The following is a 72,089-nucleotide window of genomic DNA, read 5'->3' as shown; positions in this document are numbered from 1 at the left end:
GATGATGATTGTTTTGAATAACACACATTGATTACATAAAATTCTGGCATGAAATAGCCACTGTAAGCAGAATTGTATCCACGTATCATTACCCTCAACTTCTTATTGTGGGAAAAAAAAAGAAACACACATTATATGTAAAGCACATAATTATTTTCAGTCCAATTGAAATCCTAACAGTCTAATTCAATAATATTTATACCCCAGATGAAAACGTTACAGGACATAAAAAATAGTACTAAACAGAAAAAGATTCATAACATAGAGTTGTCATACGCATCATTCCTAGTATCTGCTACTTTTCCTGATAATTATGTTCAGCCTTCCAATGCCTCTCGGGGTCCTAGCATCAAAAGCTTCAGAAGGAAGAGGGGATCATTCAGCTCACATCTTTAGCCATGAGGAATATGATGCTGTTGATTCCTCTTTCTTCCTCTTAGAGGCCTCTTGAAGTCATATTTATGTGTTTGCTAACATGCCGTACACCTTGCTTGCTCTTTTTTGATCAGTTCATGGTACAAGCAGATTTCCTACATATGGTGCAATTTCATGCAAGCTGGATGCTTGTTCTTAACTCTCTTTGTACCTCTAAATATGGTTTTGCTCAGGTCCGAGTCTGCATTTCTTCAACTGACCATCAATGAGTTGTTTATAGTGCTGGGGCCTCCAGCGTCAACCTATGCCCCACCTCCTGTCAGCCTATGCCCCATCTCCTACCATCCCATGCCTGCACTTCTCTAACCATGTCCTGTGTCCCCACTTTTCAAGGCCTCTCTAATCACAAGGATGTCCTGAGGCCTTGGCCATACAGTATTTACTGGGCTACAGGGCTACAGTACACCAGCTGTGAAATGATACATGTTGTCTTCCTTAGTAATGTGATTCCAGTTAGGGATATTACTCTTGGAAACATTTTGGAACTACTTCAGCTAGCTTTTCATGTGTCACGTCATTCCTATGGTACCATATTTTCTCTCCTCATAGGATTTATGGTCCCAGATCCTGACTTTTTAATGAGAGTGCTGACAGTAGGATTCAGTCATTCTTACTGTGATGGACAGTCGTCTCTCATACTTCAAGCCATGGCACTTCATCTATTCTGAATGTTAGCCATTCTGGGATCTGGAGGTAGTTCAGGGAATATGAAAAGCAGGTTCCTCTGTGACCCACTACTTCGAGGTTTGCTTTTGGTTTCAATGACAGCCATTTGCCTAAATTTCATAGAATCATAGAATGTCCTGAGTTGGAAGGAACCCACAAGGATCATTGAGTCCAACTCATGTCCCTGCAGATGACAACCCCACAGTTCACACCATGTGTCTGAGGGTGTTGTCCAGTCTCTTCTTGAACACTGTCAGGCTTGGGGCCGTGACACCTCCCTGGGGAGCCTGTTCCAGTGCTCCACCACCCTTCTGGGGGAAGAACCTTTTCCTAATGTCCAACCTAAATCTCCCCTGGCACATCTTCCTGCTATTCCCCTGGGTTTTGTCACTGGTCACCAGAGAGAAGAGATCAGTGCCTGCCCCTCCTTGTGAAGAAGCTGTAGCCCCATGAGGTCTCCCCTCAGTCTCCTCTTCTCCAGGCTGAACAAACCAAGTGACTTCAGCTGCTCCTCATACAGCTTCCTCTCCAAACCCTTCAACAACTTCATGTCCCTCTTCTGGACACTCTCTGGTAGCTTTACATCCCTTCTATCCTGTGTTGCCCAGAACTGCACACAGTGCTCCAGGTGAGGCGTCACCAGTGCAGAGCGGGACAATCACCTCCCTCGCCTGGCTGGCAATGCTGTGCTGGATGCACCCAGGGCACGGATGGCCCTCTTGGCTGCCAGGGCACACTGTTGGCTCATGTACAACTTGCCATCAACCAGAACCCTTAGACCCCTCTCTGCAGAGCTGCTCTCCAGCCTCTCATCTGCCAGTCTGTATGTGCAACCAGGGTTACTGTGTCCCAGCTGCAAAATCTGGCACTTGCCCTTGTTAAACTTCATGCAGCTGGTCATTGCCCAGTTCTCTAATTAGTCCAGATCCCTCTGCAGGGCCCCTCTGCACTCAAGACTGTCAACAGCTACTCCCAATTTTGTGTAACTGGCATACTTAGTCAGTATTCCATCAAGTCCTATGTCCAAGTCACTTAGGAAGACATTGAAAAGTGCTGGCCCTAAGATGGATCCCACCACTACTGACTGGTGGCCGACATAACCCCATTTACTAGAACCCTTTGGGCCTGGCCCATCAGCCCATTGCTCACCCACTGCATTGTGTGTTTATCCAGCTGTATGCTGTACATCTTGTCCAGGAGGATACTGTCAGAGACAGTATCAAAGGCTCTACTGAAATCCAAAGAGATCACACTGTCTGGCTTCCCTTGGTCAGGTAGGTGGGTAACCTGGTCATAGAAAGTAATTAAGTTTGTTAAGCAGGACTTTCCCCTCATGAACCCAGGCTAGCTGGGACCAATGACTGCATTCTCATTCAGATGGTTTTTAATAACTCCCAGAATAATCTTCTCCATGATTTTGCCAGGCACAGAAGTGAGGCTGACAGGCCTGTAGTTGCCGGGCTCATTCCTGTTGCGCTTCTTGAAGACCTGGATAATGATTGCCAGTTTCCAGTCATCTGGGACCTCTCCAGATTCCCAGGAACATTGAAAAATCATGGAGAGAGGTCTCGCTATGACACCGGCCAGCTCTTTTAGTACACTTGGATGAATCCCATCAGGGCCCATTGACTTAGGGATCTAGCTGGAGCAGCAAATCCCACACAAGTTTGGGACTGATTGCAAGTTAATCATTCTCACAGCTGTGGTTCTCTAGCACAAGGCTCTTGGGGTCCCAAAACCCCTCGTCGGTGTTGAAGACTGAGGCGAAGAAAGCATTAAACATCTCTGGTTTGTCTGTATCCCTGTTATAAGGTGACCACGCTCATCAAGTAATGGGCCAGTGTTATTTCTGGCTTGTCTTTTTACATTAACATATTTTTAGAAGCTCTTTTTATTGTCCTCACAGTACTGGCCAGCTTCAACTCTAATTGAGCTTTGGCCACTCAAATTTGCTCCCTAAAGTGGTGAGCAGCATCCTCCCATGATGCTTGACCTTGCTTTACAGACCATGTACTTTTTTCCCCGTATTTCAAGAAGATCCCTGCTCGGCCAAGCTGGCTTTTTGCCTTACCTGCTTGACTTTTGACATTTTGGAATTGCCTGTTCCTGTGCTTTTAGGACATGGTACTTAAAAAGTGACTAATTAGTTAATTAGTTAATACATGAAAATACATTAGTTAATACTTGAAATTAGTACAAGCTCCAATAAATGATTAGGCATGAAAAATGTAGTTAAGCACAGTATCTAGAAGAAATTAAGGAATGTGACACAGGGTTAGACATTAGGTCCCATATTTACCATCACTTGGTAATTGCTTCATTTTGCTCTCTCTGGGTTCCCTACAGGCGTATGCCTTACCTGGAAAGTTCGAACATATTCCTCTAGTGTAAAAAGTATGGAGGGTCTAACGATTCAAACAAAAATCCCTAGGGCTTGGAAGGAAAATAATGTTTCAATTCATCAGTCGAGTCCTTTTGATGCAGTTGTTCCTCAAATACATTCAGTGTTGGTACAGTGATAAATCACACTCAGTAAAAGTACATATAGAAAGCAAACACTGAATGACTTTTTGTTTTTGTGATTTCCTCTGTTATTGTTTAAGTATATTGCTATATAGGTATGCATGCAGTTATAGAGAATAAAATATTTAGCATCTTGTTGCAAGCCACAACTGACAGCTAGTTCCCTAAGAAAAGTTCACTCTCATGATGTAATACAGTGCATGGTTTTGTTCCATCTCTGCAAACATGCACCAAACACTGATGGTATGCTCCTGTTGGACCCAGCCTAATAGTGAACTTAGCTTCTGAGTCATCCCACTCATTCTATCATGTTCATGGCGTCAATGTCCAAGGTGCTGTTCTGGTGAGAGTCAACAGATACGTCGCTGAGAGCCAGGCAACAATGGGATCATGACAAGAAACTTCTGCATGGGAAGAAGTGGAGACATACAACCTGATTTCACACCCATGGAGAGAATTTGGAACCCTTTTCTTTGGGTGAATGAGACAAACCCATGTTGGTAAACTGCATGCCAGGTGCAGTTCTACTCTGAAAAATAACCTTTTAAAAGAAATTTCAAATCATAGAATCATGTAATCACTTTGGTCGGAAAAGACCTAACATCATTGAGTCCAACCATTAACCTAGCACTGCCATGGCCACCTCTAAACCATGTCCCTAAGAAACAAAACCTTGCTTCTGGTTGCTCTACTGAAAAAGATTAAGTGACAAGGAAAAGCTGTTGACCCTGTAATGCTCAACCAGACTCTTCACAGTGCTCTATTCTGGCTTTTACCTGCCTTCAGTGTGATTAACAACTAGCCTCTTTTGCAGATCTAGTAGCAATGCTAGTGTACATGCAGTGCCTTTCCATGAGCTTCCTAGAGCCAACAGCTAAAATTAGAAATGCTTGCTTTTTCATTTGATGTTAACAGGAACAATACAGAGTGCATTCAGAAAAGGATCTATTGTATAAAACAAGCCTTTCTTATAGTTACTCTGGAGAACAACCCCATATGAGAATAGTGCTGTACTTTCAGTCTTTAAAGATAACTTCTTGCCAGGCAATGCAAGATAATGATAGCACATAATATTCCTTTCTTGGTGCTTTTTCTCATGTATTGATTGGTTCTATCCTGTAGGTGTGACAGACCAGGGTGCTTACCCTTGATTCCTCTGAGCACTTTGAAGAAACTATTACATTCGTCAAATGACAAAAAGAATCACCTTAGAGAGTCAATTGAGAGACATCAAAAACAACTGGAAATTCTGCAGTCCCAGGTGAGCTGTTATTTGAAGATTATCCAGCTTTCTTTTGAGTCATCTGTGGTTTGTCTTTGTGAAAAGCTCTGTTGAACTCAGTCTGGATTTGAGAACTAAACACTGGGGTGTTTTATTTGTTTACTGGGCTCCCTTCCTCCCCTGTCTCCTGGGAAGACAGATTAAAAAAAACATGTGGTTAAAAGGATTGTGGGCCATGAGGTACTTGTCCTGTTGCAGTTAGGGGGTTACCATTGTGTAGTTAAAGATTGTATGTTTGAATCCACTTTATAAAAAATATTTTTTAAAAAAATCACTTAAAATGGTCTATTTTTGAAATTGTATATTCTGACTGTAAAAGCACTGAAACAATCACGGTACATTTAAGGTATGAGTATTTTTTTCAAGTTTGTTTCAACTCAGGGTTTTTCAGATAAGCATTAGGATTCTGAAATCAGCTGCTCTAACCTCTTATCCAAATGCAATGTAGAAGCTAATATCACTTGAAATAATTATACATTTTTACTAATCACCAAGTTTGTTGGGAATGAAACAGAGAGTGATAAGTTTGAAAGATGTAATCATTCTTCCTCCTATAACTGGAACACAGAAACCAGTGTTTGCTTTGAAGTAGTAATAAATTTAGCAATTGAAGGTTTTTAGGAATAGGATGTATCAGTATTTTATAGCTAAATTGTTTGCTAAGTGCTCTTAAAGAAGTACCTTCCTTAGTCCAGGGAAACAGTGGGCTTCTAGAAGGAGGGCAAATGCAAGTAAGTCCTTCAGGATCCTGAACCTAAACCCAGCATCTGGTTTCCAAGGAGAAAGAAAGAATTGTTGCATTAGATCAAGGGGCAGGCAGTAAATAAACATCTGCTGTTTGCAGTAATTTGCATCACAAAACTGTATGGTATAGTGCTTCTTCAGATGACAAAGTGCTTGTTTTCAGAAACAAACTTTTAATAGTGTGAACAAGGACACATGCTTGTTTCTGCTGTATTTAAGGAACAGAAAATTACTGTTTGGTTAAGTTATCACTTTGTGGCATGTAATATCTTTTTTTTTTTTCACCCTGATTTCCAATTCTGTCATCTTGAGGAAAAAAGAAATCAAAAGATTTTCCCTAAATATATTTAATCTCTATTGCTGTCCTAACAATTGAAATTTTCCTTATCAACTAGCTTTGCAGTAGTGGCATAGTTCTAAAAATTGCTTAGCATGTTCATTTTTAGACTACCTCATTCCATCTTTCTGTCACATCATGCTCTTTATCAAATTATTCTAGTATTTTCCAATAAGAGCCTTGATAGAGTTATTATTAATGATCAGAGATGAAGACATAGTGCCTCACGCATTGTAATTTCTACCCTTTGCTGTGTAGTCATAAAAGGACAGGAAATCGTTTCATGTTTTCTTTGCCTTTATATCAACACAAGTGCATATTAAGCTGATTTCTGTAATTCTCATAAAATCAGTTCTTATATGCTCTTTGCTCACAGGCTCTGCAGCATTGCAGCCTGTGTACCCTTCTGCCCCAGCCCCAGCAGCTGGAGCCTGCTGTGGTGTTTAGGTCTGTGCCATGCAGCCACCTGGTCTTCAGCTGTATAGGGCTACACCTCCCCAAGGATGGGTCTCTGGTATCCTGGCATGCTCTGGGACACAAGGCCATCTGTTGGCATTTCCTTCTGAAAGTGGAACCTCTTCCACATGAGAGATTTCAGAGTGGTAAGAATTCTCTTTTCAAGAGCCTTATTCCATTGCTGGGACTCCTTTCTGCTTTATCTCTTTGGACATGTGTGATAGTTTGAAAAGACAGATTTTGCACAGGTTTTCTAAAATGTTTGCATTCTTTCCAGCTCTTTGATGGACTGGGAATTAAACAGTGCACCATTCTGCCATGGCTGCCATACCACCTGCAGGTGTTCTGCAGGATATGATTTGCTGTCTCAAAATCATAGAATAGTTTGGGTTAGAAGGGACCTTACTGATCACCTAGTTCCAAACTTCCAGCCACAAGCAGGGACACCTTTCTCTAGACCAGGTTGCTCAAAGCCCCATCCAACGTGGCCCTGAACACTTTCAGGGATGGTGCATCCACAACTTCTCTGGGAAACCAGTTCCAGTGCCTCACCACCCTCATGGTAAGGAATTTCTTTCTTATATCCAATCTAAATTTCCCCTGTTTCAATTTAAAGCCATTTCCCCTTGTCCTATAACTATAAACCTTTGTAAAATGTCCCTCTCCAGCATTATTGTAAGCCCCTTTTAGGTACTGGAAGGCTGCTATATGGTCTCCCATAGTTTCTCTACTCAAACACATTTTCTTTCTCAACTCCATTCCCTCCACTATGTGTCATTTCAGAAGATCAGGCTTTTCTTCTACATCACAGTCTCCTCTCTGTCTTGCTCTTAACTTCATCTTTGGCTGATCCTGATTCTTCAAATTCTTCATTTTTGCCTGTCCTGTTTCACAGCCAATGTGCTTTGTATCTCTGTAGTGACATCTGTTTATCTGCTGCTTCATTGGATTTTCCATTCAAGTCACCCCATTTCAGAGAAATTAGTTTTGTTTGAGGTTTCACCACAGTGCTCTGGGCAATATGTATTTGGTTTCTTAAGGATTTCTGACCACAATTCATGTAAGAAGCAGATGCTTGGACACATATCAAGTCTTGCAAAAGCCATCAGCCAGAAGTATGATCACACAAGGATGGTCAGTAGTTTCATGGATTTTTTGAAATCTCTTTTTAATAGCAAAACTGAAAGTACTTCAACTACAGAAAAACACATCACCCCAATTCTTTTGTGATGTTCTTGCAAGGTTGATAATACTCCTCTTTTTTCCATTCAATTAATCTAGTATTTTTGATCTATTTTCCTTTCTTCCCTAGAGATTTACAAACAAGTTTCTTAACATAAAATATCCAATTTTCTTTTCATATTTCTTTCTTTTCTAGAACAATTGTCTTTTCAAGTAAGGTATCATTGCTGTAACTAGAATCAATATTTTCAAAATTTTCACTCTAGCTACAGAATCTTTTGAGGATTTTCAGGTGAAGAGGAGATAAGCTCTTTTTGGATGCTGCTTGAACTTAAGTCACCTATCAAAGAATAATAAATGAATTCCTAAAAAGTAGTGATAGCACAATGCAAAAAAGGGATGCATAATACATATTGTTCAAAATGTAGTACAAACCTTTATTCTTTTTTAATACAAAGGAAAATAAAGGAAGAAAGAATAGTCATCATTACACATAATTTAGGAGATGCTAACAGTTTTTCCAGGAAGGAAGTATAGATGCTTTTATATTTTTTACAATATGTATTAGTCTTCATGCATAAACATACTTCTGTAATTTATAGAAAATGTACAAATATTTCATTTAAAAAATTACAGCCAAAAGTAGCTGAAAGCTGTTGCAAAAGTATTACATATGGCATACATATTCCCTATTCCTGTTCTCCCTCAGCATTTTCTTATAGCACTTCTGGGAAAAGAATAGCTGGTGAGATGGGCCCTTGGGATGAACCAAGTCACCAACTTATCTGTAGTATTTTGGCCTCACATTTATGAAATTGATACATCCATTTATTCCATCAACATGGTCCAAACATAATTCTATGCTGAGTGACCACTCTTACAAAGCCTGCATTCCTTGTGCAAAGAATACTGTAATTTCTACACATAACATGTCTTCTGTTGAAAACACATACAGAATAGCTCTTAAAGAATCACAAGGTGGGCTATAATTTAGATGTTGAACTAGCGTTATCTATGATAATTTATTACAAAAACCACTCATGTTAAAACATATTACTACTCCCATTTTATTTTTTTTTTTTTAATAAATCTGCATTCTGTTCATCTTGCAGCCTTCTGGAGAGTCTCAAGACATCTGAGAAGCAAAAAATGAAGGGTCATTTCATATTCTCATTTCTTGAGTGTCCTAAAACCAGAAAATACAGAGTTATGTGTTCAGTACCACCCATTAATGCTATCCTCAATTATCAATGAATGGTAGAAATTTTACGTGTGCAATCTGTACGGTTGCTTTGCATGAGGGTGGAGGGAGCTGACATGGTGTCATCCAAACATGCTCAGGATGCATCATCTCAGAAAGAGCAGGTGTCCATAGATGAAGTGACCTTTTTTCTCCACAGGCTTGCAAGCGTAGTTAGAAGTCATTTTGAAAGGGGTTTTAGAGCTTATTTCTGCAGTTGTTTCTTTGTGCTGCTACATCAGGGGCATGCTGAATCTGAGCATTAACTTAAAATGTCAGTTGCTAACCTTTTGAACAGTCATTAAACAAGCCTTTACCCTTTAATGGCAGGCATATATAATTAGGTGCCTAAATTTCATCCACCTTTTTCCCAAAGGCCTTATTCATTAGGATCACAAACAATTCTTCATTCTGGAGGGAGCAAAGCCCCAGGTACAAATCTATTTAATTGTTCGGTTCCGTGCTTTCTGACAAACACCTATAAAACAGCACAAGAATGAAAATAGTCCAACCACACAGTCAGCTTTTGGCTTTAATTCATGCAAAATAGAAGTTTGCCCCCAGAAAGTCACAGTTCATTAAATGGAGACAGTCTACTCGATTGGAAACCCATTTAGCATTAGCAGGGAACTACAAAAGGTTAAACTTTACACTTATTCATGAGTTACACTGCAAAATCAAACACACACAATTCTTAAATGGACTAACCAAAGCAGGAGAAGTGCTGGTTACAGTATATCTGGCATTTTCCTTTCTCTAAGGAACAACTGAATGATCACAACAAAGTGTACTAAAGCTACTTTTCTATGAGGGACCAGTTCTGCCATTTCTGTGCCTAGATGACTGTAGGAAAATGAAACAAAACAAACGAAAAGAAAGGCCACATGCAAAAACCTGTCTGTGTTTCAGGACAGAGACTTGATCCCCAAAGAAAACTAGATCACCGTGCTGCACAAATAAACCATTTGCTTTTCAGGCCACTGGGAACATCCCAGCGCTCCTGAGGTACAGTATTGCAATCCCTCATTTCCCTCCTTATGTTAACTCTGCATTTGCACAGTGTTCATTTTGTAACCAAGCAATTTCAAATGTGCTTTCAGAAACATTAGAGATTGTGCAAATACTATTAAAAGTGATTTACCAGACCCAATTTGAAGAGAAAAAATATTTATCCTTTCTTTGTAAGCCCTATTACCTTTGTATGATGACAAACACACAAGTCCAGTCGGATGAGAATCACACAAGTGCCCACACAGCAGCCTGGGCTGCCTCCTGTTCTGCCATTTTTTTCAATTTTGGTTTTACCTGGTTGCCTGTGGGCTCTCCAGTGACTAGCTGCTGCACCAGCATGGCAGCAACCAGTTTCTTCATTAAAGCCCTGCAGGCTACATACTAAGAGATTAAGCAAGACAAACTTCAAAAAGAGGTTTGTTATAGAGCAGAAGCTGATGTGAGCGACCACTATGTACCGAGTCTTGCTTGCTTTAGGGACGTTATGGAATAAATTTTTTGAGGCAGGAATTATTCTTGATATTTTTAAGATTCCTTGCTGAACAATACCTGGCCTTAAAATGCTGTTGGAGTGTATATAGTAAATGATTTTATGTTTTCCTTTCCAACTGGTAAATAATAACATGAGAACCTTATTTCAGGCTTGAAGCAGTTTTGAAATGGGTAACGAATCAAAGACTTTTCCCCAGGGGATTTGCATTTGTGCTCACGGGCCACAGCATCACAAAACACAAGTTTTTCCTTTGTCATTTGACAGCAAGAGGCACATGGAAAAGGTGACATGGTAAAAAAAAAAATCTGTTCTGTTAAATACCACACAGGAAAGGCTCAGACAATGAGACTAAGCAAAGAACAGCCTAAGGTGCAAGGTATCTACAGAAACTGGCATTTGATTGTACAGGAAAAAATAGTACTTTTAATGTTATGCTGGTTTGGTTAGGTTTTAATATAAAAATAATAGCATTCTTAACATTAAAACAGGTACAAACTTCCCTGGACTGATGTCCAAATTTGACAGCAATTAGTATGTACTCCTCCTGCTGTTGTTACATGCCTATTTTCATGTAGCAATCCATTTGTTTGACTCACATATACTACACACCAAAATCCAAATGTATGGTTAGCCCTCGCTGGTTAATTTATCACTCTCATGATCTGGGAAATGTTTAATATTTTTCCTTTAAGCATACAGAAGGTGGTGTGTCTATTAAAAAGTTGCTCTCCGCATGTCTTTTTTTAGAATTGCAAATATGCTGATTAAATTTTACTGTATTGCATTTCTCAGTGAGAAGTTTCCTACTAATTATAGATACTGACTACAAATTTTAACATCTTCTTTTTGAAAACAGTGTTGCAGTTCAGAGCAAGATGATGACTTTTTTTTACTGCCCTTGACATGGGCTGCGTGAAATACCAGATTCAGGAGCACGTGTTTGGTATACACATTATAGGTAGCTAGCTCTTTGGAAAAATATTTTTATATGCTGAACCACAAATATTTCCACTCATCTTTTAGCTCATGAATGATGATGAAGTTCATCTTCTGTGTCGGTAATTTTATTACAGTGACCGAATCAACTGAGGATTAATGCTTCTTGGATTTGGCAATAGCCTCTTAGACTGTGATATTGCAGGTCATGCCTTTGACAAGAAGACTAATTACTAATTGCATTGCTCCTGCAAAGGTTTGTTTATGTTTTTTCATTAGAATAGCTCCTATGCCATTTTTCAGACAGTTAGGTCAGAGTAGTTTGCTACAATTTTTTATACAAAGAAAAAAAACCTAACTTTTTTTAATTAGGTTGTTCTCACATTCCCTCAAGCATCAAAAAGACAGAACCATTTTTATTTCAGATGGTTGAAAACTCTACCCCCTCATACATCTTCAAAGATTAAACTGGGGGGGGGGTGTGAAAGTGAACTAAATAAATTACTTTGCTTTAGATAGAGACCAGGCCTCTAGCACTATAGATTTCATTCCCTAAAGAAAAGGATCAGAATGTAAGGTATATGCAATTGGGAAAACAACATTGTGATGTTATAGCTCCTATAATTCAACTTACCCAACATTTCTGTGTCGTGCTAGAAGAAATAGAACATCACAGAGCAGTAAATAAAGCTGTATGTTAATACAAGTCTAAATTATAAGGCACGGCATGAGTAATGCTTGTAGTTAAACTGGTTGAGATAAATACTTATTGGTGCTGTCAGTCTTCATGCTTCAGGATGTACATCGATCACTCAAAAAAGTCAGGAAAAACATAATCCTCTCGCAGTCCATTCTTTTTCCTTTCACTGCAAGTTTCTTGAGTAGCAGTATGTTGATTGTTTGCATATTGGTTTATTTGCTTCTCCCTGTTGTTCATTTCTGCTGAAATATTGGTTTGACCTGATAAAATAATTCCTGGACATATCTGCAGCAAGCAGTAGTGAGGAATCATATGGCCACATGTGAAATGATTAGCATTTTATTTGTTTTCCAATTTCCTGAAAAAGAGGTGTGTCAGATCTCAGCCTCTGGAAGATTACCCTGTCATTAAGTTAAGTGCTATCAGCAAGTATTATCAGCCAATAAGCTGTTAACTGAAAAACTTTTTTCTATGACAGTAAATAAGAGGAATGTAAAAGCAGTTTCACCCACATTTTTCTATGAAAACTGCAAGTAGGATGTTGCACAAGAAAATGGTGCTTTGAAGATAGAAGCCACTTTCTTGAAAATTTGGCCCTAAAATCAGAACTGTGAACCAGGATGTTTTAACATGGAGCTATGTTCCCCAGAAATGTAACTTAATAGTGTCTACCTTAGGTTCATGTAACTGACTCTATGATAGCAGTGGTTTGTGGGGCAATTTAATTATATCTTTCCAGACAGATGAATCTTTGTGCTGCTACTCAGGTGTGAGGCAGCTCTGTCTCCATGGTCCTGCTCAGCTACAAGCACTGGTGCAGTACACAGTCCAGAAGGTCCATGCAGCGTTTCTTCCATGCACCCACAGAGGTGTAAGTCACATCCGGAACATCCCATTACAAACTCAAGACCTTTTAAAAGAGAAACATTCTGCAATGTGACACAAAAGGAGACATCCCAGGGAATTATTTCAGACTGTGAAGGTGTGCAACATACATGTTGTTAAGCTAAAAATACCTCTAGCCTAGCCGTGCCTGACATAATTTACAGGTACCTCTTCCCAATATAAAGGAAAACACCTGTTTTGTGAAACATAGATGTTGTTACAATTGATGTGAAAGACAGTGACACAGAAATTATCTGTGTGAGAGGTTTCTTTAAAGCACCAGAGCTGTTGTGTGAGCATAAATCATACCAAAATTGAACACAGAGGTGACTACAGACCTCCTGCTGCTTACAAAATATTTTTAAAACTGGTGTCTTACAATATTGTACTATCATTGAAGATTGAGAGCAGTTGTATATAAATATTAATTTACCAGGTTTCTTGTAAACCATGATAAAAGACTGTGCTGTGGCAGGAAAAGTAGCATGGATGAGCTCCAGCATGGATGGGCTTTCAGCATCTTAAAGCCAGTAATACTCTTAAGATGGTGACTGAGCACTCTAATTCTCTGGCTTGGGACATAATTTGCCTTAATTACTTGTGGATCATCTGTGTTAAAGTGCTGACTTGTTCTTGCAAACATAATGTTGGTGATGCAGTGAAAGTTAACCTACAAACCTGCTAGTTAAGTTCAATTAGTACTTCATTGCAATTAATTACACAAACATGATCAACCTAGAATAGTATCAAACCCGCAAAATAGTAGGTTTATCTTTTCCTCTCTCCCTTTCTCTCCCTCTCTGAAAGAAAAAAAAAAAATAAAAGAAATAAAACTCACTGATATAATCTTTAGGAAGTGAAGACATCTATTATGTATTAAATTTCAGAAATGGAAATCTGACAGCCAGAGGTCAATTTGCAAAATATAAAGAAATCCAGGAAAAGTGATTTTTTTTTAAATAGTATGAATTGAACACCCAGAATCAAGAGTGTAAGCATAAGATAAATCAGGCAAAGCTAAAAAGTATTAGTAGATTATTTCCATTAATTTGTTGTAGCACATCACTGCAGCACAGAATGGGACTGTTAGGGTACAAAGAGTACTAAAAAAAAATCCTAATTTCATTTTTAATTGAATTTAAATTAAATCTGCACCAATTTATGACACCTTTGGTGGAGAAAGAAAGGGACTTTCAAATTAAGGAGCAGTTTTTATAATAGCAGTATGAATGGATAACAGCCTTGCATTAGGAATTAGCAGTCAATTTAAGAACAGAGTGCTGGTGAGCTGATTGAAAGCAAAATAGTTTCCTTCCATTAAACGAAACATCAGTAAAGTTTTGAGTGCCTATAGTACACAACTGTTTCTCATAAGAGATATGAAGTCTGGCATTGAGCAAGGCAATAAGCTGTGTGTCATTTATTATCAAACCTTGGAACTCATCCATTTTGGGGTGATATTGCAGGAAGCTGTTTAGGTTGCCATCCTTTTGGTCAAAATGAACCACAGTTGTGTTGCTTTCACTTACATGGAATTCCATGATTTTCCTTCAAATAAATAACTGTCTATGTGCAAATAAAATCATTCTTAAGAGGAAGCATGCGTGATAGAAATGGAATCTAAGTTAGTATCATCTGCTCCGAGTTTTCAGGTCTTACCAAGTCATGTTACAGATGTTCCTCTCTGTAACAGAGAGTCTGTGCTGCTGATGTACAAACAGAAGTTGGGTCCATACACAGTACATAATGCTGCCAAGCCATAGACATCTTGTGAGCACTCTTTTTTGCGTTACACTGAAATTTTTACTTTGCTGACCAAGAATTCACCATGATACAAGTTCTACCCACTCTGCATCGTTTGATCCTAATCTGTCTTTAATTACTGCTTAGATACTATCCTTGTTGTCCTATAAATGATGAATAGCTAAATCCCTACAAAGGGCCCCGCCTGAAACATTACATTTTCAAGATTACTGCATAATTTTCTCCAGGTATGCCACCCACTACAATGCTTATCTTCTCTGATTCTTTATGAGTTTCTTTTAGCCCTTATGTCACCATCTCAATTTGTTTAAAACATGTATATTAATACATATGTCTTACGCTATGACTTGCCTAAGCAATGACTACATGATCACAGCTGACAATCTAGTCTCAGATTGTTGGTACATAATTAGGTCAGCTAATCACTACCTCATGCACCTTTAATTGTTTCTCAATTATGCTGTTTTGTGCTAGAAAATTAACATAAGATTTAATTGTCTTGTGTTCCCTTAGCAACTTCTGTTACCCTAAAGCTGATAGTTTTCAACCTGCTTTTGTTAACTTTAACCCCACTTTCTTTGCTTAGCTGTTTGCACACAGTCTTTCTCCCATTTTTATGTTTCAAGCCGCAGAAATTCTGGTATTTTAATGGAATAAAATAAGGTAATAATTTCCACTACTACTAGGCTCCGGATTTTTGTGGAAAGTGGCCTGAGTTGTCTTAAGTTGCTAGATATCTGGCAATTTTACATGAACTGAAGATCAGCCATTTAATCTGTCAGATGGAATAACGTAGGATAGTTTTGATGGACGGTTTGCAGAACACATTATCCCTGTTTCAGGGCTAGCTGAAATGTCTGATAATCATATGTTATACCATGCTTTACCTCATTTTTATGTGTTTGGATAGGTTGTACATATTTTTTTAACACTTCACATCATGCCTGAATGGTGACAATAATAGTTCCAGTATTGCTTTCTATTTGTAGGAATGTGATGATAAGAACTGATGTAAGTGACACCTACCTTGATCCTTTCTCTCCTTGGAAAGCATAATGTTTCTTTTCCTCATCTCTTCAATCATCTGTTGGGCCTTCTTGTCATTAGCTATGTCAACACACTTCAGAGAAATGACGTAGCTAAGGTTTGGCTAAACTGACTCGAGAACTTACTGTGGTCACAAGAGATGAACAAGAGCACTTAATGCTCTTCCTCCTGCTGTCCTGTCTGATTCTTTAACAGCACCCTGCACTTCAGGAGCTCTTTGTTTTCTTCTCTCAAATCTTCTTTAATTCTGGGGGAGTTTTGGGTGGTTTGGGTTTTTTTGTTTTTTGGCTGTTTGTTATTATTGTTTTGAGTTTCCTTGTTTTGTTTTTCTTTTGAGCTAGAAGCTTGCCTGTCTCCTTTTGTGAGCTAGTAATTTTTGACTTTCCGTGACTTCTATAGTGGACATCTAGACCTGTGATTAACTTTTGTGGCTGGTCTGATTTGACCATAGGTGATAATCACCTTGCTTTTACCACAAAGAAAGTTACAGTACTGTGCATGGACACTTCATAAAACCATCTTTCCAGGGCACTTGTACTGATAAGTTACAGTACACATAGATGGAAGATAATCAATGCCATTTACTCTGTGAAAAATCCTCTATTATTCTCAGATGGTAACTCCTATCACCTCTATAATAAAGGCCTGCTACCAGCTATGTTATACACCCCTGTCCTTCCCAAATCTGTAAGAGTTCTCAAAGTATACTCTAAGATACAGCTTGTTATAATAAACCTAATATCAAAGAGCAAGTGTGAAATTACCCACTCAGTTTTCTGTAGGCAATAAAACAGGGCTCCTGAAGCAGTTATGCACTATATATAAAAGACAGAAAATTGTAGGCTAGCATGAATCTGGTCAAAAAGGATTTAGTTTCTGCCTCCAACAGGCAGCCTGCACCCAGCTGAGTGCTTTCCCTGCAAAATCAGTCTAGTTTCTGCCTGGTTTTGATACCAAGCTGGGAGGAGTGGCTGACACGCCAGAAGGCTGTGCTGCCATCCAGCAAGACCTGGACAGGCTGGAGAGCTGGGCGGGGAAAAATTTAATGAAATATAACAAGGGCAAGTGTAGAGTCTTGCATCTGGGTAGGAACAACCCCAGGTTCCAGTATAAATTGGAGAATGACCTATTAGAGTGCAGCACAGGAGAAAGGGACCTGGGGGTCCTGGTGGACAGCAGGATGACCATGAGCCAGCATTGTGTCCTTGTGGCCAGGAAGGCCAATGGCATCCTGGGGTGAATTAGAACGGGGGTGGTTAGTAGGTCCAGAGAGGTTCTCCTTCCCCTCTACTCTGCCCTGGTGAGACGACATCTGGAATATTGTGTCCAGTTCTGGGCCCCTCGGTTCAAGAAGGACAGGGAACTGCTGAAGAGAGTCTAGCACAGAGCCACGAAGACGATTAAGGGAGTGGAGCATCTCCCTTATGAGGAAAGGCTGAAGGAGCTGGGTCTCTTTAGAGGAGACTGAGGAGTGACCTCATTCATGTTTATAAATATGTAAAGAGTGAGTGTCATGAGGATGGAGCCAGGCTCCTCTCGGTGACAACCAATTATAAGACAAGGGGTAATGGGTACAAACTGGAACACAGGAGGTTCCACTTAAATATGAGAAGAAACTTGACAGTGAGGATGACAGAGCACTGGAACAGGCTCCCCAGGAAGGTTGTGGAGTTTCCTTCTCTAGTGACATTCAAAACCCGCCTTGACACATTCCCGTGTAGCATCATCTAAGTGTCCCTGCTCCAGCAGGGGGATTGGACTAGACGATCTCTTGAGGTCCCTTCTAATCCCTAACATTCTGTGATTCTGTGATTCTTGCTTTTGGACTTTGCATGTAGGAGGGCAGAATCTGCATATCTGCTTATGACTTTGTTTAATACCTGTCAGGATGTAGACCTATTTAAGATAATTAAGTCAGTCAAAGAGCTTGCAAAAAACTTAATCCTTCTCACCAACACTAGTAAGATGCTTTGTGTGTGCACACATATTTCTTTATTCTATATTATGGCCAGCAACTGAGTACCCACCAGCCACTCACTCACACTCCCACCTATCTCCATCCCCCAGGAGACGGGGGAGAGAAAGGAAAGAGCAAAAGTAAAAAAACCCTGTTGTTCAAGATGAAGACAGTTCCATGATCTGTTTCATGATAATAATGAGCTGGAGTCTGAAAAAGTATGGGATTGAAATAAGAAATAACTATCAAGGAAACATTTATAGCTCTGCTCTGCCATTTTGAACCCGTTAACACCTGTGGACTTATTTCTGATGAAAATAAAAGCAAAGGTAAAGTAGGATGTAATTGCATCTGATGAAACAGTAGCATCTGACTCTTGTTAGCTATATCAACATAGAAAACTTGACTTCATTTTAAGTGACATTTTACAAACTTTGCTTCAAGATGAAACTGAAGACTTCAGCATGAGGAAAGCTAAGAATAGGCCTGATTGATGACAGGGGAAAAAATGCTGCTCTGAGCTTTAATGTGCATTCATGAGATTTTATTTCTTTTGAGTGTTTCTTAACAAAGCTATTTATATAACAGGATTAAAACCTTATTTTGCTAGTATGTTGTGGAACTGTGACTAACGAATCTGAATGCCATATGTCTGTTACAGATTATTTACCTTAAAGAAAAGTCACCCTGAAGAGCCTTTTGTTCTGCTTGTACTGAATAAAGAGCATTAAGATTCTTCTATGTAAGCCATTTTAGAGAAACTGTTGTTAATATTTTTAAAATAATAAGCATGTACATACTTACTAAAGGTAGACATGTTTAAAAGTTCCTTAAAGTTACCATTTTCAAATAATTCATCTGATGTGCTTTGCCAAGTCTGTAGGCTTATTTGAGAGCAGTGAAAATGTTATGATGTGCAAACACGTATTTGATGGGGGAAAAAAGGGAAGTAGCTTGGTGCTTCTAAACCAGACAGGCAAGAAAGGTATCCATGCTACTTGGAATAGCTGCAGCCAGTCATACAAAACAGATTGCAACACGTAACATAGACCATGCTATATAAAAGAGTGAGTTAAAAACTGGGGCTAATGATCCCCTCAGGTTTCAGTGATGAGATCTTCCTTGGAGAATTATGACGGCTGTCTCGTATTTATCCTTTATTTTTGGTGACTACATAACCATAAAATCTACTTCATTGACCTTGTACACCAAACTGAGTGCTAAAAATGTCCTGATTCGCAAAAACATTTCAGACTGGAGGCTTTTTTCAGTCAACAGGTACACTGGTAAATTGGGATCATCTTCAGTATAATATGTAATTTTCAAAGTCTCAATAATAGAGCATTAGTATTATCTGAGGATTACATGGCCAGGAGTATTCTCTTGAGTCATAGCTGCCCACCTCCTCATCCCAGAGTCAACTATGTGATATAACTCTGTTCATAAATCAACTAAGATCCACGTTTTAGTGCAGCAGATGATCAGCAGCCTCTCCTTTTACCAAAAGTAACAGAAACTGTTCTCTTTGCTAGCAACCTTCTCCTAGATTTGAGTGTGATCTTGAGTCTTCTGTATGAAATTTTGCCCTGCATACCCATTGAAATGATTTTTTACTCTTTTAAAGATTTAAACCATAATTCAAGTCAATTTTGAGAAACTAATAATAACTTTACACGTGACATTTTTCTGTAAATAAATGCCTCTTGATGTAAATTGTATCTATAGAATTCTTGTTTATTCTTGTTCTTCACTTCCTGCTACTTCATTTGATAAATATATGGTAAATACAATGAATATGACATTTTTGTTGAAAACACAGCCTCAATAATTTTCAGAAAGAAGACTTTAAAAACAGTAATAAAATACTTATTCCCTAAACTGCCAAAAAACAGACAGAGTTCTTCTAAGACCCTGCTGTTCACCCACTATATTAAAGTCAAGGACTTGTCCAAGCTTTCAGATCCCTTAATCACACTAGCTTATCTTCAATTGTACGTTTTTAGCATATAGTTATACCAATATAATTACTACTTTATGCAGCTGTGAGAAAACATATGTTCTACTGTAGCTGCTGAACTTCAGTGTGCCAAACACAACACGTAGTCTTGCAAGGCTTGGAGCAACATCTGCTCTCATGAATTTGCTATAATAAGACTCCCTAGGCTGGGGTTGTTGGATGCCTGACCCTAGTCTTGTCAGGATGGTTAAATGCAATATAGCATTCAGCCAACTGTCTTGGCCTTGTTGGATGAGTGAGTTTAAAGACATGTAGAGTGTTGCCTCACAAAGGTAAGATAAATGGAAAAGGCACTTCAGTACACTAATGCAGGTATTAAAATAAGACTATATCAGAATAAGGTAGTATCTGGACAAATATTTTTTCTGCAGTATCTCAGTCATTTATCTTTACATGGTATGTTGCACTGCGACTGTGTGCAGTATCAGTTTCTGCACTTTACAGTATTTATCAAAACTGGGAACTGTTGCTTTGAATTTGCTCATGTGCTTCTCTCAAAATTCAGTGAAAGGAAGACCACTGAATAAAGCCTTACTTTAAGCAGATATCTCAAAGTAATTTATTTTTTGCAGAGAGGGCAACAGTCAGAAAATTGGCTTGTCAGTACTAAAGTGCTGTGTAAAATACTGTAAAATTTTATTGTAAAATATCCAACGTTTTTAAAAATCCAAAATAAATAACACTAGGTGTTTCTTAAAAGATTTAGTCTGTTTCCCATCTTCCTTATTTCTTTGCAGAAGCACCCATCCAGCTGTCACTTGTTCGATTTTGCACATTTAAGCTAATTAAGTTCTAAGGTTTCACTCCACCAGCCACTTCTTATTTGCTCTTTAGTTAAAATTTACAACTCTAATTCTGTTGTCTTCCTAATACAAAAGTACCTGTCCCCTGTTGGATGAAAATACAGGTTGAAGCATGCTTTCTGTTCATCTCTGTCTCATATTATTGAACTCCAGTTGGCAAAACAGTTGATTTAATCAATATTTTCCTGGTTTATCCTGTGCATATCGCACTATACCCTACACAGACAGGCTGTCCAGGAGACCATGCTTTTCTAAGCAACATATACTCCTGTTCCCAAAGCAAAAGCAGATTTTTCATATCTGAGCTGCTTTCACTCCCTTTCTTCCAAACCCTTCCAGCCCTTTCTCTTCCTGAGAAGCATAAGTACTGCTATAATTTGGAAGGGCTCAGACTTACCTGACCCTATTTGCAATCATTTCTGCCAACCCTTTCCTTTCACTTTGCTCTTACAACTCTAAATGCACTTTTTCTGCTTCCTGGCTGAAGAAGCTGAGGCAGCCACCCCTTACTCCCTGCTTTCATGACCAAGTGGACTTTCAGACTGTGCTGCAGGGCTGGAGAAAACTGGAGTTCAACAGTCCAGAGCCCTGGGACCAGCACCCTCTGCCCAGTGGAGGTTTCACTTGCTTCCACAACCTTGACTCAAAAATAAGAACAGCATGGTCTGCCTGATTTCAGGTTTTAGTTTGACACTGTGGCAGCTTTAATGTTTTAACTGTGAAGAAGGTGATATGAAGGGTACCTCTCACTTTCTTCAAGTTTATTCTGTTTTCTGCTTATTTAGTGTACTGAAGAAGTGTGCACCATTAGACAAGAAGCTGATGCAGCGAAAGCATTCATGGGATATTCCCTGTGCATGTGGAGGAGGACACTGGAAATGCCAACCTCTCATTTAAAGAAAGTTTTTCTATGACACATACCTGAGCAATCCTGCTGTGCTCACCTTGCACACAGGCAGGTTTGAATCCAATTTCAGTCCGTGCTTCAGAGCCTTATGCAGAAATATAAACAAAGTTTGAGCACTACACAAAACACCCAGAACATAATAAACATCTGATCAAGTTTTCACCAGTCTATGACATGTGCCCTGCAGTTTAACTCTAAGCAGAAATTTTCAGGTGCATATAGATGACCCGGAGTGGGCTCCTGTAAGATGATGCTTGTCTGAGAGTTACGATTTCTCCGTGTTGTTTGCTCATGACAGGGCAATGCTACTCAGCTGCATGAGCAGCAATTTTAATAAGAAAGGGAACTGATAGATTCCTCCCTTCACAGGTTGAATTCCCATTTTACAACATTATGTAACTCTAATCCTGGTTTCAGCACTTCAGCAGGATGAAAGTGGCAGGTATTTGGCTCTTTTCCTGACACATCACCATAATGTAATGATGGATTTAGCAGGGTGAAACAAGGATTTTCATCTCTTAGTACCTCTTATGTCTCTCTCAGAAGCCGGTAATAGCCATGCTCCCTGCGGGTGTTCAGGACTGTTTTTCAGGGACTGAAAGACTGTTCCTTTGTCTGGACAGCAAATGGAATTAAAATTGAAGCTGCAAGTAGTTTGTCCTCGAACAAAGGAGGAAATCTTTGGTTTAGTGCTGAACTCGGTGGTCAGGAAATTGCATAAACTGAACGTGTAAGGATTTGGCAGATGCTGTGTTTCTACCGGATTTGGAGGAGGAATGGGGGTTTGCAAGTATAACTTTGAAACATTGCACTTAGAATTTAAACTAGATGCATTGTGGCAACAGTGTTATCTAAACTCTCTTTGTAATTCTCTTTCACTTTTTCCTACAATTTTAATTTGGCACGTCATGCACTATGTGCTTCATGTAGGCAATAAAAAACCAAACCAATTGACTTGCAGATTCTGAGGCTGACTGCTTTGTAGTAAAAAGCAAAGTGTTTGGTGTCAGGTTCTGAAGACAGAAGCAGAAAGAGTTTTAGATCTTTTCAGACCATTTATCTCCTAAAACAAAAAGGAGTGATGTACTAAGCAAATGACAGAATTAGGGACATATTCTATACTCCTGTTACATTGATCGTTAAAACTAACAAGCTCTAGAAAAGGTATAAAGAGCAACTAGTCCCATAGTAGGCATCCACTCTCCAGGTGTCTTTTACATTAAACAAACATGGGATAAAGCACAGTTGAGTAGATTCTTCTTAAACTAAAGAAGACAATGCACGCAGGAACTATGATTGTTTGATTACCAACTTGTGAAGTGAAAAATTAGAGATATGAAGCATCTCTAAAGATATTTGGTAGCAAAATGATGACACTTCCGTTCCAGTGTATGCAGTTGCTGTGGGCAGCTATGTCATTAAGATTGTCAATATAATTGCTCTAAGCAATTTTCTGAGAGGAGAAAAACAATTCCTAAATTAGAAGAAATGCTGAAATCACTCGAAGACCTTTTAACAACTTTGACAGAGGGAAAACTGCTGTGTGTTCTTTTGTTATTCTTTGATTCAGTAGATGCAGTTTGTAAAAGAGCATGAGTATGGTGTAGTTGAACAGTCAGATTTTAGTTCATGCAATAAATAGTCTCTACAAATGTGTGTTATAAGCATGATATAGTATCTTTCTCATTATTATGTGCCTGAAACTGAGCAGATGATCAATAAAATTGCCAGAAGTACCAGTGGTTCCCTAAGATGACTTTTTTGACAACAGGGAGAAATGCATTAAACCCAGCCTTTCAACACTGTTCTGTGGAAATGCACAACTACCTGAAGTCCAGAAGTACAGGTATCTGAAATGCCACCAGTGTCAGCCTTCACAGTCAGATTTTTTGCAGGTAAAATTAATCTTGTAAGAATCCAGCTTCCCTCACTTTCTAAGCACAGTAGCACAATAATTGAACGTGTAAGCTAGGGTCTCACACAAGTTTGCAGAACAGTTTCCAGGTTCTGTCTGTGGTTTGGGTTGCACTTCATTTATTGAAAAGGCATCCACGATTGATTTGCTTCTATCTTAAGGCATACAGTAATTCTAGCAGGGTTATTAGGTGATGCAACATGAATACTCTGTCTGAAAGAAGATCCTCTGTCATCCCCTTTCTCTGTTGCTACTCTCACCCTCCTTACTGAACTAACAACCACTGTCCATGCAGTGATATGAGTAGTCTGTATGTTGTTCAGTGGAAGCTGTCATCCCCACAGCAAAAGGCAGTTCTTCTGTACCTGTTCCAATGGCAGAGCTGGTGGAGTGGGAGGGAACCTCATCCCTGAGATGCCAAGAGACTAAGTCAGGTGTCAGATCTGCACACGCTATTTCTGACTCCAGCATGGTTTCACTGCAGCTCTGCGACAAAGCTCTTTCTGTGCTGCAGCTTCTTATCTGAAATACAAGGAAGGGTTTTGTAAAACATGGCTTTTTCCATAATTTATGTAAAATTAATATAAAAAGAGCTTTCTGTTCTTCTGCTGGCACCGTGTGTAAGACACAATGATGGCATTGGATAGTATAAGACACATAGTGAAGACACATTGGATAGCACGAATGGTTGGCCTGCAGTCCAGTTCTTTAATTTTAAACAGCAAATTACACATTAAGGCTGCCAGATGGTTTCATATCATTTTATACAGCTGGCTGAGAAAACATAATTAATTTTCATAAAATTGAGAAGTTTTCTGCCACTTAAAAGTGCGCTGAAATGGAAGCTGCCCACAAAGTAAATTTTCTGCTAGTTCTTCTAATAGAATGGTGTGCACTGAAATCTTGTAAGCACACTTTGTGTGTATGATTTCAATCTTTTGCCATAAAAGCTCTGGCCAACCTACAAGAAGTTAAAGCCTTGTGGTGTTTAAAAGCACTGTTTCATTTGTGGCACACAGGTTGTTTCCCTCCACCAAGGCAAAGCTTCACTACAAGCCATGGTCCTTTGTAAAGGTGCCCTGAGTGACCAGGACATGACTTTCCCGGCCTTGGTGCTTTAGAAATCTTCATCACTGGTGTGTATTTGCTTTTATTGACACTGAACTTCCTAGAATTCTGATGTAGTTTTTTGCCAGATGTAGGCTGTCAAGAGAACAGCTTGGCTGCATGCCCATAGGGGATCTGGTATCTCATGTTTACCGTATGGGAACCTACAGTTGCTTGATTATATTCACTCAGAATTAGATTACCTTCCACTATAGAAGGTCCACACTGGTGTAATTTAAAACAAAAAAATGCTTTCTAAATAGGGGGAATACCCTGCTCTCTTCAGTACTTCTGACATACAGATGCAGGCAGACTCCCTTCTTCATTGGAAACTGCAGTGACACCGACACATAGATATGAGAAGACCTTACAGAACTGGCATAAATGCATGCATCGACATTATTTTCCAATGGGTTTTGCAAGGGAAGTTATTGGCCTCTCCTGTTTTTCAGCATGGGCAGTCTCTGCCTTTGTCCCTACTCTCAGCTGCACTGCAGTTTTAGTTAAAGCAATCAATGTAGAGGGTGGCAGTGCCCAGGTGCTGGCAGGGGGCTGCAGGGCAGCCTCTGTGAGGAGCGGCCGGGGATGCCTGGGGCCGGACACAGCCGGTTCCAGACAGATCCAACCCACCCACCATAAGGCACGGCTGAACCCCCACAACCAAGATGGTGGCGCCCTGGGAAAAGCCTGTGTAAGAAAGTGCAAAACGCTGCCTGGCAGCGAGGAGCAAGGGGAAAATGTGTGAGAAACAGCCCTGCAGACACCAAAGTCAGAGAAGGAGGAGCGGAGGAGGTTCTCCAGGAACCCAAGCAGAGATTCCCCTGAAGCCTCTGAAGGAGACCACGCTGGAGTGGGTGGACATGCCCTGAAGCAGCTGCAGCCCATGGAGAGCCCACACCGAAGCAGGTTTATCCTGAAGGACTGCAGCCCATGAGAAGGAGCTGCACTGGAGAATGGGAAAAGAGCACGGAGGTAGGAGAGGAAGAGAGGAGCTGTCATGGACTGACCACCGCCCCCATTCCCCATCCCTTGCACTGCTGGGGGAGAGGAGGAAGAGTAGTTGGGAATGAGGAAGTGAGGGTGAGCATGGAAAAAAGGGTGGCTGTGGGGAAGTTGTTGGTTTTTGTCTTTCTTTCTCAGCATGGTGCTCTATTTTATTTGTGAATAAATTAAATTCATTTTCTTCAAGTCAGGTCTGTTTTGCTCATGACGGTAATTGGTAAGTGATCTCCCTGTCTTTATCCTGACACATGAACTTTTTCATCTTATTGTCTCCCTGGCCACAGTCAACCCACCACAATCATTTAAAGCAGAAACTGGTACACTTCAGAATCATAGAATCATTTCAGCTGGAAGAGACCCTCAGGATCACCGAGTCCAACCATAACCTAACCTGACTCTAGCAGGGAATGAAAGGAGCTCAGGAGTCACTCTTGGTAAGGGCAGCTACTCAGCTTGATCATTCTCACTAGCCCACGTTACATGTGATTAGTTTCTATGTTTTACCTCCGTGGACAAATTTTTGCCCACTTGTTTCTAAAACTTTGCAGATGTATGATGAACTCAGGAGACAGGACTACAGCACCGTTCAGAGAAGCTGCAGCTCGCTCTGCCCCTGTTACTAAACTGCTTTCCTCCAGCTGCTGCATATTGCTAATTCAGTTTAGAAAGGAAACAACTCCCAGACACCTTTAATGTGGAAGGCAAAGATCAGATATTTTCATGCGATGTTTGAATTATTTTCCCATCAGGTGCCAAATAAACATATAGATCTGTTTTCAGAGATCTCTTTGTATTTTGTCCTATGCTGTCTTGCAGCAACAGCAAAGTTTTGTTTGTCGCAACAACAAACTTCAGTTTTTCAAACTTTTCCAGGAACTGACCTACAAAATTAAACAGCCTGTTATGGTTCTTCTGGTGAGCTTCATTTTAGATCAAGGATTTGACACTCATATTAGTATCAGAAAGCAGTTTTATCAGTTGTCCTGGCCTTTTCCTCCAATACCACTGACTTATTATCTTTAAATATTCCAATGCCACCTTTAAGGCATGGGAGGGTAACTCAGCTGTGAAAATGTAATTATTCACCAGCTGACAGTAAAGAGTTAGTTTCCTTACCTAGGGCTTCCATACCCTCCTGAACTTAATTAGTGTTCTCTCCTTTCTCTATTAACTTTAGCGCAGTTGTTGTTCCTTTACAAACTTCTCTTGACTCCTTCCATACACACACATAATACTCACCTCCTGAATGTAAATGCAAATTGGTTTTCCTTCTAAATAAGACCAAATTGAGATTCCTTCTGAACAATTAAAGAAATCAGAATCTTGCTACATCGAGTTAAAAAAAAAAAATCTAAAATTCATTTCTATTTCAAGATGATTTGCCAGTAGATAAGTGCTTTATTATGTTTTGTGCATGCTACTTTCCAAGGGAAAAAAAGCATTGTTTGGTCTAAATTTTGGAATTTAGTAATGCAAGTATGTTTACTACTCCAGATAGCCTTCTTAAATTATGTGAAGTACACAAAAAATTCAAGTCTAATTCAGAAAACCTGAGTTCAGCTTTAGCTTTCAGTTATTGTTGCAAAGTATTGTGGCAGTCAAGACTATCAAAAAGATTAATACAGAAATAATTTAGTTCACTTAAATGTTTTTTGTGAATTTTTGTGGGGGTTGTGAATACATTAATGTCTTTGATGACAGGCTGGAAAATTTGGTCTCAAACTTATTAGTGCAAAACCAGAGTGATTATCTTTGAGTAAATCTTCAGTTTTAGAATAATTGCTCTATAAGGTGTACTTTGTATGCTAGGCAAATCACACCAACATGGTGACTTTTAAGAACTGTGAGAGAAGTCATGTTAGTCTATTAAAGGTCACTTTTCCCAGCTCATGCAAACTTGCTGCCAAGAGTAGTTCACATATCTCACTGTGATGTGTTTTTCAAGGATGAGGCCTGGTTTAGTAAGTAAATTAACTTTGGTAAAATTTTCATGCTCCCTGTTGCATGCTGGATATGTGATTTTCAAGAATGAGAATTTTTTCCTGTCATCCTATATCTCCCTTTCTACCAGTTCAGTGGATATTGTATTCTCTAAGAAAATGGAAGTTTGGAATGGATTGGAGACTTTCTTAAAATGCCAGCTTACAAAATTGGAAGATCAGTCGAGGTCTCTATTTCCACTGACGTACAATGGCTGAGAAGAACCTACCTGGTTTCACAAACAGAATGTGTAACCTGCACTTTTTAAGCTAGAAAGATCTTTTCATGAAATTAAACTTTCAAACAAATTTGGAACCCAAATCAGTTTTGGTGGGTTTTTTTTCCCTTTTATATTTTTTCAAATTTTTATTCCAAGACAGAATCCAGTTTTCAGGGTTTAGAGTTCAAGTGGTTTGCTCTTAACAGTGAATGCTGATATGCTGACCTACTATATGATGATGAAAATACTTTAAAACTGAAAAAAAAAAATGTCTGGAGACAGTAATCTTTACTTTCGATACACTACCAGATTTCCTGTGCCTTTATTTTAATTGCATGTCCTGATTAAGCATATACATTCCCTTTCTAGAAGCACCGAAGCTGAGCATTCCCACTCATACAGTGCAACTTAGTGAAGAGTAAATTCTCTAAAGTGTTTTTGTCAGTTTTTCAGACTGAAACACAGAGGAATACTCTTTGTCAATACTCAGTGAAAAAAACAAACCACACTTGAATAAATGTTGCATCTACCAACATTTTTTCATATCTTAAAATTTGTCAACCGTTACAGCAGTCAGGAAATAACTTTGAGATTGCTGTGGCAGCGTGAGACAACCTTACAGCACAGTCAGTGCTGCATAGCACAGTGGTGATGAAATTCCTTTTGAGGAATATAAACTATAAAAGGTTGAAAGATTTTCCCACATCTTTCTTTTAAGTTAAATTCCATGCTGGTTTTATTTTTGGGTATTGCCTCTCAGGATCTCATACCAAATGCTGATAGTAAGATAAAAAGATATCAGTTTCCTTTTTGTTTTCTTTCTTTGTCCTGTGTTGTTAACAGATCTTGCTTTCAACTATTTGGGGTTCTGACAGAAAAACAGGAGGGAAAAAACAAAACTTACAAGTTTTTTTCAGTCTGACATTAATAACGAAAAAAACTGGCATTGTGGCTGTCAAGAGGCCGGCAAAGGTTCAGATAAAACTTTCTGGATATGCTATGAAGTTACCGTACACACCTGAGTCAATTCTGCACCAGTTGCTGTTGACCAGACATGAACCATAGATATACCTTACAGGCCCATGTTTGCATGTCCTCTGTAATGGGTTATTAACCACAACAGGTTATTAGCTAGTAATTCTCTACATGCAGATGAATATTTATATTAGTTCTCAGTAGAAATATATTTTAAATGGAGTGCAGGGTTGTCTCTATCCAGGATATAAAACAAAAGAGTTTCTTTAGATTTGAAAGACTATTTCAATCCATTAAAAAAAATAAAAATAATAATAATAAAAAAAAAAAATAGCTGTTCCTCATTTGCTTGCATCTACAAAGCAGAGTATTCTAGAAACTGCAGCAAAGCTGTGAGTTGCAAACACAGCTGTTCAAGGAAAATTTAGTAGCCTGAGGGAAAAGATGGCAGAATTACTAAAGTGCCTTCAGAGGGTAAATTACATTTAATTTCAAGTATTTCTAGTTATTGAACAAACACAGAAAAATGTGGCCTGTCATGGGCTTCCAGTTAGTTGCCTGTCCATCTATAATCACAGGTACATATAGATAGCATAGATGTCCATCTATGGATTATTTGTAGCCTGGCAGACATGCCCTCGTGGGCTGCAGCTGAATCTGCTCCCATTTCCCACTGAGTCCTTCTGCATGCAGGTGCTCAGAGGGAACATGATGCTTTGTGTGCTGTGAATTCCTGTGCCTGTTCACATAGCACTAACCTTGCTGTTTAGATAATCCCAGACTCTACTCCAGCAAGGACTAACAGATTAGATGCAATTTACTGCCGTCAAATCAAATTACAACTTCTTTATTGAAAGTAAGATTTCTTTTCAAGGCTAGTGGTGGTGCTAAGCATGTTCTGTATGTTCATCAATTTAAGTTCGTACAACCACTTTACAAATATTAGTTGCTAAATTGTTTCATTAATACCTTTTGGAGAATTTTATAATATTTAGTATCCTTCTGAAGGAGGAATAAGTTTTATTTATCCTTTCTCTTTTTTCCACTTAGGGTGGGGGGAAGGGGATAGTTGCCTTTTGGTTTTTTTGTTTTGTTTTGGTTTTTGTTTTGATTTTTTATATGATAAAGTCATGTCTCTGTTGTATAAGACTCACAGAAAAGCAGTGATGTTGACTCAGTACTTTATAAAGGGTTTAAGTAGTATTAGAGTATTACTTAAGTAAGCTTATCAACACTTCGGAAACAACTTACAAAACTAACTTTAAGAGCAATCTGATAAAGTTTATGAGAACCACTGAAAATTATTTAATAATAAAAACAATAGAAAATGAAGAATTATAGCTTAATTGTCATCTAGTAATATCTTCAGCGTAGGCTATCACAACTCTTTCTGATTTTTGTTGTCTTATTAGCTGATATCAGTAGAACCATGTTTTGTCCTTCCATGCATTATGACTTTGATAGCAGACAGATTTATGCATATGTATTGTTTTGTCACTTAAGAAAACAGATATAGGACATAACACAATAAAAATACACTAGTTTACAGGTTTATTACCATGTAGTCAGAGCTGCATATTTTCACATACAAGCTTACAGTCAAATTAAAAAAGAAAAGGTCCTAATAAGGAAGCAGTAAGCCTGTGTGAAAAAATGATGGGAAGATGCAAATAGAAATTGTATGGAAAAAATAATTTACACCAATATTTTTTTTATAAATGTGCAAATTACAAATAAAATGGGTTTGCCTGCATTGTAACCAGACCTCCACCTAAGACAGGACCTGTGAAATAGTATATTTTTTTCCACAATGCTTGTTCTTTATTCATTCAGTCTGACCATTAGCTGGATAAGCATAAGCCAATTAAACAGTCTTCGGATCACGTCTGGTATATAAGAATAGCTGTACTAGTCAGGTCAAAAGTATTTCTGGTCCACTTTCTTGTCTCTGGCAATAGCCAGGAGCATGTGTCTAGGGAACAGATACCCCTCAGTCACCTTCCCTGCTTGCAGTAGCCAGTGGCCACTCAGTCAAATAACTAGTTTAATAAATGGATTTAATGGGCTTTTCCTCCATGAAATTGTCTAATTGCTTTTTTGAACTCATATTCACTTTTTGCCTCCATACCACCTTGTGATAATCAGTTCCACAGGATAATTACACAAATGTTCTTTGTTTAAAGAAATCTGAGTGATCCTTTCTCAAATTATTTTGCAGGAATATTTCAAAGAATTCCAGAAATGCTGTCTTGAGGTTAAAGGAAAATAAGACTTTTTAATTCAGTGACATGTGATTTTTGTGGCCACAGTTAAGATTGTTGCCTGTTACCATAGCAAAGAGATCAGATAAAAATTCTAAATGGTGCTGTCTTCCTATGTCCTTAAAGTCCAAGCATCTTGTCACTGGATTCCAGAGACTGATGTTGCTAATATGTAACACTGAGAAAGAATTAATAAGAATTTTGGTATGGAGAAAAAGCTGGGGTCAGAGTTTTCTCCATTGAAGCTTCTCCATGAAATATCTGTTGATTTCTCTGTCCTGATACCCTTGTCCTCATTGACTACGACTTCTGTGTTTCAAATGTTTCATTATATTTACCCCTATATTTCACAGCATAATGCATAGAAAACCTGAAATTTCCTACGCACAGTTTGTCAGAGCCTCAAGGGCCTTTATTTCATAACCCACATTAGCAGCCATGAGTCACTCCCACGACATATGATGGTCTAAGTGCAGGTGCCATCTGGTACCATGCTGAGAGGCTCCAGGTGACCTGGCTTTTTTTTTCCCAATCATGCTCAGAAGAAACTAAGCACATGGTATATGTTTGATACAGGCATTACTCAGGCAATACATTTCTGTGTACAACTGTTGATGCTGGATTTAAGATTTTGGAATTAAATTCTAGTTTTAATTTGTATGCGTAATTTCAGCTTCCTCTTTCCAGGTCTCACACTTATTTTATGGTAGTTTTGTTGTTTTGTGCTTTAACTAGAAAAGTACCTTTTCTTCAGAATGAAAGTGAGGATAGTATTAAATTGCTAAAAAGAACAGTGTTGCCAACATAGCCCTTCTAATCTGTGTGTACTTCACCACTGTAATCCCTTAGTAAAGCTATCCTAACAGAACCTTAAAAGCAGTTTCTTCTCCTACTCACACTTAATTCTAGCCTCCATGTTTCTATTTTATCCTGGGCTGTTGCACTGCTTCTTCAAGTCTTCTGAGTGTTCTCTCTTATTTTTTTTTTAATTATGATCTTTGCTGATAAGCATCTTGTTCTTGTTCATATGCTTATTTTGTCAAATGCTGCAGTGTAAAATTAAAGTTCTTTTCAGATTCCTCAAATAGATAATTTAGAACAGTTTGATTATCTTGAAGAGTTACTTAAATAAAATGTGGATTTCTCTGGTGTTTTAACCTTGCCTTCTGTGAGGACAAACACAACAGTCAGGAGATTCTTGCATTCTAAATTAAAGAAATATGCGTGTTTTTAAGTATTTATATGTCTTAGGCATTAATGCTCTCACTTTTTTCAGAAGCACATTTGAAAATTAAAATGTACAAAAAATTGTTGTAGACAATGATTGTAGACAAAAAATCATTGTCTTTACAAAAGGAAAGTAATTGTCTATTGTTTCTGAAACCTATGTTTGAAGCCTTTGATGTTTTCCTTTGAATACTATTGTTATTTTTGAAAAATAAAAAATGGAAATCAGAGTAACATTTGTGTTTTAAAACACTTCCTCTTTTTTTTGTTGAACAAGAAATCTAGTTAGTATACACTTGGAAAATCTGTGTTGGCATTTCCAATACTTAAGAATTAATAATTTAGATTTGACGAAAAAATATAAAGGACTGAAGGTTGCTATATTAAGCTACCTTCCTTTTGCTTGCTCTTCTTGGTTATTACAAATACAGTGTTCTTTGCCTGCTAGTGATATTTTGAACCGGCGTGTTTCCAAATGCCACTTCACAAGTTTCAGATTTATTCTGGTTTTATTCAATATTTTACTGCTTCTCAGTATTGAAGACCTTGATCCTGTAACTGACAGCATGCTAGCAGACAGCTATTGTTGCTCTGGGGAGACTGTTGAAATCAGTGCAAGAAAAGACCAGAGATTAGAAAAATCACCTTTTAATGACAGCTATGGTATATGTCACTATTGAAGTCCTCTAGGCATCCAGGTGTGCTTTTTTCCCCCGTCTCTCCTTCCTCAGCAGCAGAGACCTGACTGGCTGCAGACTCTGGTTTATGCAATGTAGTTATAAATATGCGCTGAATCCCTGTTCCTGTCACAGCCCAGCTTGTTCCAGCCCTGTCACCTTTTGCAGTGGATGCTTGTACCTATTTCTGATAAATATTACGCAATTCTAATATTATGTGATTAGTGTGCCTCAGCCCTTTACTTGCCTACAGATTTAAACAGAGTTCAAAATACTGGATGACTATGTGAACCTGTATGCTGTGACACAGAACCTCAACCAAACGCTCTGCTGCAAGGGCAGCTTGTCCCGGTTCAGTTACACCACCCTCACTGTGCACACCCAACAAGTGCACCAACGCTCACCCCTTGCGTCACCTGAAAACCAGATTTTGTATGTGTCCAACAGTGGCATTCAGTTTCTTTGCAGTTTTTAGATCAAATTTGTCTCTCATGGCTGTTAATACCACTTCTGCAGCTGTGCCAGCCTGAACCTTGGCCCAGAGGAGAGTTCAGCCCATGCAGCTGCACAGCACTCCAGGGGCAGCCAGACTGCACTCTGCTCCGCAGAGAGAAGCAGAAATGCTGCTAAGGTAGCGTTCACCTTTCCTCTTGTGAGGCATCACCAGAGTGCCACTGGTGAGACAACATCTTTATGGTAGGCTTAGGTGTGACAACTGTATTTTTACATTCTACCAGTTTAGTCTTTAACTACTGCATGCCATAGCATATGCTGTAAGGCTTAAATACTGTAAAACTGTAAATTGCTATGTAACACGATACAGCACAGAGACTATGGCATTACAAGTTTCCACAAACAATTTGAATCAGCAGAGGAAGTAGTCCTGCACATCCTCTGCTGCTGGCCACCCTTTTTCATCCCTGTTTAATCTGTTTTCTTGTACAATCCAATGTTTTGTGAGACCAAACAATGCAAAATTTAAATAACGTTGTCTAAATCTAACTATATTAGTATTCAATTTTATTGCAGGCTTTTGCCTGGATCCATTCTTACAGTTGTTCCCATGTGCAACCACAAACACTCATGCTGGCCTAAGGGAAGGGAAATCATGGGGTTGAATGAGCAGCGGCAGTGAGGGAACAGTTTTTAGGACAATATTGACTTATGCAAGCCTCAGATGCTTGTAGAACTGCTGTCTAAAGAAAATGGCAATTTTTTGTGCTTCGTACATAGCTGCTTATAGGGTTTTTTCAGGTATCCAAGTCAAATCATTTTGCACTTTTGGCCTATAAGGTAAGATTTGGACCACGGTATATACAGAAGTAATAAAAATGAAGTCAGTTGCTACAAGGCATCAGCACAAAAAGGTATCCAAATACTAAAGTGGGGCTGAAGGTTTAATTAAAACCTTGAGAATTATTAAAATATGGGTTTCTAAACTACTTTGAAAGTCCTTGTGTGTTGCTTATTCAATATTCATCCAGTTCACAGAGCTTTAGCACCACAGATGCCAACGTAAGATGAGAATCAGCATAATCAGTCCTCGTGCCCTGCTGAGGCTTTGCAAAGTGACTGTGCACAGACAGTAATCAGCTGATAAAACCATGGTGCACTAAAACTGGGCGCCAGTAATCCTGCTAGGGTGCTATATTTACTTGGTCTATATCAGTCGTGATCTGTAAGAGGTTTAAAGTCACTCTCAAAAGCAGAGTTGGTGTTTGAATCATCATTGTCGGGAAGCAAGAATGAACATTTGGATGAGTAAATACTGAAAAAGGTTACTTGGTATGTTTGCTATGGGTGCTGCTGGATCAGCAGATGACATTAATGCTATGGAAATTCACCATTGGTACACAAAATTTATGAAGGAGTGCCCTTCTGGACAACTTTGTCTGCATGAATTTAAGCATGTCCTGGATCTACATGGACTTACTCCAGAAGCTAACAGCTATGTTGAACAAGTATTTCACACATTTGACATGAATAAGGTAAGAATTCGTTCTTAACTTGGTGGCTTTCTTATGGATGTATCATTTGATACATTCAGCAACAAGTCTCAGAGGGCTGGCAATGCTGACTGTTCAGAGGTAATGGAAGTGATTCAGAGGTGATTCAATAGAAAACCACGGGCAAATAAAAATGTGGCAGGCAAACCATTTTGAACGCACTGTTTTTAGTACATTTTGTAATTTTGAAAAATGCATACAGTCATTCTAATATACATTGACTAGTTTCTTATATTGGAAACCCAGATTTTTGTTATTGTTTTCAGTGTGTGTTAATAACTGGAAGATTTATTTATATAACTATGCTTGAAAAAAAGTCTTTTTTAAAGCAGTGTTTGGCTGGGTGCATAAGTATTAGGACCTTAAGAATATGCAGCAGAGACACAATATGATTCCTTCTGTCACCAAATAAAATATTGCTGGATGAATTCCGAGCACCTTCTGTGGCTTAGTTTGGTATCAGTTAATCCCCCTTTTCTAAAGACACATCTGTCTGGTTTTGATCTATCAGCCCAATTTTCCTGCTTAACATCCTAGGTCATCCCAAAGGCATCCAGTGGTTGTTAGTTACATTACTGTTTTATGTTCTTCCAACTCAATGTTCATACAGGTTCCTTCTACTCATGATACCCGTCCAGAAGACTGTGTCTTGTTATTTTCCCCTTAAGCCAAAATAACACTTTCTATCAAATGCTACAAAAGAAGTGGAGAATCATGTGTAATTCCTCCTAAAGTGTCTGTCCTTGACTGCAATAAGGCTTAGGCTGAACTGTTAATGCTGCACAAAGTCTTCTTCCAGGTAATAGAATACATGAGCCCATCATGGTATAAAAACTTCTTAAAAAAAAAAAAAAAGGCAGCATTAGTGTTCTCTACCCATGTCATTGGTTCCAACGAATTCAGAGATGTGTTTTAACAAATTCCGAGATGTGGTTTAATAACCCAGCAGGCAGCTAAACATCATACAGCAGTTCACTTACTCCCCCTTCATGGGATGGGGGAGAGAATTGGAAAAAAAAAAACCAACTAGTGGGTTGAGACATAGACAGTTTAATAGGACAGAAAAGGGAAAATAATAATATTAATGAGAAAAAAATACACAAAACAAATGATGAACAATGCAGTTGCTCACCACCTGCTAACTGATGCCCAGACAGTCTTCAAGCAGTGGCCACACCCCCACCCCCAACCCCAGCAAACCACCCCCAGTCTTTTGTTCAGCATGATGTCATATGTTATGCAATATCCCTTTGGCCAGTCTGGGTCAGCTGTCCTGTCTGTGTCCCCTCCCAGTGTCTTGTGCACCCCCAGCCTGCTCACAGGCAGAGAAGTAGGAGAAGCTGAAAAATCCTTGGCTTTGTGTAAGCATTGCTCAGCAACAAACTAAAACATGGATGCATTATCAACATTATTCGCATTCTAAATCCAAACACGGTACTACAACAGCTACTAAGAAGAAAATTAACTCTGTCCCAGCTGAAGCCAGGAAATAATGAAAAATGTGTTATTACATACATGAGTTTAGTGGTAAGTTAAAACTCGTTCAAATTGTAGCCAGAACTACTCAGTTTCAATTTCCAGAAATGGCCTTTCTGTTCTTTATCACAAAATGAATTATATTTGTTTCCGAAAATGCTGGGAGTATAAGGTACCTCATGGATTTTTTACACCAACCTTTAATTTCTTGTATGGTCCCCAGTATATTAAGAATTCCCAGAATCAGTACCTTTCTTACACCATTTACTTGTTATGTGTATTTCCACAGACACACCCCACCCCCAATTCAGGTTACTTTTGGTATTATGTCATTCTTCCTTACATAACCTTCAAGTACCGTTCCTATAAAATCAGGCTTATCGTGTGCTCTTTCCCCCCCCTCCACCAATTACCAGATAAATGTACTGGAATTTGATTAAGTAGGATCACCTAACTTAATAAATGTGCTAATAACAGATGACAAGCAAACTCCTAGTCCATTAACAGGCAATCTGACGGGCAGAAATTGTCAATCTACTGTGTTCTTTTCAATTAATAAATCGATGCATTATATTCCCCAGTAAAGCTTTTTCAATGTTCACTTTCTTGGGTAACATGCATGGACAGTGTCTGAGCTCATCAAAGAACTTTTTCAGTTTAGCTTTAATGTGTACTGCAAAAAGCCTTTGCATATCAGTGCTCTTGACAAATATTTGGAAATATTTCCAAAATTTATCTTAGACAAATACTTTCAAAGCAACCAGTGACTTGAGGATGTTTCAGAAAATTAAGTCTGCAGCTTCTTTTACTTACTCTTCAGAAAACTAAAACATGAAATAAACACTACCTGAAAATCAGGCTTCTGTCAAGACGGTAGCATAGCAGGGCAGGACCAGCTACAGGCATAAGGAAACTGAATGTGTGCCATGAGATAACTGATGGTGTGGAGAAGTAAGAAGTACCCTTCAAATAATTTTGCACCTACAGAAATGCCTAGCAGAATTTGCTGCTATTGCTAATATTGGTCTATATATTTGAAAATATCTTTTGTGCTCAGTAAATGGTGTGTCTGGTACAGGCAGAAAGTGCAGAATAAATTAAACACAAACTGTCAGTGTACAGTTGCTCTTTACCACCTTGCCTCCTTCAGCTTTCTCTACTATTTGTAGTCTTTGTGATACTGTGTTTAATCAACACTGCAACAGTTTTCTTCACTTGTTTGTATTACTTACAGTATTGAGAATGTGCGTGTAGATGCTGACATTTGCTTTTTATATACTACAATCATTATGATACAACATGTTGCAGTTGTGAAGAATACTTTTCTATACCTAGGTTATTTAGAGTACCTTTCTGTAAGGAAAAATATTTTGCAAAAGTAGCCAGTCACTCTGTATGAAGACAAGCCTTATGTGAACCTGGAACCTGTCTAAACAGGCAAAGAGCGCCAAACCAAAAAGGTGGAGAGCTTGTGGGGGGCAGGGGTTGGTTGCGTTGGGTTTTTTGGCTTTTTTGTTTGATTGATTTTTGCTTTTGTTTGTTTGTTTATTTTTTCTGGAGCGGCAGGCAATCTTTTTTGGTTGGTTGATTTTTTACAAGTTACCAATCACAGGGCTTTCTTCCCAGTACAAATAACTTGGCACTCAGGGAGCATCTTGCTTAAGTTATCTGATGAATATTAAGATGTATGCCTTAAAGTTGTCTGCCTATACACACATCAGAGTTTGACTGTTACATAGTCCTGTCCATCAATCTCTGATTCCCTTCTCCCATTTCCTCATAAATTTTTAATTTAGCATATTTCACTGGCACTTCAAAAATCAGGCATTTCAGCTGATTAGTTCCTAAAGTTTTAATAAAATATGGCAGCTGGTTAGCAGGGACACATGCAGGATGAATGTCCCACTCATGCAGAATTCAGCTTTTATTCATTGTTTCAGGCAACAGCTGGCTGGCAAAATAATCAGGCACTTGTTTCCTTTTGCCTGGTTAGGATACAGGGTGGAGCTGGGGTACTGGGGTGCAGAGGTTTATGAGACAAAAGACAGAGTCTCTACAAATCTAGGCTTTTGTTTTGCTGTTCCCAAAATAGCTTGTTTAATTGATGTTCCATGTTAGACACAAAAAGATGTTTCAATGTTTCATCTGTTTGGAAGACTTCCCCCCATTTTAATGAAATTAAACAACAATTTGGCCTTTAGGGCTTCATAAAATCCACTCTAAAACTGCTTATGCTAGGCTTATAACTTCATTATTTAATAATGAGCGCCAGCTAAAGATCTTATATTCATTTCCAGTTCTGTAAGATGTTTTAATAGTTCTCCATTAGCTACTGTAATCTGAGGCATAGTTTTTATTGTATATTTTCTTAATTGAGCTGTTGCAGCAGTAGGCCCAGGAAAAGTTATTCAGGAGGCAGGACCAGAATGGCATATTCAGAATAGTCACATACCTGATATTGTATAGTCTGTATCCTTTTGCAGCTGAAAATAATATGAAGAGTGTGGCATCTACTTCCAGAAAAAAAAGGTGTCAAGTTTTTTCTCCTTGTCCAATCTATTTGTACAATGCAGTGGCTTGAAAGGTTTAAATGCTTAGAGAAATGAATCGACTAAACTAGAATGTTTTATCTGAATGTTTTACTTTTTTCCTTTTTAATAATAAAAAAATCTATTTTTGTTGACATGGCTACAGTATAATTTTTAAGAAATGGCGACAGTATAACTACATGATTTAGATCCACAACATGTAGCATCTAGATAAGCTGTAGCTCAGTTTTATTTTTTGCTTGTCTTGAATAAAGTCTTGTGAGAGTCTCACTAAAAAGCCTGGGGCAAATAAGGACCAGGACCTCTCAAGCCACATGCCAGAATTCCATAAGCTTCCCCTTTGGGATTCACAGCACATCTGTTTAGTTTGCTATGATGTGTATATTTATCTGTTATGATATGTGTTTCCTGTGAAGTCATTCTATGGGGCTTCAGGCTGGCTTAGGGAACCAACCTACATAAGAAGAATAATGAGCTGTTGGTATATCAGCTTGCCAAGATTAGCACATATGGGATTTTTATGGCTTGGCATGGGGCTTTCTCAGTAACCGTATCCTTATACTGTTCTTGATCATTCTGTCTATATCGACACTTTTCTAACAAGAGCATGACTTATGTGTACTACAGTCAAAATGCATTTGTCTTCTGGATTCTGGTCTTAATACAGAAATCCAACTCAAGGCTCCTTTCTGTGCTTAGCAGAGCTGAAGGATCTTATTTCAAGATGACTCAGCTCTTCACCGATTAGACGAACCAAGCCTCTTCACCCTCCTTTATACTTCGGTGGGATAACAACCTACCTGATTTGGTCATCGGAAACTATTTAACTCTTTCTTAACAGAAGAAGATATAATTTTTGGTGTGAAAGAAACTACACATAAAGCAAGGTTCTAAAGTGTCATAACATCTTGCCCACTATGATACAAATATTAATATATTTTAGAAGTTGAAAATGTCAGGGTTAGTTTTCTTTTTTTGTTCTAAAGTCTGTATTTTTTTTTCTTCTGTTAGAGGATCAGATTTTGCCTGCTGCTGTGATGGTAAAAATCACTGCCAGATCTTTGACATTACTGGATGAAGAAAATAATTTGGGATCTAACCTCTTGCAGCAAGTATTCGGCATTTAGGAAGTGAGATTTCAAGCAAATCACAGATTTTGGTGTGCTGCAAGCTCCTCCCTGAACCTGAAATTGCTGAAGGTGCCTCTATCAGCTTCCAGCTTCTATGATACTGAAAGTGCCATGCTTTAAAAATTCAAATTTCTATAACTGTACTATCTGAAAACCTATCACTGAGACTGTGTGAACAGAAGTGTGTGTTAAGTGGATTATGCAAATGAAGCGATGTGATTACTTTTCCGTGCCTCCCCACACTCTTACTGTTTCAGAATTATATAAATAAGGACATGTTCCTAGTTCTTTTTATCTTAAGATTATATGAAAATTATTTATCACATGCTTGGTTCAGATGGGATGTTAAGTAAAATTCAAAGCATGTAGTTTTAATTGGAGAGTTATGAAAAGTCTTCCTTCGGTTAAAAAGTCCCCTTCCTTAATTTCACTAGTTCTAATTCATATCCTTCCTTCAGGTTCTGGTGTGTGAATTGCACTAGTTTTTTATTTAGATAACCTGATGTCTCCTGTGAGAGATTATCAAAGCATTTGTTTTCAATGCTGAAGTCATGATACTCTATGGCCTGTTTATCGATTATCTTCCTTCAGCTGGATGAACACTTACTGGCGTACACCAGAGCCACCATACACTTCATCAGCATTTTGCAGGATTTATGATTCTCCCTGTTTTCCCAGTGGCTGAATACAAGGCCCTCCAAACAAAGCACAGCAACACAATTTCACAGTTTAGGAAGCATTCAAAGTCATCTTAGCCAGCACATTTTCAGTGTGAAGCATTTTAAGTTTAGCAAGGGTACCAAGACTGCAAACCTGGCACAGGATCTTGCACAACGTGAGCAGAAATTTCATATTTTGTACTCAAAAGAACCCCCGCAGAAGCAGGCTGAGCCCTGTGAACATGTTGAGGTGTTGAGGTAGCTCTGGCTAGAGAGAAGCAGCCACCTACTGACGAGTCTGCTTGCATTCAAACAGGCTGCAAAGAAAGATCCTGTGGAGATTCTATTTTTGCCTAATCTAGATCTGTAGGGATCTTTAAGAGGTTTATAGTAGTTTTACAGCTCCTGATCTGTTGGTGAATTCTAGCTGGATATGAGCCAGGGAACATAGGAGCACTACACAAAGGTAAACAGTGCAGCATGCATAGAGAGAAGGTGCTGGGAGTGCCAGGGAATCAGCTGATAGGTTTGCTGCAATAGAAAACAGCCAGTGGTACCAGAAATTTATGAATTGTTGCCCTTCTGGACAACTTAGTCTCCATGAGCTTAAGACAACACTGGGTTGAGCAGGTGTTTCACCTCTTTGACATGAATCAGGTAAAGAAAATTTCTTGGACTGTTTTCATCATGAAATGTATGTGCTAGCATGAACAGTAGAGGACTTTGGCCTAGTGATATCAAATAAGAAGCGTTAAGTAACCATAATTGGGATTTTTCTCATTAATTTCCAGCAGCTCTGCAGTACTATTTAAACTTAGAAAACTGGATTTGCTGGATTCTTTTCAATGTCATTTAAGCTGTTTAAGAGAAGAGCTGTTCAAAAATCTACTAAACGAGATTGATTCCTTGTAGGTAGAACTGGGCAAGAGTCCTAAAACTCTCATGTTCCCCTTTTTTACTACTAGAAGGTTGTGTAAATATATTTCTGTCTTCACTCTCCTTTTTAAATATTATTTCCCTCACCATTTCCAAAACAAAGTCTCTTCAGATCTATTGAGCTGCATTTTTGGACAGTCACAATGAATTTTTTTTTCCTTTATTTTATCAGCATAATTTTTATTCTTATTTGGAAAGTCTGCAGAAGAGTAATATAACTGATTTAATTCCCTACCCAACCCTTAATAAAGCAACTTTTAAAGCTGAGCAGTGGTAGGATGGCAGACTCGAATTTTTGCATAGATCAGAAATCAGAAGACAGTGTTACTTCTTCAAAAAGATAAATGGAAAGAACCAAGAAATGAAGTGGAAAAGTACAGTCAAAACCAGGAATAGGCAGAAATAAGATATGTAGATACCAGGCTTTGAGGAGGGGAAAGAAATAAGTGAAATGTAAAACAAACAAACTAGAAATCCAATTAATAAAGTTCAGCCACGAGTATAAAGATGGAAATAAATCTTTGAAGAGTAGAAGGAGGAACTAGTGTTTCATGCCTTCATACGTTAATTGAAACCCTAGTGAAACTGAAATGCAAACTGTGCAGGAAGAGTGTTGAAAAGATAGTTAAGATCTTAGCAAGAGATTCTTTTTCCATCAGAAACAGAGAGGATAACTTGGACAAAAAGAACATATGAAAATAAATGCGGCAGTTGCGCAGCTGCCGCAAGAGGGAGAAAAGGCTGCTGGCAGTGTCAGCCACAAGATCCAGCCCCTCGGGGTGTTTCTCCAGAGGTCTTGCCTCTCCCACTTGCCAAGAAAACCACTTGGACAGGGATTAGCAGACAGAAATACCACCATGCTCTTCAGCAACTGCAACAAACCCTTGCCTTGCTAACCAGAGCCACTGGGAAACGCAAGTTGCTCTGTGTCTGCTCAGTTTGGGGAAGAATCCAGACACCAAGAAGGAGAACATCTCCAATCAGAACAATGGTACCTAATTAGGGAAGACAGACTCTCCTTTTCATTAAATGTTTAATGATGTCTCTCTATTGGCTCAGTTTTCCCCCTTCCAAAATGCTTAACTCAGTGGAATTTATAGCTGGTGGATGCAGACAGAAGGAAAAAAAAAAAAAAAAGATGCTTTAATATCCAAAATTCTTCCAAATCACTGTGCTGTGCAGGCAGATAAAAACAGGAAGCTGGGATTTAGAGTTGTGTAAGGATCTATATTAAACATTATTAACTGAAAAAATCCAAGTTGTCTAAGCTGAAATCCTTAATGAAAACAGCTTGTGGCATCAAAATGTCATTTGGGTGGGGGTTATTTTGGGGACTTTTGAAACAAGAATTTATTAACTTAATTTACATTTTATAAATTCAAACTAATGGTAGCTATAGATGGTTGAAAACCAAGTCTTTAATTTTTTTAAAAAAATTAAGTATTTGTGGTTTATCACCCCCACCCACCACCACACACACATCCTCCTTCCTCACCAGTTTATCAGTATGTAAAAGTTGAATGGTTTCCTCTCTTTTTGTTTCTCCCAGCTGAAATCTGGACATTTCATTGGTCTCTCAGATTCCCCCTGGCTGACAGGTGTCTTTCCCTTTATCTCTAGTAAGACCACTTAAAATTAACAGTTTAACAGTCACCACACTTGCCTCTCCATCCTTAATCAGAGGTTGTTGGTCCCATTTGCAGTTCCCTAATGACCACAAGGTAAAGCGCAGCCCAAGCCCTTGCCAACCCTGAGTTCATGAAAATCAGTGAATGCGCAATACCTACAAAAAAGGAAATATTCCTGACTTATCCTCCTGATAAAGGAGGATGCAGCTCTTTGGCAACTAGAAACCCTGACTTAAAAAAACAGATTCAGGAGTGGGCCTTCATTATGTTAAATCTTTAGCTCCAAATGAAAAATGTAAAGTCGGTATCTTGGAGCACCTCCCATAATCATTAAAATGAAAACAACTGCACTACAAATGGTTCTGTGGGAAGTGTAATTCTTGTTATTTCATTATGCACAGTCTGTTGGTTATTTATAGATATCAGGGCATTGTAGCATGTGTGGCTAACACCACCCACAAAATCATGTCTGGAAGTAGTTAATGACCAAAAAAAAAAAGCCTAGGCTAGACTGTGTGCAACTGAGATAAGCATAATTGCTTATCTCATCACCAGAACAAGTATCATTGTGCTACACTCATAATCTCTATGTCATGAATAATGAAGCAGTAGTACAAAAAGGACTCGGACATAATAGGCTTCTACAGATGTACTTGCAAATGGTCACTGCCTTCTGTTTCGGTTTTAAATCCATACCCAAACCCAAGGAAATCTTTATTTTTTAGAAATATAGTAGCAAGCAAACAAGGAATGTGATGATTAACTAACAAAGCTGTGCCAGTGCTTGATCAGTGTTTTCAATGATAGAATAATTAAGTGATTGCATATATATTCGCACACAATTTGCTGCTTATGCCATGGTTAAAATGACATAGAAGGTAGAGATGACATCTCTTTTCCTCATCCCCATGCCTGAGTTAGCAAGAATTTGATGAGTTCTCCCCTCTTAGGCGGAGAGACTGGGGGTTGTGTCTTACTAGAAAGTTTTCTAGTTTATGAAGGAGAGGAAAACTATCCTTAAAAGCAAGCCATCATTGCGATGAAGAGACAGGAAAAGGAAATGCTAGCTTGGTCCTTCTCCTTGTACCATGCATAAGAGGAGGAAAGTAGAATTTAGAAGTTAAACACTCGTTCAAATAGTTAGTGTAGTTAGTTCAAAAAGTGTAGGGTGGACCATAGGGAAAAGATGGCGATGCTTGGGATCTCACAGTTTGGGATTTAAAAAAGAAAAAAAATAAAATAAAAAAATCAAACAGTTAAAGCTTTCATGGGGCAAATTTTCCGACCAGGATAGGCCACTCCAGCTCCTGATCGAGAATAACCCCTTTCTACAATTTTGTATCCTGTCCAGATGGCTCTCTTTCATTTGGGCAGCCTAGGTAGTCCTTCTGAAAGCATCTCGCCTAGGTCCGCTTGTGCTAGGAGGTAGGTTACGTCTACCTTAAGAGGCATAAATGGACTCTGAAGCTGGCTGAAGATGAGGGGTAGCCCTGTGCATGTGAGGAGCTGGCAATGAAGTTAAAGTGAGGGAGATGGCAGGATAGGGGGAAGGAAATGATGCTTTTAAGTCAGCTGGCTAGGCTGGGACATGGGAATGCAGCAGTGGTGCTTTCTGTGGTCCTGCCCAGGTAGCTGCCTTCTGAGACTGAAATGAGCAGATCTCTGCATGCACCCAGCACTGGTAGAACACAGCATCTAATAGCAGTGGAGTCCAGAGAAGAAAGGGAATGGAAGAAGAGAGACACGGGGCAAAGTCCAGGAGCACAAGCTGAGCCACATAAGAGAGAGAACTGTCATTTTTCAGAGCAAATGGCAGATAGACACTGCTGAGGAAGGAAAAAGGGAGTGGGCAGAGTGAGCCAGAGTGGATTAAAAAAGAGAAAAGACAAAGAGTTAATTAGCAAAGATGACACAGCTTCTAGATTAAAAATCTGTAGACAAGCTTTTTATTCAAATATATTTAAAACTTGGCATTTCCCACTTCAAGCGCTAGTGGGTTTTTTGTCACACACTTCAAACAGGTAGAATTCACTTGAATCTCTCAGAGTTGAAAGATGTGTGACCTCCTTGTTTCACAACACAGGGATTTAGTATCTGCTGCCTACAGCCAAGTTACTGCTGCTTTCATAATACCCAAGAGAAAGAGAATGTCACCTTTATTATTTTACTTTTCTGACATTTTTTATATGAGGGTAGTTCCTGATCCACCCTGCTGTGAAGTTTTTTCTAAAAAAAAGAGACGAGCAACTCCTATTTTCAAACTGTCAAAAGACTACCTCTTTCTCACTTGTAAAAACATCTAGATGGCACAATCCCTTCTCAAATGGATGAGATTTTATACCATTTTTAGAGCAGGATTAATGACTCTGATTTTTTTTCTATATTTTCCTACAGAGAGAGTTTTGCTTTACCTGCAGTGTGCATTTTCTGTATCCCATGTTCTTACAGTTTAGAAACAGTTGGTCCTTGAACCAGCAATTTTCTTTATTATAGCACCATTATTTTCAGTGCAAGTACCTAGTCCCACTGTTGCTTGTTTGTATCTTTTTCTTAATTCCCAGAATACTGTACAGACTCCAGAAAGCTTCGTGGTATCTCTAATATTGATCTCAATAGATACTGTAATTTTACCTTCTTCTTTCATTATCAGTTCAGTTTGCTGCAGATAGCTCATTTGGAATCATTTCACTGGGCTTCCTATAAACAAACAATTCTCTGTATCCATTGTTTCAGCATTCTTCAAAATGGCTTTGCTATATTAATTTCATCAGTTCAGCTTCACATTGTTGTGAATTTTTCTGTTTTTATTTGTAAAAGTAGAAATGTTCTATTCCTGCTGGCTTTAGGAACACGTGATTTCTGTAGAATTTCTACTGCCTCAGCACACATTTCATTTGTGAGTTTATTAAGTGCTGTCAAACTATGCAGTGGGTTATAAATTTCAGCTTTTCTGTGCTCCATAAAACTCACCTTCTTTTTTCTGTCAGGTATAATATCAGCTATTATACACTATTCCAGTCCCCCACTAGGAGTGAGGAATGCTTTGAGAATGAAGTACAAATCCGATCACTTTTTCCCCAGGCATTTTTGCCGTCTTTTACAGGTATTTTAGTTATTGTTATTAAACTAAAGGGATCCTGAAAACAGGTATTAAAGTTGGAATGATTGTAAAATAACACTCTCTTGTAAGTTTTTTACCAGAATGTACGAAATCTGATAAAAATCTGACTTCTGAAGGCCCATCTTTAAGTCAGTTGCAGTGGTCCCTCTCATGTACCTCAGTCACGATGGGTACAATTCCCCAAGAGTTGCTATTGGGAAGCAAGCAGCAGTAGTGTGTTTTTCAGGGGCAGAAAATAGCAAGGAGGGGAGGGGGCTGAGTAGATGTGAGTGACTCCCCAGTTCCCTGTGCCTAAGTGGGATCCTGTGAACAGTGCCTGCACAAGATCATGTGAAGAGATGTAAGAGAGCTGTTTATTGTCCAAGTGGAAGAGATAAAAGAGGGAGGATGGTTAGCACTGGGTGAGCTATTGATGGACAGTTCGTACACTATCATATCATGTTAAGATTGCAGCCTGCCTAAGTCTTGTTCCTGGTGCCCTGTCTTCCTCTAGTGTTTGACACTATGACCGGTCGTTGCTTTAACAGCAGGGCATGATGGCTGAAGAAGAAAATTCAAGATTTTTGTCAGACTTCGTATACCCAAGAGGTTTGTCTGCATATTTCCTTTCACCTCCCTTGTCCTTGCTTCCTTTTCCCTCACCCCCACTGCTCCAGCCGGCACTCGCCTGCAGACAAGATGCCCACACGAGACGTGTCCCCACTCTCCCTCAGTCACTGGGAGCACACAGCAGTTCTAGAGCTCAGAAATGGTCTTTGGGGGAACAACCCACACCAACTACCCAGCTCACTGCATGTTCTTTGCCTAATGAACCAGTCTGGGCTAAACCGACAGCAATGTCTGCATCTTCCTGATTAATCTTCAAAAGTTCATGGGCACTTGAGGAGTGCTCAAGCTTTCTTACTCTTATTCCACATGTTGAAGTATATGGTATTAAACTTAGTGATGTTCTTGTGAAGAGAGCTGTAGCATACCCTGTTTAAGAGAATGGAAGTCCTTCCCAAAAACTGTCTGAGCCTACACAATATTGATTGCTCTCTGGCTTAAGTTGGGCTGGAGGGAGGTTGCTGTTTTTCATGAAGTACTCAGGACCTCACAAAACTGTGCTTCTTAACTCCAGTGTGCGATTATAAATCAAAAAGACAAGTGAGTGGGAGTGTCTTGTTACTGCATTTCTAACATCCTATAGTTTTACACCAGGATTTATAGTTCCAAATTTGTGTGTGCTATAGTAATGCCCCTGAGCCGCTCATCTCCTTGTATAGAAGCTAATCAGTACAGGAGTATTATTGATACTTAACCCCTTCCCTGATCTTACGGAGGAAGGAGTTCAGCTTCTGAAAGCTGCAAAGTACAAAGCAGGACTACAGAACTGACCAACAGTGAGGAAACTTGTATTTAATTCACTTCTTAATCCAAGTTGATTCTTGTTAAAAAAGTTAATGCATGAGATTCCTCTTTTGCCCAGGTTCTGTCACAAGGCTGGTGACCAAAATTGTGTGTTTTATCTGGGGACCCATGCTGAGAGGGAGGAAATAGGATGCAATTGCACACAAACACAAGATACCACATAGCACATTCATGACAAGCAATGCCTCAAGGAGGAGTCCAAAGGGCTCTGTTTTCAGAAAGGCTTAAGCCACCTACAACAGAGAGAATGTTATAAGGGGCATATCTTTTTGCACTCTCGAACTTTTCCATCCTTACTAACAGCAAAAATTGTAGCTATTTCTTACGGACAATTGAGGATTAGACTTCTACGTGTTGTTAATGGTTTGCATATAATTCGGTCAACCACTTTGAGGATTTCCTAATTTTTCTTTTTCTAATATGCAAGTTCATAGTCAGTGGGATTGTCTGGATTTTCATGAACAATAATTTGAGCATGGCTCTCTAGCCACATTCTGAAATCCCACCTGATTTAGAAGTGGGCATTAAAGGTAATCTCACATGAGTACGGATAGTCACTAAATAAAAATAGAAACTTACGCTATAAGAGGTTTACCATGGTCATTTAAATGCAGAATTTATCTGAGTTCTGGTCATGAGCAAGACTCTGGACCGGAGAGATATAAATGTGAATAGGAAAAAAAGAGCCACTTTCTGCATAATAACATGGGCGCCAAAGAATCAGTACCAGGTGATGATCCTATCCCAGAGATGCACCATTATTACAGCAAGTTTATGAGAGAATGTCCATCTGGGCAGCTTAGTCTGTATGAATTCAAGAAACTCCTGGGTCTGCAAGGTCTGGATCCACAGGGAGATGTATACATTAAACGAGTGTTTGATATCTTTGATCTGAACCAGGTAAATCTTCTTTTCTTTCTTTCTTTAATCTCATAGTTGTGCTTTGGTTATGAGTTGTAGCATGCACGCTCCTCTTTAGTGGTCTGCTCACAAAACTGCTATTGTGGACAGGGTTGCCATTATGGTACACTAGAGGTGAAGAAATGGGACTGTGCTTTGAGTAGGAGTCTTCTTAGTACTTTCCAGGGGCACTTAAAAATGTCAAGAAACAATTCTGAAACTTAGATATAATTTGCAGTTTACTCGTTATTCTTCTATCCTTTGCTTATCCCATACTTGTATATAAAAGTATGTAGATATTGGTATTCTCAAATACAAAGTTAAGAAGTTTTTACAACAATGTTAGAGGGGAGGATATGCTTTGCACTTAACCAATGATGAAGCGCAGCCTAGATAAACAGATTTGCTCAAAGTACTGTACTGAACTTGTGACAGAGAGGAAAACGTAACTCAGATGATGAGATCCCACACGGTGCCCAAGTTACAAGACCAGACTTAATGAGCAGGTCAAGCAGCCTCTCCAGGCTACATTTCTAAGTTTCTCTCCCTGCTACTCCAATAACTGCTTGTGATTGCAATCAGCTCTCTGTAACATAGCTGGCTCCCAGACAAAAAATATATATTTTCCTTATTTGTACAGAAAAGGCCAAAGCCACGGTCATCTGGTACTTGTGTACAGCACCTTTCACTAGGTGGAGAAGACCTTAGACCATGTGGTTGTGGACAGAGTAGGCAAAAGACATCAGAAGATCTAAAAACTGACAGACAAGTGAGGGTTGTTTTCTAGGTCTGTCTTCAGCACTGCCTCATGCTTGTAAGGTCCTGGAGCTGGCCACCTTGAGCTCTCCTCTCATTGCAATGCCTGTGTGTCCAAGGGCACTGCCTGTCAGTGCATGCTCTGCAGAACTGTGAAACCTTCGCATTTGTGAGACCTTCAGATTCTGGATTAATGTAAAAGTGAGGAGTGTGGAATAAAATCAGGATTCAGAAAGAGCATTTTCTCAACATTAGTTGCTGTGGCAGTGGCCAAACACAACACAAAGTGGGAACCCTCTGCTATTTGTTGCTTCTCTATCTGGTGTCTCAGAATTGTGTCACTGTTCCTTGCAGGCTGTCATCACTCATATATGAAGCAGTCAAGTTGTCAGACAGCAAAGCAGCTTTTCCCATCAAAAGTAGGGGGCAGATGCTTGTGGGGACTTAATAAATGTGTTTTAAGCATAGAGGGACAGTACGTATAGTGTGGAGGACAGAGATGCAGGAGGAGCTGCACCAGGATTGTCAGGTGGAGAACATGCTGTCTTTTCAGCATGGCTTTCAGGATCACCATCCTGAAAGATCTCAGCTGCCTCTTCTGTGGGACCAACTCCCTCTTTTACCAGGAACTTTCTTGTTGCATCTTTCTGAACTTGACCACATCATTGTCTTCATTCTCATCTCCCTCAGATGAACCAAGATCAGTTAAGGCTAAAGGATGGAAAAACAGGGTAATGACCAGGAATTCAGTCTCACAGTAAAACTGCTTCATTACCCATCATATTGCTCACCACCACACCTTTCAGGAACATATCCCTGCAGGTCTGCAGGTTATGGCTGTACAGTTGATTCAGGAGAAAGCATTTCCCCCTACTGTCTTCTCCTGTGTCTCTATTTCATAATGCTTTGGGTCACAGATACCAGACCAATGAGGACTGGCCTGCTCGATTGTAACAAACTGGGTAGGTTGGAACATCAATCCCTCCATCAAGAAGGCCAAATGTGTCCAGCACCAACACCTCAATATCTGTCAAACAGGGACTGGGTCACTCAATTTGAGCAAATCTATGGATTTGCCAGCCTTCAGAGATAAGGACTTTTCCAAACCATCACATGCATGGCCATTGACAGTGATTGTGATCCTTGAACACCTCTTGGAATGTCTTAGCATAGTATCTCTTCCAGTCTCTATAGATATCACTTTTTTTTTCAGGTGTTTCATACCTAGGTTTCCTGAAAATTTCAGCTCTCTGTGTAGCATGGAACTGAGATGTGGTTACAGCAAGGAGATCCCAACCTGTAGATTAGCTTCCAAGGTAAAAGAAAAATGAAGAAATGGGTATTAAACAATATAGTATCTGGGAATCAAACCCGAGTGCATCAAAGCTCAGAAATCTGTACTGATCACTAGTCTGCGAGCCTTTGTAAGGTATGTTAGATACTGAGAGTCAGCCTTGCTAGGGAAGGAAGTCAGGGAACCATAACTTACTCTGGCATATATTTGAGACCAGCAGAAATTTTTATTCAGAAAAAAAATGGAAAGGAACCATTTAAGATGTATGATTTATATCCTGAGCCGATAACAACTTTTTACAGAGCTTTACAGACTTGTTGTAATCTCTATTCAGTATAATATTTGCATTTCTGTTACCATACAGCCTTTGTTTCTTTTTCTAACACTGTTAATAGCACTGTTTTCACAAGTTTAATTATATTTTTTCTTTTATTACCAAGATTAATGACCACTATTTATAAGGTATACTTTTAGAAATAACAAGCATCAATCAAACACTTTTCAAGTACCTGACTATGATGCTCTTTAGGCAGTTAAGCTGGGAATAAAGTGGCAACAGATCAGCCTCTCAGGCAGGAGAAAGGAACATTGTATGTTATTGATGAGGTAAAATAAGAGGATCTCCATATTCCATACAGTCACTTTTTGTCCTATTCCCTTTCTACAGCTTTTTCTCTTCCCAGGGGTTTTTAGCAGAAATGTAGGCTTTGACCCTGAAAAGTGCTTTTAGTTAAGTACAGATGTGTGAAGAGTGGTCAATGGATGGCTGACTGGGAGTATCACACTGCGGGCTCTGAAATGGCAGCTATAATTGTACAAGTAAGGGGTCATAATCCTTCCATGACATTATGTAGAACATTTAGGCACTGTGCAGTATTAAACAGATTATAATCTTTCACCTTCAAGCCACAGATGTTAATGGATGTGAGCAGTTGCATGCATAACACATGAATTCAGAAATAATTTGGTCATTTGAGTTTTTGCTTATATTCAGTTTCCTTCGATACTATAGCAACTTCTCAGGTTTGTAGATCAAAATTGTATTTCCTTTGCTATTGTATTCTTGTCTAGTTGTTGCTATCTGAAAAAGGGGCCATTATGCCAGTAAGTGGTGAAGTACACTAAACTTCTTTATAGAAATTATTTCCATTCTCTTAATAATACCCTTTACAAAGAAGTGCTGTTTAGCTAGACAGCTAGTAAACTTGAACCTTCTCCCATGATTCCTCCAACTCATTTTATCACTATATGACCTGATTTTTTCCTTATCTAACTTTTTGTGGCCAGACAATACCATGATTTAATAGTGGGATTTTTACAGTTGAAAATTGTCATGATTTCTATCGTTGAAACTCATACATAAAAGCATATCGTTTGGAGACTAGCTTACAGTTGCTAACAAAACTCACTCTGGAAAACTTAAGTCATTTAATAAGGTCTTCTACTCTCAGCATAAAACACGTTTTTCACGTGCAACCTGCTGTTTTCTCACAAATAGGAATCTGATCAGAAAGCTTAGTTAAAGTGTTAGGCCTGAGATTAATGTACATTTCCAATTATAGCAGCCTAATGCTCCTTTAGTGAACTTGGGGTCATCCATGTTTGGAGGTATTCTGCCATAGAATGAGATGATAAAACACTCTTCAAAGGTACACAGACTTTCTCTTCAATGTTTCATGCATGCCCAGTTTAAAACCTCTAGCAGGTAAAGTGTGGAACAATAACCTCATGGGATCTCAATGGGACTTGGCAGGTGTGGGGAGGTAATTACAGATGTGAATTGCATTTTACCTCTTTGTTAGCCTTGTTGCTTCCAGCTGAAATCTGTTACAGACATGTTTATCCTACTTAGGATTTCCATTTTCAAAAAATCATCTTACCTGGGAACTGGAAACAGTCAAAAAGGAATTGTGGCAGCATAGTAGTTGCTTCTGACAATTTGTGATAGATTGAAAGCCTAGTCAAAGCTTGTTTCACTCAAGTCATCCATAAAAATACCAACAGTAATTCAGTTGCAAGCCAAAGCTTATCTTTCTCTGGATTTCTTTAGGTGGCAGATAATAGAGTAGTTCAGCTCTCCGCTCATGGAAATGACTGTGGTCAATGGACATACAACAGGAGGGGTACATCTCCACAGCACAATCCAGTGTCATGTAGAGATGGAGGTTGCCTCTGGCCTTGGCAGCAGGCAGGCCACGTAACCTCAGAGCGTTGCACTAACCTGCCATGCCAAAGAGGCAACTCTATTGTGGCTGTAAGGCTTCTAGGACTCACTTATCTTGCATGTTTATACGTGGCAGAGCACAGCACTGTACAGGTATTCACGCCTCCGTCTCAACACAGTGCATCTGCTTCAATGTATAAAAGCTGTTTCCAGTCAGGGCCTGTTTCTGTTGGAGATTAGTGACATAGGCTGTATAGCTTTCTTCTCAGGAACACACTAAACAAATGCTAACCATTTCTGGTGTGTCTCTTGGGCAGACCACCAGCTGTTTCATAATTAAATGACCTTGTACAACAAGTATGCAGATGTCTTTCATTTTTCCATCTTTCTTAAAAACAAGGGTTCTATGTCGAGACTTTTCATCCTTTCCTTGACCTCTGTGGGAGGCTTTGCTGATAATTAAATAAATAAACAAATAAATAAATAGGCTAGTGAAGTCTGAAAGTTGTTCTTCATAATTCATAGCTGCAGTGAAAAACAAAGATGCCGAACATTCAGAATTCTAATTGCAAAGTTAACTTTCCTTGAGATTACCACATGGAATGCAGGAGGTAACATTTAAGCAAACGTTTTATTCATGACTCATACATTAATACTTGTAAACATCATTCACATAATGGCACTGGCAGTATAATAAATGGTGGGTTTATCTTTTGCAACAGCTTTCCAAAGAAAACCTTCAAAAATAATGTTGGTTTGGTTTGGTTTTTAAAAAATACAACTGCAACAGAGTTCATTTTCTAAAAGATTTCATTTATTAGGTCATTTTAAGGAAAAATGGTCTTTATCTTCTTCACCCTTAAGCTATTTGTAATACAAAAATGAAAAAGCTGCATTCACATAAGAGTAAGCTGAATTCCTTCTCCTTTTCTTATTCCTTCTGCATCTCAGTGCATGCATAACTGTCATGCAGTCCTAGTTCATGCAGCCTACTTGATGAATTTTTGAGAGGAAACAGTTATGTTTATCTAAAATACTTCAGAAGTTGCCAAGTATACTGATGTATATTTGATTTTCTGTGAGAATATTTATCATATTTCAGAGAGATTATATCCTTCAAAATGAGGTTACATCAATGTTAAAGGAGAGAGCATTTCTAGAAAAACAATGTCTGGTGTATCCATAATATATTGGAAGCATTAGTTGCTCTTAAACAGAAATAAGGAAACATTCTTTAGTCAGTACTGCTATTACTTAACACTTATTCTAAAAAATCTTCTTTCTTTAAATCAGAAATCCAGATCATTGTCATCCTCTTCCACTGGCTTGCACATAGGTTTTGCTACCACTAAAAATAAAAATTAAACACTGTAAGAATTGATTGACTGGATTCTTTTGACCTGCAAAGGACAACATTTGCATAACCATTTAACATGTGAAGCAATGTACTGAAAATGGGATGCTGCTGTTGTAGTTATCTTTTTGCTTATTTTGGCATCGCCTGAAACTACCTGCAGGAAGAGGTGTCTGTTGCTTTGTAAGAAAATAGGATTTTTAAAGGTAGGATATACTGTGAAGAGTAAAGAAGATTAATAGACATGGCACCAAAGGAAAATTATGCAAGTGCAAGGATTTTCTGTTGATGTTTTATAAAGCATTGGATAGTATTTAACTAAAACCAGTATTTTCTGCTACACTTCTGACGCAGAGATAAAGTTGATAGATGCAGAAAAATGGACACTCCATAGCAAAGAGTTCATGAAATCTTTACATAAGGAGCCACCGAGTCAGTCTTTAGTAATCTTTCTAGTTCATACTTTTTCATTTAAAATGTAAAGTAGTTCTGTGATAAACTAGAGTTCATCTGACATCATTATGCAGATTAGAACTATAAAAAGGATTTTTAAAGGAATCCATTTTAAAATCTAAAGCAGAAAGTTGAAACAGGCTGTTTGATGTAGATCGGATAATGAGAAACGCAAAAATGTGTTACTTCAATAGAACTTTGATGTATGTCAAAATGACTACATAGCAATGTAGTCATTCTTCCATGAAGAATGACAGTTTCCTTTCACTCCTCACACAATGCTGGCAAGTGTTGGGAGCCAGACCACCATTCCTTTCTTCCTCATCCTAGCTCCTTCCCCACTGTCCTGCTATGTCTTTATAGTTCTCATTTTCAGGTAGACTTTTCATCATCTGATTCTGTGTTCTGGCTATAAATAGATGTTATCCTCTCTGGATATGGGCATATGAATGGGATTAGCCAAGAATATCTTCTCAGGTGTTGTAGTAGAAGGACATGCGAATCATTTGGCCATTAAATTATCTATGAAAGCAGTAGTTGCACCTCATATTCCAAGAAAAGTGTGCAAATGTTCACAGAAGGATGTAATGTTTTTCAGAGATATTTTGATGACTAATGCAATAATTCTCCATTTGATTCTCAGTTATTTTTGCACTCACTTTTTCCTCTTTCTTAAGAATCATGAGAGACAGAGGAATATTATTTTCATTGATATGAGGCAACTAGTTGCTAGAGATTCTACTGAAGATGATGTTCTGTTAAAACTGACATGGCCCAACTACGCAATGACTACCTAGCACTATGTGATAGCTGCCTTCCATGTTCTTATTGAAGACATGAAGAGGTCTTAAACAATGAAATAAAATGGCTGGAGTGAGCAATACTTCAAACACTACTTGAAACCTAAATAATAAGTATTTCCACCTCTTGTAGGATTACTTATAAAGGCTCAGGGCATCTTTGCAAACTCCTTTGATGGAAAATTTGATCTTCAGTCAGCCTTCTTTTCTTAGATTGTCTTGCTCTGATATGTCCTCAGGACCAGGAATAGCTGCTGTGATATGAATTGTCAGGCTGCCTAAGGAACTGCCTAGACTGTTTGCTGCATCCTAACGTGTTTGCAGGCATTACCAAAGTTGACACAATAGAATTAGGTGTAATAGTTAACAGCTATGCAAAGCAGGGTGAGAGAGGATGGTAAGTATAGAAATATTCTCCCAAACTTTTCCGAACAACTTTCCTCTTTTGTATTCTAAGTCTTCAAATAGTTGTGCAAACATAAGCTCAGCTGCACACACAATTTTAGGGATGTCTGCGGGCTGAAATGTCTCTCTGGACAAGTGAACTTCTCTTAGCTTACTCTAATCAGCGAGCTGAACCAAGGCAGTGAGGTTGCAGCAGCAACATCTGCATTGCACAGTACACTATGGTGTCAAGACCATGTAAGCTGGCATTGTGGTTGGTAAGACAGGCTAACATTTTATGCTATTCCTTTTCTGTGGTCCTTTTGTTGGTCCAGCACAAACCACTACCACTTTGCCCAGAGAACTCTAAGTCTTGCTTTTTCTGGTTTTTAAGCCTTTTTCACTCTCACAATTATCTCTAATTAGTCTCCACAAGAAGAAATACTTAGAAAACTTATTTTCTTTTCGTAACAGTCATAGCTCTCATATTGTGGAGTCAACAGTAAAAGTCTGTGTATCAAAAAATTAATCAGCTTCTAAACCAAGGGCTAGAAGAAAATAAGAATCAAGGTATCTCTTAGCCAGAAAGAATTCTTCTGTCAGAAGTAACAAATATTTGCAGCTCTTACTTCCTGAAATATTTGGGCTTTTTGGAGTTTATATGTACATGTTCAAATCTTTTTCCAATTAGTTTCAGACACAATTCAACAAAAGCAACAAAACCAGCAAAGCTAAACCATTTGCTTCTCCTTAATCTCGAGTAATGTTGCATAAAATTATCCCAAATGTAAAGTAACTAGCCTGATTACTGTAAACAAGGAGGAGGTTAAATTATGCTTTGTTCTTGTAAAGGCAGTGTAGTTATACCATTTTTGTCTGCATGCTTAAGTGCCTTTGAAAGGTACCATCCCCTTCTAAAAAGTTCCATGGAAGAGCAACTATGTTCTACGGTTATTTCACCTGGTTCCATGGAACACTATTTATTTACTGATTGTCTTAAAGAATGTGTTTGTTCTACTTCTTTACTACCTCCAGAATTATTTTACATCCACTTTCATACGTTGATTCCCAAAATGCATCTATTACTTTGTAAGAACTTCCCAAAATTATTTGTGCAATTTCACAATCTTAATTTTGTTCTCCAGTGATTTGGCACAGGACTTACTGCTGTGAAAGTACTAACTTATGCTGTAACAATGTGTCATTACCAGCTAAAAGCCTAAGCTAACATTATCATTAAAATGATCACTCGCTTAATGTCAGTACAGTTGAATTCTTGACTACAGGATTTGATGGTACGAGTTAAGATCTAAAAGTTTTAAATCAGAGGTAGATCCCCAGTAGTGGCATGGCACCATCAAGTGTGGAAGCCTGATTCTTTACGTGGAATATTAAAGTGAGGTCTATCTCAGATCTCTATTATAGTATTGCAGATTTTGGTGGGTTTTTTTTTCATATTTCAAAAAGTGTAATCTGAATGTCCAGGAAATTTTCTGTTTAAAAGCAACGGTTCAAAATACTAATGTAGGCGAGTGCTATTAAGTATTATTTCAGTTAAATTTTTCTTGCATTGTAGTCTTGGTGCTTAGCTGGACCGAAATAAGCTACACGATGGGGCAGTGGCACTCACAGTGCACCCCATGGAGCTTCCCCACCTCACTGAATAGCCCCTTCCTTGTCACCCGTGCACAGCGTGCCCAGGCTCACTGCCTTTGCAGCGGAGATTTGCTGTACTTGGGCAGTAGGTCCATCACACTGTAGAGCACGTCAGGATCAAAGACACTGTGCACGGCACAAGGCCAGAGGTACCAGATCCACTGATGCTTTTGCACCTGGCTGTCAGGAGTCCCCTTTCACATGAGGTCCCAGCACCTGAGATCCACAGGTTAAGACATCCCAGCCCGCAGGTCCTGTATAGAGCTGTAATGCCAATTACATTGCACAAGAGACCTAAAGAAAATTAATCACTGCATTGGCTACAGAGAAATTAGTGGCAAAAAAAGAACCGACAATAATAATTAAGCATTTAGGGGTTTGGTCCATTGATTCTTTGCCTTAACTTTTTTTCCTTAAAAATTAAATTTGTATCACATACATTTTTACTGAATGTCCTGCAGAAACAGATGTAGCAAAACTCAATGTGAATAAGTATAGAAAGGGAGGAGGTTGAAAGAATGATGAAGTTCAATTTCATTTTAAAATAATCTTCATCATCTACACAGTCTCCCACTGAGTCGTGCTGAGCTCCTATGTTTCCTGTTTTTAAAACAAAAAAAAAGGCTTTAGAGTTATTTTGTTTGCAGTTACTCAGTGACCAATATTACACATCAAACTGAAGCAATTACACTTTTTTAACAATGTGAAGTTTCTTTGAAAATTTCATTGAAGTGTAAACAAGTTATCATGTACTCTGCAGCTTTCACTGAGCTTAAAAAGCACTTGGAGAGTATTACTACCATTACCAGCTAACACTGTAATTTTATCACATTATGTGAATAGGCAAGGAAGATTAACTTTGTACAATTAATCATAATTACTTTTAAATACTACTTGTTAAGTTATGATGTATATAAAGGGGAAAGTAATTTTAATGAGAAACAGTTCAGGAATCTGCTTCTTCTATTTAAAGAAATTGTAATTTTTTTTTTTAAAGTGCAACTGTATTTTTTTTTCTACTTATTTCCTGATCAATTATGAATAGAGCAGTTAGAGGCTACTCCCGGTTTACATTTTCTTCTTTTTCCCCTTTATTATTTAAGTGTTACTTTGAAACATCCAAAACTATGCAGTCATGATTCACACATTTGTGGGTGACAATGATGTTGGTGAACCATGCTTTGGAAATAATAATTGCAGAAAAAATGCAGCAGAAATTAGATGGTCTGTTTTAACTAACTTGGCTGCAAATTCATGTAATGACAATAATCTCTATAATCTCCCATTTTTTTCAGAAATAAAAGATGCCTACTAGGTAAAAAAGGTAGAGGGTATTAACTTTTTCCTTCCCTGAAGTCCTTTATCTGATAGTACTGAGTAGTTCAGGGAATGATAGTATATGTGCTTAACTTTTAGGAGCCTTCTTACATACATGCCTTGAGACATTAATTCCTAGTAACATTACCTAGGAACACCCGAGACAATCTGTTAAATAGAGCATCTTGGCCACATATGTCTTTGATGTGTGTTTCCTGGAGGTTTGTCCTGATACATTATTGAATTTGTCAAAGAAGAAAATTCTTCTTGAATAGTCAGCAAGAAATTTGCTGAAAAATGTGTTATGTGGTCATGGCTGCATTTTTTAGTTTTCTCTCAACTACTGCTTTAAGTTGGGAAAGATGCTCCCAAAAGCACAGGCAGAGGCTCAAAATTAGGGGCACAGAAAGTTGAATCCCACTATCCAGGAGATGATGGCAGAGGCTTAGGTCCTTGAGAACATGGTTTTCTCCAGTACAGCCCTCCTGGGCACTGTTGTGCTGTGCTGTAGCCTGAGCACAGGACCCAGCCCCACACCTTGATGATTTCCCTGTCTTCCTGCTTCTCCAGTAATCCTGAAAGAAAATTGTGAGTGATGGTGGGGACTTGGGAGTAGTCGTTATTTTTAAATAAATAAAATAGTTTGTCATCTTCACATTTTGGATTTCATCAGGTTTTACCAGGGTAGCCTACCAGCCTGAGAGCCACGGCACATAGCTGGCTCTGTATTTCCAACTCCTCTAACACAAAGGTCCAGGCATTTTCTAAGTCCCCAAATCCCGCAGGTCCTCTTTGTCCACGCAAAGCAGAACGTTGTGTAATAATCTGGTCAACATAGCCTTGTCTCTTTATATAACAGTAAGTATGCCACAAAACCACTTAACGATCTGCAGCTCCTAATTCCCCGCTTCATTCTTCATCCTTATCTAATAGCCTTCGCTTGCCAAGAATCTCCCCCCATCCTGTGACAAACGCCAGCTTTGTTTACTTGGGAAACTGGTGATTCTGGCCACAGGCTCTAGGGGATCTGGAGCTCTCTCCATGCCCCAAACTCCAGTATCAGACCTTAGGAACACATCAACATATAAGAACCACAAGTCACTTTGTATTTCTTCAGTAATGTCTATGCAACCTTTGAGGAACAGCTGAAAGTCGTCAGAAGCAAAAAGCAAGGAAATCGGTGAAGATCAAATGGAGCAAAATTAATCCTTCTTTAGGTTTCTGAGGGCAGAGAAAGCAGCGCTATATTTGAAATGGGGCCTACACAGAAAAGAGAAGCACATAGGATTAGCTATAAATGTCACAGTTATTCTGAGCCATTGTAATCTGATGTTTGACCTGTGCCTCCTCTCTCTGACTTACGAGGTTTAAGTAGTATTCTGAACAACAGGGACTGGGGAGGGAAGGGGGCTTAATGGCCTAAGCCCTAGGTTTGAAATACCTACACCGCCTATATTTGCACACTTGTTAATCCTAATAAAGCCTATTGAGCTATTCTCCTGGTGTTGTCAGGTTGAATTCAGAGATTTCCCCAGAACAAATGTGAAAACAAGACACTGCTTATTGTGCATAGACTCTTAGTAGAGTCCTCAGTACTCCGAGTTCACTCATCACAGGGTTTTGCACAGATGGAAATCTGCCCTTTCCACACACATAGCCATGGTGTGCCATGGGTCAGGGCTGGCTCACCATCCCAGTAGTGCTGCACCAACATGGTCAGGAAACCTTGTTCAGGTGAGAGCCAGTCAGCCAAAACACCAAGTTCAGATCATTGTGGCCCAACCTTGAATTCCTGTGCCATTCACAGCTGACAAGTCAATTATTTTTAATCTGAATTCGAATAGTTTGAAGCTGTGACAGTTTTTAAGGACCTGTGAAGATTAGTGATGCTATTCTAGGAACCGAGGGATAATGCCCTCCTACAGCCCCAGGGCCGGGGCATTAATTGCTGTTGTGTAATGCTGAGGTCCCTCACTGCCCGACTTTGCCCTCACAGGACACACATCCCCCTCCTCACCCAACAAAAGCAAACAGCCTCCAGCAGCTGCACACAGGCTGACATTCTGAAGCAAAAACATCTCATAAGTAGATAAAATTCAATTCTTTTCTCCTCAGGAGATCCAGTAACTAGTGAACAACTGAAATAGGGCCTGGGCAGGGGTAGTCAGGGCTGGTGGTGCCTTCAGGGCTGTAAGTATCAGTTTTATATCATCAGCAAATTCTCATTCTAGTTTTGGGGCCTTCCTTTGCCTTTGTTTTATGAATCAAACTGTTCCTGCGGCTTAGAAAAACCACTCATCAGGGAAAGTAAAACAAGTTAAAAAAACACAGCCTCAAAGGGCACAAACACATGCACAACCATAATGACATCCTTAAGCTTCTAGTTCATCTGGTCAAGCTGTTAAGAGACTAAAAATGAAGTATGTAGTTTTATTAAGTCTACTGTGCTAAGCAGAAAGTCCAGAAGACTTTGGGGCATGTATAAAATGAACTGAACCCTTTTTTTTGGTGTCCCAACAGCCCACTTTTCAAAACCACATTAGGAGATTTTCATCCTTCTATTTTACACCATATCCAGAGGGGTACCCTATAGGCTTATCCCCACTGGTTCTGCACATACAGGCAGGGAAAGAAATGGGACTTCACTACCCTACTAGACAGATGTCCATAGTATCCACATGTAATTATGCTGCAACTGAGGAAGGCAGGGCCAGTGCCACACAGACATGATAAATAAGCCTTCACACACAAGAAATGCATCGATCACCCAAATTTGTCCCATATCCTGAGCTGTCAAATAAGCAGACTTCACCAGCATTAACTCCATTTAGTAAAAATATTAGAAGATTGCCCTTTGGAATAATAAAGCACCAGAAGCAAATTACTTCTATCTTCCACCACTGGTAATCAGCTCTGCTTATTCCGTTGTTGTTTGGTGTTTTTTTTCATTTTATGGTTATTTATTTTGTTATTTTTATGGTAGCCCTTTGTTTGTGAATTACTGACTTCTTAACAAGCAACAGATGCTTTACTGTGTGCGCTGCACAGAGTGGAGTTCTACAGTGCCCAGAGACACATAAGGACCTACCTAGATACTTGTACAGCGAATGGTTATAGAGTGGCAGATGGGTAAATCAGCACAGCAGTATTCTTTCAATAGCATCATAACACATTTATTGTATTATTTGTTGCATTCACAGAACCACAGGACGATCTTCATAGGTTACCGTTATGGGGTTTTTTCCATTATTTAATGTATTATTCCGAGGCTCTTACATGCTACTGTAGAAAGCGTGGTATTTCTCTGCATCTGAGAAAGCTCTGTACAGGTGTAAGAACATCTCCATAGCCTTCTGCATCACATGAATGTGTTCTTTTCTACTTACAATGTATGGGGTTTGGTGTAGAAGGGAAAAACAGCACATTTCTCATCCATCCCTTTCTGTGACGCTTCTGATCCAACATCATGTAGATAAATGTCTGCACTCTCAGTATTTCTACTCCTGGTGCACTGGTTGCTGTTAATATGTTGCCAGTGGTCTTTGTATGTCAACAGAATGTGGCCAGGACTTTCCTGACAACTACAACTTCTCTCAGGTATTTTTCAGAGGTGAGAGTTTTTGACCTTGGCCTTCAGCCCCTTCCTGCTTGGGACAGGCCAAACAATCCACCAGATCAGAATTACATACCCAAACACATTAAGCTGATTACTACATTGTCCAAACTTCTGACATTTTGTCTGAGAAATGACAGTGACACCAAGATGTAGGAAAAAAGCAAACATAACACTATTTTCCTAAATCCAAAGTGAAATGTAAGGGAGAAAGAAGAAAATTAATCTTGTCATGGACATCCAGCAAGCCTAAAATGAATCTGTAGTTTCAATAAGTAGCACGAAATGCAATAAAAAAGCAGCAACGTGAAATGCATCTAACCACATTCTTAATAGATCTATCGAATCAGATGATGAAAACGTAATCAGCGAAATAAACCTTGCCCTCCTGTAAAATACTTGATGAGATGCTTCTTGAAATAATAATTGCAAAGTTGAAATTCAAGCTGTGTGCCAAAAAGAAGCATAAAGTTTGTGGTACATGATCTGTCATTTTTTAGTAAAGCATCTGCTTTTAATACTGGGTCTAATCTTGTTTGAAAACTACATGCAGTTACTGCCAAATCTCATTTTATCCCAAACAGCAGTTGAATGGTGTCTTTGCCTTTGCTGAGTTTGCTGTGATTGCAATTACAATAAATCCAGCAAACACAGCAGAACCTGCACCTGTGAAGCAACAGTCAGTCTGCACAAGTTATGCACACACCAGTTCTGCACGTACTTTGAATCCAGCGTGTTTGAAACATTGGATTTACCTCTTAGATGCCACTCTGCCGAACACCCTCGTGCAGGAATCAAAACAAGCACTACAAGCATGGCCATGAGTCGCACTGCATCTTTACAGGACTTCTCTTCGTCTGATAGTCTCAAGGGCAGATTAATGCCTGATGGTTGCAGAACCTCAACTGGCAAAACATGTGTTGATATATGACAATAAAAATTAGTAATATGCTAAACCTAGTAGATACTCATCCAACCTTCTCAAACACAGGCCATCTGAAACTGATGACAGCCTTTCCAAGGCTTTCCAAGTGATTGAATTCTGACCAACAAAAAGATCACAAGATTAAGTTTACCAGCAGTAAATTCTTCATATGTGTAGATGAGAAACAGTTGGAGCAAGTACTCTCCAAATTCAGCAACTGCTTCTTCCATCCTTATCACATTTTTATAGAAACAAAGGAACTGTCGCAGTGGCTTAAACTTAACAGGTTTCCATCAATAGTTTCAGAGAATAATACAGAAAATATGGCATTAAGTCGATCTGAAATGCTCTTTCCCTATGAACATCAGCCAATCCTCACTATTTAGAAACTAGTTTATGACTTGAAAGCTTCATTTCCCATGCGAAACATATCAGTCAGAGATATGATGTTTGTAAGGAAAAAAGACAGTATCTGGATTTCATGCCAGGTTACTGGTTACCATGTACAACACTTCTGCATGATCTCTCAGACGAATAACACCTGGAGCAGCTCTGTTGAACTGGAAAACACCCACAGTTCTGTAGTACTCACATGAATATAAGCAACTCTGCTGTAGACGTCTCATTAATACCAAACCAGCTATCCCAGACACTCTTTTCTCAAATGCAGAAGTCTACCACAAAACTGTCTCTTTTCTCCTCAAAAAATGTCAGTAACAAGCGCTCAGAACAGATTTGCCGTCCACCCCTATTTCCCCCAGCTATCAGGGGGGAACAAAACTGTCTGTGCTAACACCCTGTCCTAGAGTGTTTCCAGTTGAGTGCATCTTTTTTAACCACCACAGGAGATTTCTGTGCTAAGGTGCTTTATAAATCAGTGTGTGTTATAGTGAATGTGATGGCCTGTTTCTGTGAAATTACCAGAATGAACAGAAAACAAATTTTGTTAAAGAGGTTTGTTTTTTCTTTTCCCTTTCTCTCTCTTAGGATGGATTTATAGACTTCTTGGAGTTCATAGCTGCAATAAATTTGGTTATACGAGGGAAAATTGACCAAAAATTGAAATGGTATTTTAAGCTATACGATGCTGATGGAAACGGATGTATTGACAAAAAGGAACTATTAAGCATATTCTCGGTAAGCAAGTTATGACCAATAACAAGGACATTTGACACAGTGCATTGCCCCTGAAACAGTGGTTCATCATGTGTTGTAAATGGGTTGTCTGTACTTTACCTAATGTTGTACAGCTGTAAAACCAGAATTGTTCTGCCAGCAATACTCCTGCTGTTAGTTTCCTGCTTATTGAAGTAAACGTATCTAAGTAATATTATACTTTAACCACAGTTCTACAGATACAATGCTTTCCTGAAAATGAAAACCTGTAGAAGCAGTAGAGACTTCATTGTGATAAACTATACTGTAAGGCAGGGTAGAACTGAAGCAGTATAATGAATAAAACTCTAGGTTACAAGTGTTTGTGTCAGTCTGTTGTGGAAAACTGGCTTCTCAAACTGAGCTTGGTGCAAGAAACAGTATAGCTGTCATCAAAATATTCCAATATTTTAATTTTTTTACAAGCTTTTAGATTTGTTTCCTACAAATGCCATTACTCCTATTTTAAAATTCAATTGTGAAAATTTAACTTTATCATTAAAACACGCAATGACATTTGGATAAAAAATATTGTAGAAAATTTTGTAGAAAATGGGTCCATTTCAAACCCATAAAACCAAAGCAGTATTATTTCTTAAAAATTATTTCCTTATTTTTCAACTTGCTCTAGTGAAATAATATTTTGCACTTCAGTAGCTGACTTCATCCAAAACATATTACAAGGGTTTTTGCAAATACGAATGACTTAATGTTGCTCCCTAAATGTACAAGACTTGTTACAATCAAGGTTTTGCTGCAGGGAGCATAAAATCCAAACAGGGATTTAATGTCATTATAAACAAGGAATGTATTTTTCCTGGATTCTGAATTACTGTTGGTGCCTGGCTAGTCACTGTTACAGACTTTCAAAAGCTACTGCCCAAATTAAAAGGAACTGGAGCCACATGGAGCCACTGGGTCAAACAAATAAAGCCATCTAAACTGTCTAAAGAGCAGCTTTCTGAAGGCAGAAGGAGAGGCTGCATCTCCCAGTTTTTTCCTCTCTTTCTTTTGCAGATATTCTCCATCATTTTTCACCCAGAGGCAATGAAGCAACTGTGTTTTGTTTGGGGATTTATCCTTTTAATGTGAAGATTTCTTTTTCAACATATCTGGTTTTAAAACCAGTTTAAACCTCTGTGTGTCATCTTCTCTTTTGGAGTACAAGAACTTTAATGTAAAACTGCCTAAGCCATTTGATCTAGGCTAGATTAAAATCAGTGGGCTCTAAAGAAAAATAAAAACACACACTCACAGCCCTTATGGGCCCTGCTTAAACTAAGCATCAGTAAAACGGGCTTGTCCAAAAATATATGTCATATCTGAAACATTAATTTAAATCACAGAAGTCCTATTAAAACTTCATCTGTCCCTACAGCTATGCAAACTTTGGACCAGCAGATCATTATCAACCATCAAAATTCCTTCCAGACAATCATAAACATTTTCAGTGCCTTTTAATAGCGCAGTTATTTTATTATTTAAGGGCGATTCTGTGGTAGTCAGCAATTCAAGTACTTCAGGAGCCACTGCTTCCCTCTTGGCACTACAACAAATTTAACTGTGGCAGAGGTACAACCTTCCTCTGAAGACTGCACCAGGACCAGACATATAAAACACTAGAAGTATCTAAAGTATGAATTAGTAACACAAACTAGTCTATGTACCTATTTTTGTAAAGTTCTTCCTGCCTTTCTGAATTCGTTTGTGCAAAGTAAAATAAACACAGTGGTCGTCATGAATTCCACAACAGTGCTAAATAGGTTTAACTTACCTTTTATTTAAATATAATGAGTTCTAAAATAATGTCAGGAATACTAAAGGAAAAAAATGGCACATACAGCAAACTATCTTACACAACACAGTTCATCTCAAGATAATTCAGGTGTAGAAAAACGAATTCTATAGTATGGCCACTACAGAGCATCTATACATGTGTGTTTACATATATATATTCATGCATTTTCACAGTCACTCACTAATTGTGATATTGAGTACAACTCTCTAAACATATGTTTGTTGCTTCTGGATCACTGGCTCTTAACACATAGGCACCTATTTTATTAACCCAAATGATCACCATAATGCAAAAATTACTATCTCAGTGAATAGGACACAATTTTGAAGAAATATTCATGTATACCTTTACTCCAAGCATTGGTTCCCTTTGCCACAGAAGGAGTAGAGGGGAGACTTCTGGTTTTCTAAATTTGTTTGGAGAACAAGTAAATTCTGCCAGACTCCAGGACTGCTGGTCTGACTTTATTTGTGATTACTGAGTTAAACATGTCTTAACAAAAAATGACTTAGGCTTTCTCGTCATGTGTTTTCAGCTGTGAAAAATAATACTATATTTAAATCATACAGACCATAGGGCACTCTCTGAAGATAAGAGAACTCTCTAGGGCAAGATAAAAATGCTGGTGTGGAATCTAAAGTGTACTGAAGAGCAGAAGTGCCACATGGTTTCAGAAGACCTTCAGAGATATGTAAATCAGTTTGTAATCTTCAGGCTGCGTTATGTTAATTAAATTTCCAATCCTCATTACTGGAGATTTACTTGAAATAGCTATTTATTTAGTGATTTTCGAAAGGGCTGATGAACTAAAGAGCTGAATCACAATTAGTGTAGTTCCTACTGTATTGTTTTCACAACTTGATGGGAAAAATCATCTGAAAGAACTTTCTGCATTTCTGCCTTCAGGCTATCCAGGCTATCAATGGCTACACAAACATGTCTGCCGAAGAGTTCACAAACATGATATTTCAGAAGATAGATGTGAACAACGATGGTAAGAATTTGGGTTTTCTTGGCAGGGATTTTCCCCTATAAGGAATTATGGGACCAAGAGGGGAGTTGAACACACTACTGAAGAACTGACTGGTTTAGGCGAACTGAAAGCCAGAATCTGTTCTTTACCCATATTACTTCAGCTTCACAGTAAACTGTATATCAACTGACTCTCTTAAGATGACATACATGTCACATGCAGTAGGGACTAAAACATGGAGGTCTTGTACTGTTCATCTAAAATGCCAGTGCTCCGGTTGCACAGCAAAACTAAAGAATCATCAAGGTACTTTTTTAGTATATTTGTGTTGGCTTAATCTATCTAAAATGTACAAGAAAATCAATTCAGATGCATGACTGCACAGGCTCTAGCATGTTCTAAAGATTGCACAGCACACTGGATGTCCCTTGAAGTCTGATTGTTAACACATGCTAAGACACATGCTACTGTTTTTTCTCAAAATAGCTAGACTATGCCAATTTGGCTCGCATTTGGAAACTAAAACTGTTATTTATTGCTTCAGAGTTGTTTCTAACAGAAAACTTGTCACATGTGAATGTCTTCTCTCATACATCTAATCATGAAGAATCTCTTTCCACTGGCAATTGCATTTTATATCAATTATTGCAATCATTGACAAATTAGGAATATCAGGAAAGCATTGCAGAGCAAAATTAGATCCCAGCCATGAATTTTGGGCACTTTTTTGTTCATTTTTCTAGCACTATTTCCTATGTTAAGGTTACTTTTAAAAAAGCTGTTTGCAATATATAATCACAGTTTAAACAGTGATCTTGTGATGCATGTGAATAACTTGTGGAGGATTTTTTCCCCACCTGCTTTGCCCATCTTTTAGGTGAAGGCAAATTACCAAAGGACTCAAATAACATGTAGTCATATTCTGGAATCTAACGCAAATTCTATCATTATTAATTCTTTGGCCTCTGCTTTGACCATATGTTTACGGCAAGTAATAATTTTATCTGAATTAGACCATGAGCTGAAAAAATAACTTTTGTGTCTTCCATTTTAGCAGTGAAATGCCAGAACATTAATTATTCAGAATTATCTTCATAATACTCCCATTTCAAACTGCTTTACATAGTTATTTTTTTAAATAGCTGCAAAGCAGCAGGAGTAGCTCCACCTAAGGAATGGAACAAATTTGCCAAGTTTAGCTTAGACTATGCTACCTCCTGGTAGCTTCTTATTAAATAAATATTGCAATGTCCTTCACATTAAAATAGAAGGAGTAATCCCATGGTTGTGGGAAACAATTCTTAGGACAAATCTCCTGATAGCTTTGCAATTTATTTTCATGATATCTGTCACGGTCACAGTGAGTCTGTGTAACGATGTGTAACTGCACTGGTTTTTGTATACTCACGCACCAGTACTGGTACTTTGAAATATATAGCTTGGGATCAAGAGGAGGGAATTCCAGACCCACTGACATGCATGAGCAGGAAAATGATGCAGAGTGTCCATCTGATGAGTCCTATCCAATCAAAGGCCTCAGTCAAAGGCAATACAGCGGGAAGGAGATGGGAAGAGTGCCTGGCATATGAGAGATTGGAGGAAGCAAGAGGATGAATGGCAAAGCAGGAGGATGCAGACAAGCATATGGAGATGGTTTGTTCTGTCTCTGCTCCAAGGCTGATTATCTAAGGGCACTGGGGTTGAAAGAGGAGGTGTGAACATCATCAGGGCACTGCACCCCAGCCCCTGGAGAGAGTCTTACTCCCCTCTCTGAAGACTAAGAGCCAGGGCTCCTGTCAGCTCATGTCTTTCCACTTGAATAGTGTGTATATGAACCTGCTCACCAGTGCAGTGAGGACCCCTGTGACTGAAGAGGAAACAACCTTTATTGCCCATGGGTAGAAAGTGGTTTTCACATTTTTCAAATGCTGATCATTTTCCTTTTTCACACCAGATGAAGTTTCCAAGGTTGCCATGAACAAAAACTGAAACACAAGAAACCTCTGAGGATTGTTATACTTCAACCCAAAAATAGCCAAAAGTCATTTAGCTAAGCTTTCACTAGAAGCGCGCTCAACTTGAATTGCTGCTCCCCTGCAGACTGGGGCCCTAAGTCATGCAGCTATGCTACTCTTTGCCTGGCCTTCTGTCATTTCTTATTTCAGTGAGAAATCATCCATTTTTGGGATTTTAACAGGCTTTAAATCATCCTCAGAGGAAAGAATCAAGCTTTTCCTATTAAAGCAAACTGTGTTTTCCCTTTCAGAGGGATCCCAGGATCACTGTAATAACCTCTAAGCAGAGAATTGTGTACACTCTTGTGTAACATGTGAGTAGACACACACCTAGGACAAGCCTTTGCTTTTGCTGACAGGGAAGAGTGCAAAAAAAGAAGAACCATGCTTAGTCATATTCCTGCTCCACAGTAAAAATGATTTTATATTTGTCTTGGAACTTCCAAGGTATAACCTGCTTTTGACATGAGCCTAAAAAGTCACACTGTGGATGACCATTTCAGTTGCTTGGAAGAATTTATCAATCAAACCACTTAACCAATTTTTTTACTACATCTTATCATGGTTCTAAATAATCCTAGTTGTCAACACAGGTAGTATGCCTTGTAATCCTCAGCAAATCATGCCCTAATCTATGTTAAAATGAGCTATAGGATAAATTCCAGTTAACTCAGTGAGAAGCGGTCCATACATCTAAATTCAGCCTTGATACAGGCTTCATTAGCACTCTTTTCACACATTTCTCTCACCATAGATATTTAGACTTACGTGAAAGGTGTGTCTGATCTCTTTAACAGGAAAAAAAAAAAAAAGCAAGTCTGAGTTCTAGGATCTGGTATAAAGTGAGAAAACATTAGAAAATTTGCCTATCAGCAAAGAATGGGGAACCTTCCTGAGGAATTCAATCTAGCATGCGTGGTCTTGTGTTGGGCTGACAGTGATTGCTGGGTTCCTTGGCTCCTAAGATGTATCTGATTTCCTTTTAGGGGAGCTCACTCTAGAAGAATTTATCAACGGTGTGGAAAGAGACGAGGACCTAATGGAATTGATTACAAAAAGTTTTGACCTTTCCAATGTACTCAAGGTCATACAGAGCGGCAGGAGACACAGCGTCTGAAGGATCCAGTGATGGATGTGGCATCTGTGTCATCAGTTCAAGGAAGATAATATTTGATATGTTCAGAGAGCTCGACATTGTCCAAGTTTGCCCAGGCAATACCAAGTGGCCTGCTCCAGGAGTAACAATTTTCACTCTTGACTCCGTAGCTCTCCTTTTCTTTATTATTTCCCTCGTTAATGACTGTGGCAGCCACAGAACACAAACCTTGCCCACATATAACAGAAAAGTTATTTGATGCAGTACAAGTAACTCACTTGGTCTCAATGAACACTGTTCAGAGTAATCAATAAAATATGAAAATATCACAAAATGCAACCTTTCTAGAAAACACAGTTAACAAATTTCTTCTTTTAAGTACAGGTTCTTTAATCTACTACCCAAAGTGTGGACACGAACTTCTAGGAAGGACTGCATTCTGTCTGGATCAATTAAGAATGAAGCCTGGTTTGCATTAACTTAACATTTGCTCTAAGTTCTTAAAATTGGAGTAGGTTCTCTGGGAAAATCTCGATCAGTTTAATATTCCTGACATGTGCATCCTCCTTAACCACCTGTCTGCCATTCTTTATTTTATTACATATGAAAATTAAAATAATGTAATGCTTTGATGGTTTGGTGTGGTTCAGCTACTGTTCTTTCAAATTAACCTTTTATAGAAGCACTGGAATGAAATTTTGTTATCTTTGTAGATTAAAATTAGAAGTTCAAAGAAGAGCTGAAACCAACTAATTTTGTAAGCACTCTGTTTTCCCAGAGATTTGTGTCCTTTGACTTGTATGTTCTCCTTTCCTAAACAATTTGTTTTCACCAGGCACTTTGCCATGGCTGCATGAGACAAAAGGTAAGAGGCATCGTGACTAATTCCTGCTGATGGGACTGCTGGCTTCTGCCAAACAGACTGTTTAACAGCTGAATTCTTCCTGCCTTTCCCTGACAGGGACTACTAATTTAGGTATCTTTGTTCTGACCAGATACCTGGGTGAAAACTTTCAGCAATTTAGTCTGATAGTTCTACCTTCTTTCAAACTGGGTTGCAGTTGTCTCTGAACGTGGTAGCTGTTAGGAGTGCAGGAAAGGCATTCACAAATGGCATGATCACATATGCCTCATTTTCCTAGGAAACTAGGCTAAAAGCAACTCAGTCTTACTTTATGAGTTACAAGATTAATTCTACGAGCTAAAACAGAACTGCATGAACTGTCTGCAAGGGGAGAATTATAGTTCTCTCTAGTTCTGTTAGAACAGATTCTCTCTGGAGTCCACAAGAAGTTTTATCAAATTACTACATTATATCAGAAGTCCTCCTTGGCTGACAGTGCCCTGCAGGAATCACACTAATATTAGTTAGTGTTAGAAACATCGGCTTCATGCAAAATAATTTGTGCATGGATCAGTGCAGGTTGAATGAAACAATTATTAAGACTTCAATATGAAAATGCTTTTCTTCCAAATTCACTTCAAATCTGTGTCCATTTGCACAAGAAATGTGCTCCATCATCTGTAATTATTATCCCAGGTTCTGATTTGATCAATGGAATATACTAAGAGTATGCAACATGCATCACTTGACATTATAAACAGTTCTGACATTATAGTTCTGACATTTGAATCTTTTATATCTTTTCCTGAATAAATAAATAAATGAGAGAGAATGATGCATGAGATTGCTGGTGGTTCAAATTTTAAGTTCTTGTATTTATTCACCATTGACACATTAATATATCATTGTCAGTGTAAGTTTTCTCGCA

General features: G+C 38.8%; 1 protein-coding gene across 1 annotated transcript; it reads left to right on the top strand.

Annotated features, from left to right (window-relative positions):
• Positions 1-34,536: 34,536 nt before the first annotated feature.
• GUCA1C (guanylate cyclase activator 1C) lies at positions 34,537-71,384 on the top strand. Its single transcript, XM_065858348.2, has 4 exons — positions 34,537-34,737; positions 64,268-64,417; positions 67,140-67,227; positions 70,208-71,384. The coding sequence occupies exons 1-4, from the start codon at positions 34,537-34,539 to the stop codon at positions 70,336-70,338; spliced, it is 570 nt and encodes a 189-aa protein (XP_065714420.1). The 3' UTR covers positions 70,339-71,384.
• The last annotated feature ends 705 nt before the right edge of the window (positions 71,385-72,089 follow it).

This window comes from Patagioenas fasciata, chromosome 1 (genome assembly GCF_037038585.1).
Source record: "Patagioenas fasciata isolate bPatFas1 chromosome 1, bPatFas1.hap1, whole genome shotgun sequence".
Classification (NCBI taxonomy): domain Eukaryota; kingdom Metazoa; phylum Chordata; class Aves; order Columbiformes; family Columbidae; genus Patagioenas; species Patagioenas fasciata.
Note: the sequence above shows the minus strand (reverse complement) of the source record. Positions and strands in the feature narration are given on the sequence as shown.

Coding starts and splice junctions, on each gene's coding strand:
- GUCA1C (XM_065858348.2), top strand. CDS start 34,537: ATGTTTGCTATGGGTGCTGCTGGATCAGCAGATGACATTAATGCTATG. Junction 34,738..64,267: donor ACACATTTGACATGAATAAG/GTAAGAATTCGT, acceptor TCTCTCTCTTAG/GATGGATTTATAGACTTCTT. Junction 64,418..67,139: donor AACTATTAAGCATATTCTCG/GTAAGCAAGTTA, acceptor TTCTGCCTTCAG/GCTATCCAGGCTATCAATGG.